The sequence below is a fragment of the Gossypium hirsutum genome, chromosome D12 (assembly GCF_007990345.1).
Source record: "Gossypium hirsutum isolate 1008001.06 chromosome D12, Gossypium_hirsutum_v2.1, whole genome shotgun sequence".
In the NCBI taxonomy this organism is placed as follows: domain Eukaryota; kingdom Viridiplantae; phylum Streptophyta; class Magnoliopsida; order Malvales; family Malvaceae; genus Gossypium; species Gossypium hirsutum.
In genome coordinates, this window is record NC_053448.1 from 38,370,157 (window position 1) to 38,429,172 (window position 59,016).

The 59,016-nt window shown below is 35.2% G+C and overlaps 5 protein-coding genes across 5 annotated transcripts; 4 read left to right on the forward strand and 1 right to left on the reverse strand.

Moving 5' to 3' along the window:
• The first annotated feature begins 12,023 nt into the window (after nt 1-12,023).
• Nucleotides 12,024-13,550, forward strand: LOC107945569 (nucleoside diphosphate kinase B). Its single transcript, XM_016879626.2, has 4 exons — nt 12,024-12,240; nt 12,573-12,621; nt 12,866-13,097; nt 13,206-13,550. Exons 1-4 carry the CDS (start codon nt 12,190-12,192, stop codon nt 13,318-13,320), a joined length of 447 nt encoding a protein of 148 aa, XP_016735115.1. The 5' UTR covers nt 12,024-12,189; the 3' UTR covers nt 13,321-13,550.
• A 564-nt stretch (nt 13,551-14,114) lies between these two features.
• On the forward strand, nt 14,115-16,694 carry LOC107945570 (uncharacterized). Its single transcript, XM_041106638.1, has 5 exons — nt 14,115-14,627; nt 15,068-15,502; nt 15,618-15,710; nt 15,919-16,058; nt 16,146-16,694. Exons 1-5 carry the CDS (start codon nt 14,118-14,120, stop codon nt 16,591-16,593), a joined length of 1,626 nt encoding a protein of 541 aa, XP_040962572.1. The 5' UTR covers nt 14,115-14,117; the 3' UTR covers nt 16,594-16,694.
• Nucleotides 16,695-22,769: 6,075 nt separating this feature from the next.
• On the forward strand, nt 22,770-25,622 carry LOC107945571 (probable WRKY transcription factor 12). Its single transcript, XM_016879627.2, has 4 exons — nt 22,770-23,350; nt 23,423-23,502; nt 24,178-24,339; nt 25,354-25,622. The coding sequence occupies exons 1-4, from the start codon at nt 23,117-23,119 to the stop codon at nt 25,514-25,516; spliced, it is 639 nt and encodes a 212-aa protein (XP_016735116.2). The 5' UTR covers nt 22,770-23,116; the 3' UTR covers nt 25,517-25,622.
• Nucleotides 25,623-40,922: 15,300 nt separating this feature from the next.
• On the forward strand, nt 40,923-42,306 carry LOC107945573 (cyclin-U4-1). Its single transcript, XM_016879628.2, has 2 exons — nt 40,923-41,440; nt 41,761-42,306. The coding sequence occupies exons 1-2, from the start codon at nt 41,106-41,108 to the stop codon at nt 42,038-42,040; spliced, it is 615 nt and encodes a 204-aa protein (XP_016735117.1). The 5' UTR covers nt 40,923-41,105; the 3' UTR covers nt 42,041-42,306.
• Nucleotides 42,307-44,935: 2,629 nt separating this feature from the next.
• LOC107945578 (uncharacterized) lies at nt 44,936-45,661 on the reverse strand. Its single transcript, XM_016879634.2, has one exon. It carries the CDS (start codon nt 45,586-45,588, stop codon nt 45,109-45,111), a length of 480 nt encoding a protein of 159 aa, XP_016735123.2. The 5' UTR covers nt 45,589-45,661; the 3' UTR covers nt 44,936-45,108.
• Nucleotides 45,662-59,016: the final 13,355 nt, after the last annotated feature.

Here is a 59,016-nt window from a genome sequence, read left to right on the forward strand (position 1 = left end):
CTGAGCTCAGCGAGAAAAAGATACATGGAGTTGATTTGATCCGTGAGACTGAAGAAAAACTGAAAGTGATCCAAGACAACTTAAAAATAGCTTTTGATCGTCAGAAATCCTATGCGGATCTTAAACGTAAAGAGATAGAATTTTAAGTTGGTGACAAAGTATTTTTGAAAGTTTCACCTTGGAAAAAAGTTCTTCGGTTCAACCAGAAAAAAAACTGAGTCTATAATTTATTGGGCCGTATGAAATTACTGAGAGAATTGGACCTGTTGCATACCGATTAGCTCTACCTCCAGAGCTTGACAAAATTCACAATATTTTTCATTTATCTATGTTATGACGGTATCGGTCAGATCCTTTACATGGTATCTCTCCAACAGATGTCGAGATTCAGCTCGACATGACATACAGTGAGGAACCGATCAGAATTCTAGCACGTGAAGTGAAAGAACTGAGAAATAAAAAGGTAGTTTTAGTAAAAGTTCTCCGGAAACAAAACAGAATAGAATAAGCTACTTGGGAACCTAAGAAAACTATGAGAAAGCAATATCCGAACCTTTTTACTGGTAATATTTTCGAGGACAAAAATTCCTTAAGGGGGGAGAGCTGTAACAACTCGTTTTCAGTGGAATTCAAAATTGGAGGTCTTTATATGGCAAATAGACCAATTAGTGGAGTTAGTAGATAAGGATGATTATTCATCATTAGAAAATATAATAAAGAAAAGGGTTAAATTGGAACATCGAAACCCTAGTCATGGAAGTTGAGTTCTAGCAAACTTATTTGGCTTAATTAGGTATGTATTCTTATCTAGATTTTAATGATTTTTATGTTTCTAATATTGTAATAGTCTAATCTAGCTATCTCGGGGATTAATTTGTAAAACTATTAAAGTGTTAGGGTTTTGCCATTAATGAGTATAGTTGAATTATGAAGTTTTATGGTAGAAAATGAAAGGTTATTGATAGATAAACAACTTTTGCAAAGTGATTTTTGATGAAATTATGATTTAGTGACTAAATTGAAAAGATGGAAAATTCATGAAAAAATTCTAAATTTTACGAAATACATACGCTGCTATTATTATACATGAAAATCGGCTAGGCTTGAAATAAGGATTAAATTGTATGAATTTTATTTTCTGAGCCTAGGGACAAAATCGTAATTAATTAAAAGTATAGGGAAAAAATAGTAATTTTCTAAAGATGTGTATTGGACTAAATTGAATGTGAATTGTATTAAATTGAACTAAATTCATTCGTATAGATCCGGATATACCTAGTATGGAATTGGATAAAGGAAAAGAAAAAGTATTGGATTAGTAGCTTACAATCCACGAACACTTGTTGAGGTAAGTTCGTGTAACTAAGTTGTATATTTGTATGTTTTGAATTGAAAATTGTTGTGTGTGTGATTTGTATAAATTTCTATGTATATTATTGATCACACATATCCGACAAGTACTAAGTCCCTATAACACCCCAGAATTTTTATTTTTGTTCTTGTGAAGGTGTGACACAACTATGTATGTACTTCAGTGGTTAAGTGTTCTGGGTGTGTGAGAGGTCCCAAGTTTAAGCTAGGACTTGAACAAATTTTGGTATTTTTATGAACAAGTCCTATCTTTGATCAGTAGGCTCTTAAGTAAAAGTTGGCAAATAATTAACAGAATGGGCTTGCTGGTTTGGTGGATAAGTGGAGTGTTGGTGTGAATGAGGTCCTGTGTTCAATTCTTTGTGATGGCGTGGAGACAGTAGTTTTGCTCCAATTTCGGCTAAGAGTTGTGTTGGGGCAAAATTCTGAGTAGTTCTGTTTTCGTGGGTTAATAGGGAGTGATTTTAGAAGATAATGGGGGAAAGATTATCAGAAAATAATTTGATTAGCTTTTTGTTGCAGAAAAAAAGTAGAGTTTCGGTTTTCTCTCCAATTACCCAAACTTTTTCTAATATTTTCTTCTTCTTTTTTCCCTCCTCTGCCGATTCTTTCCCCTAGTTGCTGCCGAAATTTCCATTATTTTCCCCTTCCGTTTCTTTCTTTATTTTCCAATTGATTTGGTTGTTCATCATTGGTTATGTGTGTTCGGTAAGTAATGGTTTTGTCTATTGTTAATCGTTCTTGGTTAATCTCTGAAAGGGGGATTCCTTTTTGGTGTTTAGGAGTTAATCAAGGGACTGGTAGTTTTAAATCGACGCTGTGATTGTGCGAAGTCGTGGTTACTCAAGCGAGGTAAGGGTTTTGTTAGGTTTTTAGCCTAGTTCCTTCCAAAATTGGTTGATTAAAAATGAATTAAGTGATTAATCTAGAGATTTGTTGGTCGATTTTTAGGTTCTGGAGGCTTAGGAGTGCTTACGCATGATACTAGGTGTGTACCCGAAATGTAGAAAATGGGATTTGGCGAAGAGCCAAAATTGCTTGTTGTCGAGAAATAAGAGAAATAAGAGAAAATGATACGAAAAATTGTAGAGAAAGGAACTATGGGTGTTATAAACTTAGAAATCAACATTCTGCACTAAAATAGTTTTGGATAGTAGCAGTAGTCTAAATTTGAAAAATCATCAGAAATAGTGGAAATTGAGTTAGAGGTTGAATAAAATATGAAATTAAAGTTTGTTGAGTCTAGTTTTTCATGGAAGAAATAGTGTAAGCAATGAAATTGTAAGTTATGGGATATAATGAATTTTGTGAGACAATGTCAGAATGGGTTCGGTTTCCCCTGTTTTGACTTTGGAAAAATCATCGAAAATTGTAAAAAAAAATTAAGGGCTTAAATTTATATGTTTAAATCCTTAACAAGTCTATTTTCAAAAGAAACAAACGGAAACATCATCTGAATTCCGTACTAAGAGATATATAATTTTTAGTAAGGAAAGGTTGAAGCTGCCAAATAGCAGAATCGGGATAGATTTGAAGATTTTACTGTACTTATTTGATAAACTATAAAATTTGAAAATTTTATAGTAGAAAGGTATTTGAGTCTAGTTTCGAAAACATTAAACGGATCCTAATTTGGAATTCTGTAGCTCAAGATATAAATAATTTAGGGACAATGACTCAAGTAGACAACTTTGAATGAACATATAAGTAAATAGTAAAAACATATATGAATATTTAGCTAGCATAGGTTACATTAAAAATAGATCACATGGCCAAGGCCAATTTGGGTTGAGTGGGCCACACGGGCACACACGGGCGTGTGGGCCTAGTTTTACTAGAATTTTTCTAAGGTTGCACTGGTCGCCCAAGTCGACTGTGAACCTACTGTAAGGTCGATAAGCGCTACTTAAACTCCTAAATATGTGAAATTGACTGAATGATATCTATACTAAGCATGTTAATATCTGAACCGAATATATGTACTAAAATTCCATAATAGCATATCATCTATTGTATGTTGCATTGCATTAGGTTGGGGGGATGTTATTCGGAGGAAGTGTACTGAAAGACTTTAAGCCTAATTTACTAGCAGCTCAGCTGAAAACTACTATTTTGTGCCGTATTCGGTACTACTTGGAGTGTAGGGATGAGTGAGTTGATTATATCCCCACATGGAGTGTAGGGTTAGACGGAGATGGTGTGTAAAGGCTGGATGGGTAGGATTTTGCTACTGTATAACTGTTACTGCTACTGATACTGTGATGGGCTAAGGCCCTACTGCATTTTTGACACTTTACTGAGATGGGCTAAGGCCCAAATTGTCACTGATACTGAAAAGGGATTAGGCTCAATACTGTTCAACTGTGCACTATGAATACTGATTGTTTGTTTGTTTTTGCGGGATTACACATTGAGTTTACGTAAATTCACCCTTTTTTTTTAATGTGAACAAGTAATCCCCAGACGTAGACGGATCGGTGCGACGGAGGACTCAGCAGTGACCACAAAAAATTTTAGACTTCATGGTTTTCAATTTATGTTTTATGATTTAATTATTATTGATTATTTGGGTTGTAATTCAAGGACCCTCTGGGACTTTGGTTTTAAATTTTGGGTATTTATTTATTTATTTTACTTTATGGATTTATACCTGCTGGTCATAGGAAATTCGGTTTTCAAAAAGTTAAAGTAGTTTCTAAATGCATGATCACTTATACTATTTTATTAAAGCTTCCGCAACGAGGGATGTTTCAAAACAAATGTTTTAAATGAATAAAGACAACTTCCTAAGTTCTAACAAAGGTTTACTAAAGATAGTAACATGGAATGTTTTCAACGTAACAACGAGGTTTCAAAAACACTATCATGTGACATTGCCAGATACGGCCATAACGTCTAGGCTGGGTTTGGGGTGTTACAGTCCCATTTGAACCTAATAAATTCGATGGATACAAATGACATTGTCATTAAGGGTTACTGATTGGTTGTGGTTCTGCATGTGTTGCGGACACACCACGACTCATAAGAGCGTCCCGTTGTTTAGCTCTTATGAGCATCCCATTATATGGCTCTCACGAGCTTCTAGATTAATGGCTCTCTTAAGCTTCTCGTTTATGGCTCGTATGAGCTTCCTGATAATTTGGCTCTCTGGAGCTTTTCGATAATTGGCTCTCACGAACTTCTCGATTAATGGCTCTCCGAAACTTCCCGATATTGGATTGTATGAGCTTCCTAATTACGACTCTTATGAGCTTCCCGTTATATAGCACGAAAGAGCTTCCCGTTTACATGCTCGTATGAGCATTCCTGAATATGAATTGACGGATTACAGATTTGTACACTTTTTGTGTACTACCCGTGTATCCATTGTTATTTTAAATGGTTCAACGGGTAAAATTCTAATATGAAATAATATGACTACGAAATGAAATATTACCGTATATGCCTAAAATACATGAAAATGGTGTCACATGATATGTTGGAATATGAGATAAAAAATACATGTGTATGAAACTTGCCTGATGACTATGTACATTTGTGATTATGAGTTATTATATGAATTACATGACTAACATGGTTGATGAGGATATGTGTTTAGGCATTTGGCCAAATTGGTATGAGCATGTTTAATTTAGTTACCTTAAATGTGAATAAATGGTAAGTTATTCCATGTTATACGAACTTACTAAGCATTAAATGCTTACTCTATTTTATTTCCCCTGTTTTATAGTAACTTGAAAGCTCGTTAAGGTTGGAAGCTGGTCGGAGCCACATCACACTATCCATCGGCTTATTTCGGTATATATGGTAAATTAATTTTGGTTATAATGGCATGTATAGGTTAACTTGGACATTGGTGGCATGTACTTATCTTGTTGAAATTAGCCATTTGAGTGACTTGTATTGGATATTTTTGATGTGTTTATAAATGGCCTTACTATGCTTGGTCTGTGTTTGAAATGGTTGAATGATGGAAATCATATAGGCATATTGATGTTTGGTTTGAGATAGTATATTTGGTACAAATATGCATAGATGTGTATTTGGTCAATTTGGTGAGTATGAATTCTTGGATAGATGAGGTAATATATCATGTATAAGACTTGGTTTTGGCTTGATTTAAATGCCTTGCTAAGTCTTGTTATTGTGTAAAAATGTTGGATTAGGTTGATAACAAATTGGGTGAGAAATGTGGCTTGAAAATAGCTTATTTTCATTCACATGGGCAGAGACACAAGCGTGTGTCTCAGCCGTATGTGACACACGGCCAGGTGACACGGTCGTGTGTCCCTTGTATTTTTAAATTAGAGCAAAACAGAATGCTCACACGGCCTAGCACACGGGTGTATGGCTTGGCAGTGTGACCCAAGTCAGAGAGCTCATAAGTTTGGACACAGGCTGGGACACGACCGTGTGTCCCTGTTTTGAATGTCCACACGGCCTGAAAGACTGGCGTGTCTCTTGACCGTGTGAGACATATGGCCTGGCCACATGGACATGTGTCTCCTGCACCTTTGAGAAAATTGAATGTTTTCCAAAAAATTTTCTGAGAACCCGATTTAGTCCTGATTTGTTTCTAAAGTGTATTATGGGCCTCGAGGGCTCACATAAGGGATAATATGATTGATTTTGATTAGTTTCTAATATGAGTGCTAAATGATATGAAATGTCTATTATATGATCTGTAAACTTTGGTAATGCTCTGTAACCCTGTTCCGGCACAGATATGGGTTAGGGGTGTTACATTTATCTAGACACATATCCTACTCAAAAAGAGACTCCGAGTTAACAGCAGCGTCGCTTATGTCATTGATATTCGGAGACCTATTATAGGAATAAAAGGAGACCTAAGGAACAAATGAATTTAAGAATGATTAGTTGTGTGGTATGAGTATGAATGAAGGAGATAGTAAAGTGTTAACCAAATGAGACATAAAAATGCATTGTTTTCATTGAAATAAAGATAATAGACATGTGTCTTTTTCACAAAAGGATCCCTATTGTTCCCAAGCTTAGAGCAATAGGTATGTTATGAATATTACTCTAAAATGGTCCTAAAAACTATAAGGGTCTCCTCTACAGTCCAGTTGTTCAGAACACTTCTGGGGATATGGGGATAAATTCTTGATAGATTTTTTTTTAGTTCCCTCTTCAGAAGCACAAACATCTTTCCCTTCCAAACCCTCAATTTCTTCAAAGAATTCCAACTTTTTTGTTATCCATCAGGCTTTGTACTAGAGTTCTGAACTAAACGCACTTTTGGATTTTATGAAACTTATTGCATGCAATGACATGTAATGTTAATAAATGGAAAAGATGCATGCAAAAAGGCATTGATTCTAGTTCAATTCCATTAGAACAACTTTAATAGAAAATGAGTTTCTTTACATAAAGCGGATACATATATGGCATCGCCTTAACACTCAAAACCTTAACCTTCCCAAGAAGCAAAGCTAATTCTCGGCCCCAATCCGAATCTGATTCATATTTCAAGCTCAGAATGTCAGCTTGAATGGCTAGGGTTTGCAAATGGTCAGTCACTTCTCATACTTGGGCCAAAGGTTCACTTAGATCATGGTCCTTATCTCTGACCATATTCGTACAGTCACATTATTTTTCCACTTTATCAAAAAACCCATTTTCCATGACAAGTTCTCTATTTAGCAATTGAACACGAATCAACACTTTTCCTCTAAAATGAAAATACAATACAACCACAACCAAAACAAAACAAGTTAGTACACTTTGTATAAAGCTGGAATACAAATTAGAGCAAAGAATAACAATTAAATATGTTTCTTCTTTGTAATCTATTCGGGTAACCGCTAAAGGTCTGATATGGTTCTCCTTAAGGTAGGCTCTTAGGGTTTACTACATGCGGTTTGGTTCTAAAGTAAAGGTACCTGAACTGGAAGATTCTTCGATCCTCACCCATTATAGGCTCATACAAACAGAGTTCAGTTCAGGGGAACACATTTCCCTATGTCTGTACGGAGATGAAAACCTCACGAAAACATAGGTACGGATGTATCCCGAAAGCGATCCACTATCCTATACGGAGGTGAAGACCTCACCAAGGAATAGTTTCCCACTCCCACTTAAAAAAGGGTAAAATGGAATGATTATGCAATGCAATATACGTGAAAACATACAAAGAGAAACTCTCGAACCAATAAAATAGATATATTAGATCGCTATGTGACCTAAGATAACAAAGACAAAACATGAAGGATGAAATGCAATGAAGGGATCGCCAATTTAAACCAAATAATCAATTTTCGACAAAAAGACCAAAAAGTAATCAACTCTCTTATTTTGTCATTAGTGGAGTCGCCAAGTTGTCGAAACCTTAATGGAAATCGAATTTTATTTTAAATCGAGAATGGAGTCGCCACTGATCCTTTTTATTTGGTATGATCGGGTCACCTCGAAATTTAATCATTTTAATAAAAAGGTTATATTTACCAAAATGATCATCTTTTGCCTACAAAGTCCAAGACCCTTCCCATGAAAACATGTGGATCCTAGAGGATTTGGATCAGGTCGTCGGGTCAAGATCAAAACGATGTCGCTTTGGGACTTTTGAAGCCAAGTCCAAAACGGTGTCGTTTTGGGAGCCTATATAAAGTAAAATTTATTTTAAAAAATCATTTCAAACTTGTTTAAAAAAAAATTCTTTCATTCTATTTTTTCTCTCAAGCCACCCCTATGTCCGGCATGGGATGGTGGGTCTCTACCGTGGCCACCGGTCATTGGCGACGGAGACCACCACTTTCAGTGGCTGGAGTTCCCCAAAATAGCCACTTTTGATCCCCTTTTCGAGTGAAATGTAGATTTGGGGTTTAAATCCCCAAAAAATTAACTGATGTTCGACTGAAGAAAAAGAAACCTTTCGGTTTCTCTCTTTTTCGATGAGGCTTTCGACGGAACCCTAAAGGTTCCAAGGCTTTTGGAGTTAGGGGAAAGGGACTTGCGACGGCGTTTAATAGGTAAAAAAAATATTTGCTTGTTTCTTTTTTATTTTTGCTTCGAAATAAAGACAAATAAAAAAGGCTACCTTTTTCTTTTGAACTTTGTTCTTTTTTTTTGTATTCTAGATTTCTTCTTCTTTTTTTTTTCTATTCGATTGCTTGTTGAAAAAAATATGTGTGTTTGTTATGGCTTTTACAACCAAATTGATTAGAATATTTTATCATTTTTTTGCTTTTTTGTTTTTGCTTCTGTTTTTTTTTCCTTTTGCAGGTGGTAGTGGTGGTCAACGATGATGGAGAGCTGTGCCTTTGCCATTTTGGTGAAATGATGGCAGGGGCAGACCTTGGGCGACGTGCTTGCTGACGTGGAAAGGAGCGGCGGCGGCTGGTGAAGTCTTAGGGGATTAGGGTTTTCTTTTTGTTTAGGTTTTGGGCTATTGAGTTTTTAGGGTTTTTTTTTGTATTTGGGCTATTATATTTGAAAATGAACTTTGATATTAATGGACTTTTGATGTTAACAGACTCTCAAATTTGATCTGTTTTCCGTTACCAAGGAAATGGTAAAACATGTATCTATAATCACATTGATGTTCCTTGCAAAACACATCTATCCTTCTTTTATGTATATTTCAGATTATGTAAATTGAGAGTATTGTTCCACTTGAATTTGGATTTCTTTTTTCTTCTACATGTCGTTAATTATTTATCCTTTGTGTTGTCAAGATCGGATATGAGTTTGACTTTTAAGAGAAGCCAATGCTATGGAGAGAATTTGCTATTTCTTATATGAGAATAACATAAAGAACTATGAGTTTTTGAATAACAAAAAATGAGGAATGGCTTTTGAGACAAAGGGATTATGGATCTCAGCTCCTTCTGTATTTATGTCGAGTTTTCTTCATGTTTTTGAATAACATAAAGAACTATGAATTTTTGAATAACATAAAATCAAGGACTATGGTTTTTGAATAACAAAGGACTATGAGTTTTAATTTTTTTTTATTTCACATATGAAAAGAACTAATGTTACTAAAATTTAGTAATTTTTATGTAAATTTGAAGGTTTTTATTTCACCAAAAGATTGCTATGAATAATTAATTTATTAAAGAGTATACCTTATAATTAATTATTGTTATCATGTTATTTTAAAGGATAAAATAAAATATAAAAAATCTACCTTCTATTAAAATTGACTATTAAAATAAATTAGAGGATTATCATACCATAGGTGAGAGGCTAGATAGAAGCAAATATATTAGGCATTGAAATATTCCTAATACTAATATTATATTAAAATTATTATTAAATATTATTAAGAATTATATTAAGAAAGTTATTAAATTATATTTAATAATAATTATGTTAAAATATGATTAAAGAGGTGTCTCTGGTAAATGTTTTAAGTTAAATGTGGTTGTATGAGTGTTTACGGTGAGTTGGTAATTTGTGAAATTCATGCCTGTTATGAAAGCTTTTATTGTTCAAAATAGGTAAAAGTACTATGAAGGCTTTTGTACTAAAAGTCAATTGCATTTTACCTCTTTTATTAAAAAAATGACAAATTAGTCACTGTTCGTTAAATCAAAAAGTAAACTAATTTTTCTAATAAAAACCATCCATTTCTACTATTAAAAACTGGCCCCTATATGTTAGAGTGAAGTACAAGTGGCATGTTACGTATAATTGTTTGGTTAATCTATCAGTCACACCAATTTTTAAGAGTAGAAATGAATGAAATTTTATTCGAAAGGATTAGTATAGAGACTACTTGCTTATTTTTTAGTAAAGGGAGTAAAATACAATCTGACTCTTAATATAGGAACTTTCAAAATGTTTTTTTTTTTAATTACCCCACATATTCCTCGGACTATATAAATATTGGTACAGGAATGAAATCCCTCCAAGTTTGATTATATCAGCACCCAATTACCTACCTGCCCGTTAACATCATCCATAAAAGTTTTCAACATCCTAATTTGATGCCCCTTTTTAGAACTGGTAATTGGCTTGTCATTGTATCTTTTTATTCATTAGATTCTATAGTTAGGTAAAGTGCGAAACTCAACCGAAAGTGTTTTCATGATTTAGATTTTCATGAAAATATTTTAAAGTAGTTTAATTGATAGGAGTATTGTTGTCAATGTAAAATATAGTTTTGAGTGCATTGAAACGTATTATTCTCTTATTTATAAGTTCGAGTGGGATTACAGGTAATTTAAAGTATTGTGTTAGAAAAACAGATATGATCCGAACATATAAATTTTGTTAAGTAAATTATAAATGAAGAGATAAAAATATGCCGTGCTACTTAACCTTATATCTCCTACAAAATAGAATAGGGTCTGTTAGCTTATAAAAAAAGAAATATATTTATGTAGTGGCAAATCTTGTTAATTCAATTACATTATTTTTATTCAAAGTTGGCATATTTGCAATATAAATCATTTCAAGCGATACCTTCAAAGAGGAGTGTCATGTAATATATATATATATATATGCTTGATGAAAAAATCAAAGAATATAAATATAATCAGTCTTCTACATTATAGCAACCACTATAATCGTTTAGTTTTTTTTTTTTTTAAGAATCTACTTTTTTTATGTTTTATTTTAATAATTATAACAGATTTTCACTTGTAATAATAATATTTATAGTTATGAAATATATTATTTATTAAATTAATTTTCTGTAATAACATATGATCTAATTTTTTAAAATAAAATTATAACGATTTTATGTAAGCATGCCTATATTTATCATTTATTAAATGATAAAATTAAATGAAATTTATTTTAATTAAAATATTATTTCAATAAAATGATAAAATTTCATGTGAAAAAATTTATTAAATGAATAGAATTAAATATATCAATCCAATAAATTATTAAGTTCCCTAATCAAATATTTTACTATCAATTTGGAACATTATAAACTTATAAGTTGATTAGTTGAATTTAGTAACTCGTGATAAATTAATTAAATTAATTTTATAACTCATTGATTCATTAAACTTATTAGATTTAGGAACTTTATAATTAACGTAAAATAAAAAATGTATAAAAATAATAATGCATGCACGTTTTATACGTCTTGTAACGTTTTTTTCTTTGATTCTCACTTTTTTTCAACATAATTTCACTTTCTTTGTTTGATGAAAGTTCACGATATAAATTCTATGATAAGCTTACAACGATTATTTCCCTATAATAGTATGTTGTTATAGGTGTATAACAATCTCTTTATAATATGTAAAATTTGGACAAACAATAAAACTGTTACGGTTATATATGACTATAAAATATTTATAAATTTTTTTTATTTTTTTTAAATTAAAATAAAAACATTTGCTTTTTTTTCCTAGAAAAATCATGCTTATCACAGCCAATTTTTAATTTTCACCCACAAACCATTTAATACAAGTAAGAGCAATATATATATATAAATTATGATCCGATGTATAATATTGAATCTCTGTAAATTTATGTATAAAATTTTGGTTTAATTCAATTTTTATAACACAGTAATAATATTATTGAATTATCACCATTTTATTTTGATATATTGTATATACAAAAATCATATTAATTTAATATTATATGTATTTACTTTTTAGAATATATAAAATTAAATTAAATTAAAAATTTCATGTATTTATAATTCAATTATCATAATTATAATTACACTCAAGATTATTTAAGGGTTGACGAACCGTACGTACATCCTCTTGAAACTAGGGTTTGGGTTGGGGCAGTGGTGTATTGTATATAGTATATAAGGACATTTGTTCTCTTATTTGGACAAGCGCCGAGACAGAGCAGAGCAGACAGACTAGAAAAGAAGAGAAGATGGAGCAAACATTCATCATGATCAAGCCTGATGGGGTCCAAAGAGGCCTGGTATTGCTTCTACTTCACTCTTTCTCTTCCCCCCCACCCCCCTTTGATTCTTTGATTCTAACTTCACTGCTACCAAAAAGAAAATTAAAAAAAACAACCTTTGGGTCGTGTTTCACTTTTAAGGACAATTAACTGATTTTCGGTTTTCAGTTGCTTTAGTTAAGATTTAGTAGATCTAGTAAACAAAAGCAACATGCTGTTTTTAGTTTTCAACTTAGCTTCACTTACAAAGTATTATCTTAGTCTTATTTTGATTCTTTTGCATGTTCGATTTTGGGTTAAAAATGATATCTTTTTTGGGTGTTTATTGAGGTTCATGTATTTCTTTTCAGGTTGGTGAAATCATCGGCAGATTTGAGAAGAAAGGCTTCAATTTGAAAGGTAAGATCTATCATTTTGCCCCCTTTACTTAAAAAAATAGCAAATTAGTTCCTGTATCTTAGATAAAAGAGAAATCTGTCTCGTACCTCCATGATATTTTTACCTAAATTCCTCTGCTTTTTCCCGTGTTTTATATTATCAAGTGTTGGTTTCTTTGGATTTTTGAAATTGATTTTAGGTACCTTTTAGGTATACAGTTTTGAGTGGTATGCAGCTTATCTGACATTGGATGTGCCTAATTTAGGGTTGAAGCTCATCAGTGTGGATCGATCTTTTGCCGAGAAGCACTATGCTGACCTGTCTGCAAAACCCTTCTTTAATGGGCTCGTAGAGTACATTATCTCCGGTCCGGTCGTTGCTATGATTTGGGAAGGTAAGAATGTTGTTACCACAGGTCGCAAGATTATCGGAGCCACAAACCCAGCTGAATCTGCTCCGGGAACAATCCGTGGTGACTTTGCAATTGACATTGGGAGGTATATTTGGTGTCTCCCTTTCTTTACTTTCAATTGTTAGGATACTTGCATGTTATTGACACTTGAGCTAACACTTTTCCATGTGTTGAAATGGATTGGTTTCTGCAGGAATGTGATCCATGGGAGTGATTCCGTCGAGAGTGCAAGGAAGGAAATCGCCCTTTGGTTCCCTGAATGCCCTGTTAACTGGCAGAGCAGCCTTCACCCTTGGATCTACGAGTAGAGATCATTTGGTCGAAGCTATTGGCCGTCATGGCTCTGTCCTGGTTGTTTGTTGTTGTTGTTGTTGCCAGTCTTTTGATATTTATATTACTATTATAGTTTAAAGTGGTGAAAGCTTTGTAGCATTTTGGGTGTATAGGTTAAGTTGGAGTTGTGTTGAAAGCTCCCATTACAATGCCACAGTTGAGGTGAACAGTGTTTGAATAATCAAAGCTATTTGAGTGTTTGACATATATATGTTTTCTTTGCTTTTACAATGCCATTCAATTGCTATCATTATATATACACATATATGTATATGTTAAAGGGTTTTAACTTCTGGCTCACTTTTGTATAAACTATAAAGCTATATAGATTGAAAAGGCTACACAAAAAACAAGAGTTAATAAAACTTTGAGATAGAAAGGAAGCTTCCTGGTGGCCTAACAATTTTATTGGGCATGGTATGGCACTTGGAACACAAGGATCATGAATGGTAAAACAAGACTTGAAGAATGCAAAATGATAAATTTAGCTTTTAAAGAGTTAAATGAAAGTGAAATTTTTAAAGATAAATTTTTAAACATGGTAATTTAAGTGTACTTTATGTTAATTTTTAATATTTTTATGGTTTTTTAAATGTTTTATTGATATGATACGTAAAATAAATAGTTGATTGCTGCACTAATACTGTTAAAAATTAATATTTTAGTTAGTATTTTTTTAAAAATAAAGACTAAATTGATAAAAGATATAAATATTGAGGGTTAAATTTATTATTATGAAAATTTTGTTTTTGAAAGAATGTCCTAGACATGGATGAATATAAGAATTGGGCTAATGCAACAGGCCCTTAAACTACCACTCTACCTGCTGCTATTCCTAGCCTGTGTAATCAATGCGAACAAATTTTTCCATCTCCACAATATGCAATCACCATGTCTCCACCTCTGCAAGAATTCTTATTTAGGTTTCCACTTTCACCGACCATATTCTCAAAACCTATTCTTCTCCTCCTCCTCCCTGTCTCTTGCTTCGAAGTTTCCTGAAAGACTTGTAGTAACCCAAAGCCAGAATCGACCCAACGACAACGAGAGCCATAACAAGACAAACCCGAAAGGGAAGGTGACAGTAAAGGGAAAGAAAGAGAATGTTTGGAGCATTGACAACAACATCGCCAAAGCTGAGAAAGAGAATGACAAAGGAAATACAAAACAGAGGAGGAGGAAGAAAGGTAAGAAAGTGGTTAAAGGCAGAAAGAACAAGATTGGTCGAGTTTTGGTCTCTGGTTCTATGTTAATGGAAGTTGAAACTGTTCTACAAACTCAGGTATTTTTATTAATTGCTCTTTATATTTATGTCTATTTGGGATTATTTGTTATGAATTTTTTTTTGGATATTAATTTGAACCACAAACTAACTGGAAAAGGGTACAATTACAGTATTTGGTGTTATGCTGCTGGATTTTGTTTCAAAATTTCAGCTTGTTTTGAGGTTCATTTATGGAAGTTCTTCACTTTTCTTTTAGTTGCTTTGTAAATTTTCAAGTTCACAATTTGCTTGATATAATAAAAAAAAAGTTTTTTTTTTTTTGTAGTTTTCTTGGGTTCCATAGGAATATATATACACACACATACTAGTTTCATGTTTGCTGAAGAACTTGAGATTTGATAGCTCTTAGAATGGGGGAAATGGTTTCTAAATGTTCAGTGAAAATGGATTTATTTGATTTAGTTGTTTGTTTCTTTGATTCTTATGTCTTGTTTTAGGAACCTGTAATAAAACCAGCATGGAACACATTTGCTAGTAGTGTGAGTGGGATATGGAAGGGGGTTGGAGCAGTATTTTCACCTATTACTGCTGAAATGGAGCCGATTGAAGTCGGGAGCAGGAATGAGTACCTATATGACTGCTACATGCTTACTCGTGTTGAGGCGGTTCTACCCCCTTCTGGAAAGACATCTGTAATCCATAGGAAGATAAATTGGGTGACTTTGAATCCACACGGTGAAGTTCCAGAACATGTCGGTGTCGGAGTTGGAAACAAGGAAGAGCCCGGGGTCGAGAAACCAACTTTACCTCCGAAAGGCAATGATGGTACAATGAATCATGTTTTGCCTAGATTTGGGTCTTTTGACTTGACAACTAGTGATGTTATGGAAGAAGATGTCATGGGGATTGAACCCGGTCTCGTTTTCTTTGAGGTATGGAACGAAATGAGCGACCTTCATGTTAAGAAAATGATGTATTTGACTTGTTTTCATTGTTTTTGTTGATTACTGGCATCTTTTACTTGTTGGTCTAACCAATAACTCGCAGGATGGATCGTATTCCAGGGGGCCGCTCGATATTCCTGTTGGTGAAGTTGATGACTCTAATTATTACCTTTCTCCAACTTTTAAATTTGAACAAGTAAGTTTTGCATGGCGTGTTGTTTTCTTTAAGCATTTACGGCAAATTGACACCATAGTATTTTTGCTGTCATGAAATTTTAATGGCAACAATCGGCATACGTTATTCAAGCCTGTTCTGTAAACTGATTAACTGAAAGACATCTAATATTTATTTGTCTGTAAACTGAATTGTGTCTACGTTCATTCAAGCTTGTTCTGTTGTGCAGTGTTTGGTCAAAGGTTGTCACAAAAGACTCCGTATCGTTCATACGATAGAGTTTGGTAATGGGGGTTCCGATGTACAGATAATGAGAGTTGCTACCTATGAAGAAGAGTGGGTGAGTCCCGCAAAAATTCAACTTGAAAGGTATTCTGTTTCAATCCGTATTTACATGTTCGATAATTCTTTTGCATGATATTCGCGATGAAACTTATTTCATGATATTATATGTAGTGTGAGTGATCCGGAGTTTGATTTGAAGCCATTTTCTCAACGGAAAAGAACCCGACCATCAGAGCTTGTAGGGCCATGGAAGGTGTTTGAAGTTAGTGCCACTCCTATATATGGTGATGAGACAGTAGCTGCAGAAAGCAATGGTGCCCCGTACGTGTACCTTTGCACCGAAACCATAAAGAAGAGGAGCTTGCCGGAGAGTTCAGTGTACTTTAGAGAAGAAGAGGTGCTAGACATGCAGGATGTTACGGTTCTTTGGCTACCTGGCGGTGTTACAAGTTATGTGGATGTAAGTAACGATGGCACTCTTACTATCGGAGTCGGATGGTACTCAGATGAGGGAATCAACCTTGTTATGGAGCGAGATTACGGCATCGATGGGAAGTTGAAGGAAGTTAGATGGAAATCAGAGGTCAAGAGACTGTGGTCTCATCCAGTTTCTTTGTAAATTTATTACTTTTTGTAATGCTAACTTCACAACAGCAAATGCTTATATGTATTGCAAGCTACATGTTTGAATAAAATGAGATAATGCTAGAAGCTTTGTCATCTTGATGGATCGCATTCCTTAAGATGTTTAATGTTGCACCAGGCCTGTCAGTTAAAATTATCCAAACTAAAAAATATATTCTAGTTGAACATGTAACCTAAAATGGCCTAAACTCAATGATTGATAGGCAAACTCAAAATGACTCGAAAAATGTTAAAAATCTAAGTCCATGTTTTGAACAAAAATATATATAATGGGCTAGAAACTTGCATGACCCAATAAGCCCCATATATTTTACTTTTTACCTAATGGGCCATTGCTAGATAATAGATTGAAATGTTAAAATGGGCCATGCAATGTTAATAAAAACCTTAAACAAATATTTTTTTTTGAATAATCTCATTATAAGTTTTGATCATATTAATTTTTTGACACAATGCTTAAATTACCTATAGCTCCTCCCCAACCCATAAATAAAAGAATAATTTGTTTCAGCGTACTCGAACCCACATACTCTTGTATTAACATTAATATCTGTAATAATCAAACTAAAACTTAATCGATAAATCTTAAACAAACACTTAAAAGAGAAAATAAAGTAGGTGAAGATTGTTAAGTTCTACCTGTATAAGTAACAAAGGGCGTTCAAAATTCAAAACCCATTTTATAAAAACAAACCAAATTGAAGAAAGAAGGAAAAGGAGACATAAAAGGGATCCACCAAATATCAACCCATCATGATTGGAAGACTTTAGAATATTTGATTGAAATGCTATGATTATTGCATGGAATTCAGCATACATATTGCCTTTAGCTACTTCCTCTCTTATTGCTTCAATTTCTAATCCTTTCATTACACTTTTGAATCTTCAATGTTGAAATCATTTACATGTCGGTTCCTTTGCCTTTTTTTTTCAATCTTTTCTCCTTTGTTGAAAAATTTGCTTTAACTTAAAATATAGAGATACTCAAGGTTTTAATTGTTATTATATATAACAAGGATGATCAATGATATTCATCTCCAAAAATAATAAAATTGTACTTAAACAACTTTTAAAATTATGAAATGGGTTAAATTGTTATTTGGAGATCTGAATTAGGCAACAACTTTAATATTGGGCTTAAATTTTTTTGTCCAAGTTAGCCCACGAACTTGACCGTTGTTCTTACATTAGAGTTTAAACTTTAGGATTTTCAATGAAATATCAAAAACTAACTAAGTTGATGCCCCAATGTGAGAACAATTATCAAGTTTAAGGACTAACTTGAAACAAAAAAAATTTCAAATCCTAATGTGGAAACAATTGTTAAATTCAGGAACTAACTTGGATAAAGAAAAAGTTTAGACCCTAGTGTGGAAACAATTGTGAAGTTAAAAGATTAACTTGGACAAATAATGTTCAGATCCTAATATGAGAATAATTGTTAAGTTCAAAACCCCAAAAAATGATTTAACCCTTAACACAATGGTAATTTGGACTCAGAAAAATATTTAATTTAGATTTTGTCCTGTCTTTTAGTGAAAGTTTGTAAGCAAGGACAAAATGTTTACTTTGAAAGTCGACAATGGCATAGAGATATCCTTTTTATCTCTAATTCATTGTGTCTTGCTCAAGTCCTTTTCAATTAGTCTTATCTAATTTTGATGTTACTATCAAAGAGTGTAATGTTGGACATGTGTTATCTTAGAAATGAAAACTTGGAACAATTTCCAACTGTTTGATTAATTCAGAGAGAGACTATCTGCAAGTTGTTGTTTGCAAAACAAGAAATATAGTTTCAGGCTTTGGTTGAAGTTTATGGCTTCGCATGGTCTGTTTTCTGGTTGGGGTTTCACAGTGTGTTGTAAGCTTTTTGTGCCTTTGCCTTTCTTCCACTTACTCTTCTTTCCTTGTCTTTTGTTGTTTTAACACTGTAAGAAACTGCTCTTCTGCTTGTCTAAGCATGACTGTTTTCGGTCAAATTAAGTCTTAACTTGATTGATATTAGTATTCTTGTCAGTGTAAGAAGACGTGGATTCGAGTGTGCTGAAGTGTATTATTCTCCTATTTAAGGTTTGGAGAGAAGCTATGAATATTTAAAAATTCCATTCTAGGAAGGGGCTTGCCCCCTCCCAAAAAATAATAAATTATTATTTTAGTCCCTTGAATTTTTTAAATTATAAGTTGGTTATATAGTAAAAATATAATTTCGCCCCCGACAATGAAAAATTTTCAGTCCAACCCATTTAAAGTCTAACCCATTTAAAATTCTATAAATTAATTTTGATCCCATAAAGATAAGCTTTTGGCTTTATCCTCGCCATCTATTTTTACTGTTAAAAATTAGTCTTTATATGTTAAAATGAGATACATGTGAAGTTATCCTATCAGTCAACTAGGAAAAATGAATAAAAATTTTAACAGAAAAAATTAATTTACTTTTTGATATTCTAAGCATAGTTTAAAATGCAATAATCAGTGGGAAAACGTCATCAACAGTCATAGTTTTGCTTAAGCAAAAATGTTTAACAGATTATTCCCTTTTGAATTTGTCATAAACTATTGATCTTAAGCCACTTTGCACTTTTAATAGCTTTATCTATTTAAATTGGATGGAAAAAGAAGTTGAAATCACCATTGTACGACATTATCCTCCAACAAGGGTTTACAGTCACGAAATGGTGGTACAATTGGTTCACAGTAGCTAACTGGCTGAAGCATGATATGACTAAGCAACAGGGTATATGCCTCCTTTGTACTTACTCCATTTTCACCTTTTAACACCATTTTCTAAACTAAACCCTTTAAAGTGTACTAGGGTTAAGTCTGATCTAAGTTTTTATTTGGATTTTCTATCAAAGTTCTCTTCACACGAGAACAGTATGAATAATATGTGAAATTGATAAATTTTAATGAAAAATATTTACAATTTTAATGATTAGATTGAGATTTTTTTTAAAAAATTTTAAGTATAAGAATTAAATATCAATTTTTGTCAAAGTAAAGGGATTGACTCCATATTTTAATCTAAATACTAGCGTATTTAAAATACATTGATTAAATTGTAAATACATGTGTACTAAAGAAAAAGCACTCGTTAATTTTATTGTCATTGTCAATTTTTTAACACGTAAAATCACATTTGTCTATGTGATAAGTATAGATACATTTACAATTTGATTTATATATTTTAAGTATGATCCGGACCGCGATTTAATGAGTAAATTAATTGGAAGGGTGATGGAAGGATAAAATGAAGATAATTCAGAGGCAGACCCTCTTTTTAACAATGTTCCAATAGCCATATCTTCCTAGGAGAAAGAACAGGGAACATAAAAGATATGGTTTGAACCGACCAACTGCAATAGCCGCATATAATATTCTCCGTGATTCCTTATACTTGTATTTCACTTCACAGTATCCTAATTTTTCTCTTCTTTTTGCTTTTTTAGCCAAAACCCTGAAATGAAGTCTGAAAAGAATATTAAATCTCTGCTTAGCTTTTGGGGGGAATATGCCTATTTTCATAATATTGCGAGAAAAAAGGGAATAAATTTGGGTGAAAATTAAGTAGACATTCCATGCTGAAGTAAGAAAATGATCAGACGCTTTTACAATAATGAAGAAAGATGGATTGGGGTTAGTGGTAAATGGCAGTTGCAACTTTTAGGACAAGATCAAAATGAAGCTACTGTTTATGGAGTAGTTGATTGTTGGTGTTATGGAGGGAGTTGAGAGGGTGTTTTCAAGGGTAGAAAGTGAAAGGAAATTAAGGGACTGTGGGTGAAGTAACAAGTGGTGAAAGTGAGTGGAAAAGGGTGATGATAGTTTTATGTTTGGGCAGGGTGAAGGAGGGGTGTGGTGTGGTGTCCGAGTGGACATGTTTTTTTTGTTTTTGTATTTTGGTAATATTGGAAGCTGATTTGAAAGGCTCCATCGTTTTCCATCTTTCAACTGCAATTTGGGACATTTCTTTTGACATGGATGGAAGTTTTGATGTACCCCACCACTCATTGCCTCCATGACTTTTTTATTATTATTTCTTTTTTGAAATTCTAAGTATTTTTTTTATATTTATTTTACTATCCATGAATAATATTTTTTTTGAGATCTATGATTGTTGGTGATATGGGTTATTAATTAGGAGGAAAAAATGGTAGAGAGAAGTGTATGCATTAGGAGAAGGAGTACGAGAGTTTTCTAGGATTGCTATGTAGGGGTTGCTAGGGAGAAAAGCGGATCCTTGGTCTCTCATGCACTCAAGTTAATATGAGGGGTCACTAGTTTGTCGTGTAGTGTCACATAGTCGACAGTATAATATCTTGTATGGTTGTGTGAATTGGTCAAGTGACAATGTGTTGCAGGTTAGTTATCTCTAAGGATTGTACTATATGGTCTTGTTATGACATTCTCCTCTTTAGAATGGTCCAGTAATAGGTGCGTAGTGAATTGCCTATAGGTTAACTCAGATAGGGTCCACGGAGAGACTGTTCCACAAGAAGGGTTACTTCACTGTTTTTTGCAGAGGATCATTCATGGACTGTCCAATAACATGCAATGTGTCTTACTACGCACTCAATCAACTCTTATTGACAGTTTCATGACTCACTTCTCTTTTCCTCTCATTAACCCTATAATATTACTTCTTTTCAAAAAATGAATGATTAAATATATTTGTGTTGGTTATATCTGTATTTGACACACATGAAAAAAATAATAGTAGTGTAGATTTTTCTACTTAACTTTCTTAAAAAAAAAAAGCTTGTTGTATTGCTTTTTTCCCCTATTACTATGAACCTAAACAATATCTATTGTATATCTAACAGCAAATGACCTTTGCTTGAAAAAATGAATAAATCATACTTCGAGTGATTAGGAAAACATAATCAATGCACATTAACCATATATCACTAATTTAATTTGTTTTAATATTTTTAACTTCAGCTTGGTGGACACTAAATTAATTAATTAAGTCAATCGAATTTCATCTCAATTGATACAATTATTATTATAATAATTGGGAAGATGTGTGTTTAAGTATACTTAAATGTATATTTTTCCCGATTTAAGTTTGGAGGCTAATAATCAAATTTGTATAGCCAATTGAGTCTTAACTCGATTGGCATGGGCATTATTATCAATACAGGAGGACATGAATTTGAGTGCGCTAAAGCGTAATATCCTCCTATTTATAGGTTGGAGAGGGACGGCATTATGTTAAAAGGAATTGATATTATCAAAATCTATAATGAAATTATTCAAAAAAGATTATATATAAAAAACTAGTTAATTAGTCATTATTGATGACATGATTTACGTGTTACAAAGAAAGTATAAATAATCTTAAACGAGAAACATTCATGAAAAGATTAATTTTCATAAACTATAAACTTTCCTCAAAGATAATTTTGTTGAATTTACATATATATTTAAAATATGAAAACCAGTTTATATATTTCTTAGAAATATTCCATGATAAAGATTAAAAGATAAATATTGTGAATGAGGATTTGAGGATCAATTGAATGATTTTATTTTTAAAAATATTTATTATAAGATTTACAACATTTTAATTTTGAGACAAAAATGTACAAAAAAAGAAGAAGCCTAAATTATAGTCAATATTAGAAATGATATATGTTCCCTTCAACCTGCATCTCTCCTACACTTTGCATCAAGTTAAAGAATTTCATAATTATTCTGCAGCTGCTTGATAAATAAAACTAATAAAAGTATACAGTTAAATTATATTTTGCTCCTTTTACTAAAAACATAGATAAATTAGTCACTGCGTATTAGATAAAAGAGCAAACTGATTTTTCTATTAAAAATTCAAACCATTTCTACAATTAAAAAGTGGTTCATGTAAGCTAGCATGAAGTACACATGACACGCCATATGTTATTGTATGATTATTTTGTCAGCCATGCCATGCTAGTTTTTAAGAATACAAATTGATGAAATTTTTATAAAAATGATCAATTTACTCTTTGATTTAATTTACAGTGACAAATTTACCTATTTTTTAGTAAAGGGAGCAAAATATAATCCAACTCTTAATACTTAAGTTTACATGATACTTTTACCAATAACAAAATTAAATCATTTAAAAAAAACTATATATATATATTTACCGGTAAATAAGACTTAAGAGTCTCCTAGTCTACTATTTGATTTTTTTTTTCCTTTAGAACAATTTGATCATACTGTGCATGCGAGAGAGAGAAAGAGCAATTGCAGTGGAAGTATTGTGCACGCTCAACAAGATGAGAAGGGAATAATTTGCAGGACAAAGTATTCCATCTTACACCGTTTACTAGTTGACCTCAATATATATACTGCGCCCCCCTCTGGTGGAATGTGTGGAGCACATATCCATGAACACTATTAGGACCTACCAAGCTGCAACTATTCATATATATATGTGTGTAAAGTGAAAAAGGAGAAGAAGGATTTGAAGGACAGCTTTCGATATTTCGTTTGGGGGTTTCAAAAGAGAAATGGAAGGAGAACGGGGAGGAGTCCATAATTATGAGCTACAAGTTTCTTTCTCAACTCCACAACCTATCAACGAAATGGGGTTTGTACAGTTTGAAGAAAACCAGGTTTTGAGTTTATTGGCTCTTGCACACTCTTCTCATCATCATCAAATATCTCAGCCTCTTAATACTACCACCACCACCACCACCACCAATTCCACTGCCATGGGCTTCACCACGCAAAACAACAACCAGGTAAGTTAGGTTTTAACGATGCGAATGATGAAGCAACTGGGGGTTTTGCTTATCTTTGTATGTTTTTTTCAGGTAGTAAATACTGAAGATCCCAAAGCTGTAAACGATGAGAACAACTGTCCTAGTAAAGCTAATGATGGAAACAACTCATGGTCTGTATTCTTTTATCTCTTTAAGTACTTACTGATAGAAATTCCCACCAAAACATAGATAGATATGCACGCTTGTCTATAAGTTCTTTTCAAGACCTAAGAATCCAAGGAAATCTGATCTGCCCTTATACACATGTATGCATATTAATTGGTCTGAGAAAAGTAGATATTTTTCCAGAATCTATGGGAGATAAATAAGCCCTTACATGGAAGAGGGTGACTCCAGCTTGCTAATGGAGTACTTTTCGTACAGCAGAGACATATATATATATTAGTGGGCATGGAGAAGTTAGTGTTTGGTCTGAGAAAAGTCTTGATATGCATTGATACCCGAGTCCGCATGCATGTCAGTCCATATAGATCTTACTTTTGTAGTTACATCAGGGATTTAAATAGCGGTCCGTTACCGAAATAGCGGCCGTTATATAGCGGTAACGGCACCGTCCGAAACCGCTACTGCCGAAACCCGCTATACCCACAATACACAATAAGTAATGTAAAATTCACGATCGCGATACCTGCAATAACCGCAATAGCATCCGTTATGTCCGCAACCGCGATAAACGCAATGCGACCGAAAACGCGAACGCGACCGCGACCGCAATTTAAATCCCTGAGTTACATTACTGGGATTTTTTCACAGAAAAATGTTAAGTAGGTTTGGAACCTTGGCAGGTGGAGGAGCTCAGCCTCGGAAAAGAGCAAATTGAAGGTAAGGAGAAAGCTTAGAGAACCAAGGTTTTGCTTCCAAACCAGAAGCGATGTTGATGTGCTAGACGATGGATATAAGTGGAGAAAATATGGGCAGAAGGTTGTGAAAAATAGCCTTCATCCTAGGTACTTTCTTTTTTTCTTCTTAATTTCCTTGTCACTGTGCATGGCAGCATGGGGTAACCTTCGTTTACTGCACTTCCCTATTTATTAATCTAGTTTAAGTAACCTTGGTTATACACCAAAATGCATGAATGGAGGGTTTCTTTAATAACCATTGCAGGTTTAGACAGTTTATGCATCGTTCTCCTATAAACATCTTACAACTTATAAATTTACACAAGTTTTTAGTGTGGCAATAGAATAGTGAGCAATATGATTTTATGTTATCATAGAGGTATGTACTTCAATTAAATGAATCATAGATATTCTAGGGCTAGAATTAAACAGTACTGTTTAGATGCATCTTCAAGTAGATTTGCAGATGCTAAAAAATGGGTGAATGTAAATCTATTATAGCTATCTCCTATATTATTGAAAAGAATCAAATAAGAATAGGGTTAATATTTACTGTATTAAAAAAATTATAATAAAGGGGCTAATTTAGATTTTATTATAATTTAGCGACTTATTTGATTCTTTTTAATAATATAGGGATTAAATTGATCTGTTTTATAATAGAGAAATTAGTTTGATCTAATCCCTATAATACAAAGACTTCTTTCATACTTTAACCCCATAATGTGTCATCAAAATGAGAATATGACCCCATAATTGATTCATGCAATCACTATTAAAATGTGATAACTACAGACTCTTTTGTGGAGAATGGATTGTGTGAAACTTTGATTCCATGTCATCCTTATCTCTTTCAATGGGAGAATAACAAATCAGATTTTTCCTTCTGATTTTTAGCACTTTTAGTTGGATTTAAATTTTTTCAGGAGAAAAAAACTGAAAATCAAAAGGGAAAATCTGATTTGTCATTCTTCCATTAAAAAGAGATAAGAATTACGTGGAATCACAGTTTCATATAATCCCTTCTCTTCTTTTGCGTGTGTATATATATAATCTTTCATTAGAAACTATTCCATATTATGAATCTCTTACATTAGGTTTCTTGTTTGAGTTGGTGGGCAGAAGTTATTATCGTTGTACGCACAATAATTGTAGAGTGAAGAAGAGAGTGGAGCGACTGTCGGAGGATTGTCGAATGGTGATAACAACTTACGAAGGTAGACATAACCACACTCCCAGTGATGATTCTAATTCATCTGAGCATGAATGTTTTACATCTTTCTAAATTTGGAATGTTTTCAAAAAAACCCAAATAGTAAATATAATGACCATATGTATATGTTGTAATATTATCTTCCGACAGCTTTATCCAAATAGTGATCATTTAAGGACATCCGTAGCTTACATGGACATTGTGTCTTTTATTATTAATCCACTTGAAGACAAGAGTAGATCCTTTGGTCTATAATATTTTATAGTATATCTCTCCTTCACGTGTATATATGTATATATTCTCGATATATGGTATAATGCACTTCGTAGTTGTAAATATTGCTTTCGTACGTATCCACCCATCTATATGGCTAAAGTAAACAAATGAAGAGAACTGAATGTATGTTAATGGAAATTAAGGTAGAAAATGTTTTTGTGAGGTAAACACTTTTATTCAAATAATGGTAAGTTAGTCCAAGAAAATTAGAATGATCTTTTTTTTATTAAACTTTTCATCTTTTTTTAATGTTAAAAACTGATATAACTGACGAAATAACCATGCATGTTACACGTGCTGCGTCACTTGTATTTCATTTTGTTGTATATGGACCAGTTTTTTAAAAGTAAAAATAGATGAAAGTCAGAAGAATTGATTTGCTCTTAGATTTGACATACATAGTCTAACTTACCATTTTTTGAGTTAAAATACAATTTAATTCTTAATACAAAAGTTTTCACGATACTTTTAGTGAATTTATGCTTGTAAAGCTATCAAATATTTTGGAGGGGGGTTGGGGTAGATGGGTTGTTTTAATTTTCTTGCACTATGGATTTTTTAAATGGGCTATTGGGCCCAAATTCAAAGGTGAAACGTTTGGATCCTAGGATTTTGTAAATGGATATGCTTGGCAAGGTACACCAAACAGTTGATGGGAAATCATTGGAGCACATCACAAGTAAAATTAAAATTTTATAATTGTCGATTAAGTTTTATTTCGATTGTTATTGGTAATATTGTTAGTGTAAGAGGACATAAATTCGAATACGCTGAAGCGCATTATCCACCAATTTAAGGGTTGGGAAGGGGGCTATAGGTAGTTCTAGATATTATATCAAAATTAACAAATATGATAATAACTTATGATGAAATTAATGTTAAAAAAATTAAAAAATGTTATTTTTAAGGATGGTTTACTTGTTATTAGCTGTCAATAATTAGTTGTGCTTTCTCTTTGACTGTAACACCCCAAATCCAACCTAGACGTTATGGCCGAATCTGGCGATGTCACATGGAAAGGGATTTGAAGACAAGATTGTCGAGTTTAAAAACCGTTACAATAAGTTAGCTTTTATTTAATTCGAAAAAAAACTAGTTGATTTGTTTTAAAACTTGTCTCTTAGCGGAAGCTTTTGTAACCAATTAATTTAGGGAAAATCGTTTCTATTTACGAAAAACCTTAGTTTTTAGAAAAAAAACCGTGTTTTGTGGAGTTGCAGTTTTTTTAAAAAATCCATAAAAAATAGTATAAAGTCTCATATTTAAATCCAACCAGTCCATAGCCCAAAAGATATATCAAAAACCCCAAATAAGTAAGAAATTCTAGGCATTAACGGAAAACAGTCTAAAATTTACATCTGGCCACTGTCGAGTCCTCCTCTGCACCGACCCGTCAAGCCTGGGGATTACCTGTACAAATTAAACAGAGAAAGGGTGAGTTTTCGCAAACTCAGTGTGTAATCCCCACAGAAAACATGCATACAGATAATCAACAGAACTCAATTAGATATAGTCTGGGGCCCGTGCCCATCACAAAATCAGTTTGGGCCTTAGCCCATTCAAATACAGTCTCAGAAATACATTAGGGATTGGCCCATATCAAATACAGAATGTAGATACAGTAAATTAGAATCCTACCCACCAGCCTCTACACACCATCTCCGTCCAACCCTACACACCATGTTAGGATTAAATCAACTCACCCATCCCTACGCACCATGCTGTACCGAAATGAGGCACATAATCAGAAGGTTACAGCTGAGCTGCCAGATAACAGGCTTAATACCCTTTTAGACACTTCTTCCAAATATCATCAACCCACCTCGATGCAATGCAACATACAAAATATGTCATGCCATTATGCAATTAATAGTACATACATTCAGATATCATAAGTCATGCTCGGTATAGAAATCAGACAAACAGATCACATATATAGGGGTCTGAGTAAAGCTTACCGACCCTACAGTAGGTCCACAGTCGACTTGGGCAACTCGTGCAACCTTACAGAACTTTTCAGAAAAGTGGGCTCATATGCCCATGTGGCCCACTTGGCCCAAATTGGCCTTAGCCACGTGATCCATTTTTAATGTAACCCGTGCTAGTTAATTATTCATATATGTTTTCACTATTTACTTATATGTTCCTTCAACGATGTCTACTTGAGTCATTGTTACTAAATTATTTATATCCTGAGCTACAGAATTACGAATTAAGATCCGCTTGATGTCTTTGAAACTAGACTCAAATAACTTTCTACCATAAAATTTTCAAAATTTTTGGTTTAGCCAATAAGTACAGTAAAATCTTCAAACTTACCCCTATTCTGCTGTCTGACAGCTTCGTCCCGTCTTTGCTAAAAATTAATTATCTCTTAGTACAAAATTGGTTGATATTTCTATTTGCTTTTATTGAAAATAGACTCGTTAATAATTTAAACTTGTAAATTTTAACCCTTAATTATTTTTCTCCAATTTTTGATGATTTTCCAAAGTTAGAACAGGGGAACCCGAATTCAATCTGACGTTATTTAACAAAGTTTATTATACCTCAAGATTTACAATTCCATTACTTACACTGTTTCTTCTATGAGAAACTAGACTCAATAAGATTTAATTCCATATTTTGTTCATTCTCTAGTTTGATTTGCACAATTTATGGCGATTTTTCAAAGTTAGCCTACTGCTACTGTCCAAACAGCAAGCAATTTCGACTTTTTGCTTAATCTTTTTTTTTGCGATTCGGGTACACACCTGGTTTTTTTTTATGCTAAAATAGTCCCCGAGCACTCCAAAACCTATAATTGAACAAATAACACTAATTTAATCTCACATAATGTGATCCCAAATCGAACTCGTATCGAGGTTTTAACCCATAAGCGACTAAACCTTACCTTCAATTGATGAACAGTAATTCTCACACAAACTAAGACTCCAATGAGTGATTACAAGCCCTTGAATCCTCCTCTAATTGGCATAAGCAAAACACTTCAGAAGAAAGTTAACAAACGGAGACAAATCACTTATCTAAAACTTACCAAACGATCGCAGACAAACGTGGAGCGACACGAGGTAGAGTGCGAAAAGAAAATTCAAGAAGATGAAGGGTGAAAAAGAGCAAAAATTCGGCAGAAATGAAGAGAAAAATGGCAAGAGGGTGGAGGGATTTTGGGGAAAGTAAGAAAAGGAAAAAAAATATGAACAGAATATTTGATAATCGCCCCAATCCCTTATTTCTTTTCATCAAACTCCCCACTAAATCCACTACTCAGATTTTTAGTCCATCTCAAACTCTCCTGGACTTACGAGCAAAACATGCCCATACCAAGATTCAATTACAGGACCTTCTTCACACCAACACTCCACTTATCCACCAGACCAGTAGGCTTATTCTGTTAATTATTTGCCAACGTTTACTTAAAAGCCTACTGACCAAAGATAGGGCTTATTCATAAAAATACCAAAATTTGCCCAAGTCCTAGCTTGAATTTGGGACCTCTCAAACACACCCAGAACACATAACCACTAAAGTAGACAAATATTTTGTGTCACACATTCACAATACCCAAAATTAAAATGTTGGGGCGTTACAATTCTACCCCCTAAAAAAATTTTGTCCTCAAAATTTTCCTGATCAGAACAGATGAGGACACTGCTGACACATCGCATCCTCAGGCTCCTATGTGGCCTCCTTAGTGCTACGATTACGCCATAGAACCTTTACCAGTGGAATTGATTTTCTTCTCAGAACCTTAACGTCGTGATCCAGAATCTGAAACGGCTCTTCCTCAAAGGTCAAATCTGGCTTATCCTTGATCTCTTCAACAGGGACAATATGAGTAGGATCAAAGCGATAGCGCCTTAACATGTCCTCCAGTATCTAAATCACCCTCTCAGACTGACCATCGGTCTGAGGATGGAATGCAGTACTGAAGTCCAACCTTGAACCCAAAACCTCATGTAACTTCCTCCAAAATCGAGACGCAGAACGAGAATTCCTATCAGAGGTGATCAAAATCGGTACTCTATGCAGTCTCACTATTCAGAAATATAAATCTTTGTCAGCTTCTGCAGAGAATAATTAGTACGAACCGGTATGAAGTGGACGGACTTAGTCAATCGATCTACAATGACCTATATTGAATCATTCTTAGTGGGTGTTAGAGGCAACCCACTAACGAAGTCCATCGTTACTCGCTCCCATTTCCATAACGGTATCTTAACTGACTGTAGTAAACCCGAAAGTAACTGATGCTCAGCCTTAACCTACTAACACGTCAAATAGCGAGCAACGAAGTTAGTAACCTCACCCTTCAACCTTGGCCACCAGTACAATTCTCGAAGATCTCGATACATCTTGTTTCCGTCGGAATGCATAGTATAAGGACTACCATATGCCTCTCTTAGAATCGACTACCTTAAATCCTCATCATTCGGTTATAAATTCAACCGCGGAAACAAAGTACCCCATCACTGTTTATCCCAAAATCAGTAGTGCCACCAATCTCAACCTGACGAAAACGTAACTTGAGAGACTTATCCCCTAACTATTTACCTCGAATCTGTTTAATCTATGTCGGTTTGACCTGAAGTTCTACCAACAGACTTCCATCATCGAATAGGCTAAGTCAAGCGAACAGTGCTTTCACATCGGTTATAGCCCTACGGCTTAACGCATCAGCCACCACATTGGCCTTGTTGGGATGGTACTCAATGGTACAATCATAATCCTTAAGCAACTTAACCCATCTACGCTGCCTAAGATTTAACTCCTTCTGAGTGAGGAAATACTTGAGACTCTTATGATCAATGTAGATAATACACTTCTCACCGTAAATATAATGCCTCCAGATCTTCAATGCAAATACTATTGCAGCCAACTCCAAATCGTACGTTGGATAGTTCGCCTCGTATGTCTTAAGTTGATGAGACGCATATGTAACCACCTTACCATCCTGTATCAACACACATCCCAAACCAACATGTGATGCATCACTATAAACGTTGAACTCCTTTCCAGGTTCAGGCTGTACCAAAACAAGAGCCTCAGTTAGTACAGTCTTAAGCTTCTCAAAGCTCTCTTGCTGTGCATTAGTCCAGTTAAACGGTACACCTTTACGTAACAGGTTAGTTAAGGGTGCTACGATCAGTGAAAATACTTCCACAAACCGTCAGTAATAACTTGCCAGCCCCAAAAAGCTGTGGATCTCAAACACATTCTTAGGCTGCTTCCAGTTCAATACAGCATTAATTTTTTGAGGATCGACTCGAATCCCCTCAGCAGACACCACATCGACTCGAATCTATATTATATTCATGTATATAATTTATTTTTTAAAACTTTTGTACATAGGATTTATAAATTAAAATTTCTCATTTGCTATTTTTTAGTGTATCTTTAAAATTTTGGATTAATAATTCATTTGATGTTTGACCGTTGATATTGGCATTTACATAATATATGATTGAAATTTTGGTTGTTATGCTTGTTTGTATTTGTTTGTTAATTGTTTGTTATTTATTGGTGTACACTTTATTTTCGAATTATCCTTTTTGCTTTGTACATAAACATTCAATCACATTATATTTGTTTCAAAGATTATGCTTCATTAAAGCATTAAAACCATTTTATTCCGTAAACTTTCAAATACTTGGTGTTCACGATTTTCGAGAGAATGGCGCCCTAAATTACTGGGCTTCAATTTTTTTCGCTAAATTTAGATAGCCGTGTATCCCTTTTGTTATAAAATCGTACAGATTCTAAATAAAAAGGTTCTCTTTCGGGATTTCAAAATGTTGGATCCTAACTTACTGGATATGGCATTTTGCTACCTCGAGTTAAAAACCTTTAAAAAATAATAAGGGCTATATCCAATGCTAGGAATTTTGAGAAATTGTGCCCTAACGTATTGGGTTTCGACTTTTCATCTGACTTAAAGCTATTGGATATCTTTTTCAAACTTCACCGCACGAGTTTCGAAAGTTAAAAGACAAGCTTATTCTCGAAGACTAAAAATGTCGTGTCCTAACGTATTGGGTGCGACATTTTATTACTCTGAGACAAGAAGGTCTTTAGCATTAGCCTCGATTTATACAAGCATCTTTTATAAAATTAATATTAATAAAAAAGGGAAGGATCGTATTTTAAAATCTTTTCAAATTCTCGACACTAAGACATTAAACAATCAATTCGGTACCAATTTTGAGCGTTACGAGGGCGCTAACCCTTCCTCGTACGTAACCGACTCCCGAACCTATTTTCTCAAATTTCGCAGACCAAAATCATTTTCAAAGTGAGCCGACCACACCTTAATAAAGGATCGGTGGCGATTGCCCATTTTCATTTCCAAAGTCGATCACTTTTTCAAAATTAAAAAGTGGTTTCAACAGAGCTTCTTTTCCCTCAAAATTTGAAAAACAATCCTAAGGTGCCCGTCATGCTCATCATCAGTCTTTGAATAAACCAATATGTTATCGATGAACACCACCACAAACCGATCCAGATAAGGCTAGAACACTCGATTCATTAAATCCATGAAAGCTACCGGTGTATTAGTTAGTCCAAATGGTATCACTAGGAACTCGTAGTGATCATAACGAGTCCTAAATGTCGTCATATGCACATCAGCCTCCTTAACCCTCAACTGATGATACCCAGAACGCAAGTCAATTTTGGAAAACACAGACGCCCTCGGAACTAGTCAAACAAATCATCAATCTTCGGAAGTGGATACTTGTTCTTAATAGTCAACTTATTTAGTTGTAGGTTGTCAATACACATCTTCATAGATCCATCCTTTTTCTTAACAAACAATACTGGTGCTCCCCACGGAGACATACTAGGGTGGATGAACCCACGATCTAATAACTCCTAAATCTGAACCTTAAGCTCCGTAAGCTCCTTCAGTGCCATTCGGTAAGAGGCGGTAGCCACCGGAGCTGTACCAGGAAGGAGCTCTATCCCAAACACCACTTCACGATTCAGAGGTAAACCCGATGGCTCCTCAGAAAAGATGTCCGGAACATCCTTTACCGTTCTGATATCCTTAACTGTAGAGTCCCTAGAATCCGAAACACTTTTATAGGCCAAGAATGTCTCACATCCCTTACGAACCAACATCTCCGCCACCAATGTACAGATAACATTAGATAAGTAGTTCCGACGTTCTCCAATTATGACTACCTCCATATCCTCTTCAGTGATTTTTACCTTCTCGACCAGGGTAGAAAGTTCTCACTCCCTCTGCGGGGTTATTAGAACTCTCAAATTATCTCTGAGGTTATCCTCAAAGTGGACACATCACTCATACTCAAATGCCACCATACCTCGCGCATAGTGGCTCAGTCTCAGAAATTTGACCTCATACTCGACCACTGATCGATCCCCTTGCGTGAGATTCAGAAACTCACGTTTTCTAGCGTCAATGTAGTTTACCCCCATATATTTACCTTGAAAAGCAGACTTATAGAAATCCTAAGTCAATCATTCGGGCTGAGTGCCCTCATTAACAGTCAGCCACCATTGGTATGCTTCATCGCGAAGCAAGGAAACAACCCCTTTCAATTTCTGTTCAGGGGTAAAGTCCAGATCATCCATGATTCTTTCCATGGCCTCCATTCAGTACTCGGCCACACTAGGGACAACTCTAGTGACACCTTGAATAGTTCAGCCCTATTGGACCGAAGTCATTCCATAATCGACCCTTAGCCCCAAATCTAGAGTTAGGCTTAGCGACCCTCTCTAATATCCTCAACATAGCCTGGGACAAAGCGTCGTCCCCGATCATGCGATTATGAGACTCAGTCTCTGTAGCAGGTGAAATCAGTTTCTCACTTGTATCTAGATTCAGCATGTTGCCTAACGACGAGGATTCAACCCGTGCCCCTTTACGGCCTCTACTTCGGCCTCTAGTACCCCGTCCGCAGATACCTCGTGCACTTATCGTAGAATTCGTAGTTTATTCGTGTTAACAATTTTATGAATCAGTTATAGTTTGATATCTATTAGTAGATATTTTATGCAAAATAGTATCAGAAGTTTAGAGTTTGTTATCACGAATCGCAGTCTTACTATAGTTTTTAGTTTCGCTACTATTTTCACTACACACTAACTAAAGTGTTTTCGGTACAGTTTACTACCTATAGTAGTTTTAGAATATACTATACATAACAGTTTCAGTTTAAAACAAATCACAGTTCAGAATACTTACAGGATCGGCGTCGGAAACTCGGTGTACCACATACTCAGTAAAAAATATTTCAAACCATTTAAAAAATGATTTCTTTAAAACCAAGTTTTAAAACCCAAATCCACAGTCGAGTTTTGTAACCTGGCTCTGATACCACTAAATGTAACACCCCAAACCTGGCCTAGACTTTATGGCCAAATTTGGCGATGTCACATGGAAAGGGATTTGAAGACAAAATTGTCGAGTTTAAAAACCGTTATAGTAAGTTAGCTTTTATTTAATTCAAAAAAAAACTAGTTGATTTCATTTAAAACTTGTCTCTTACCTGAAGCTTTTGTAACCAATTAATTTAGGGAAAATCATTTCTATTTATGAAAAATATTAGTTTTTAGAAAAAAATCACGTTTTATGGAGTTGCAGTTTTAAAAAGAATCTGTAAAAAACAGTATAAAGTCTCAAATTTAAAGCTAACCAGTCCATAGTCCAGAAGATACATCAAAACCCCCAAATAAGTAATAAATTCTAGGAATTAACGAAAAACAGTCTAAAATTTACGTCTGGCCACCGTCGAGTCTTCCGCTGCACCGACCTGTCAAGTCTGGGGATTACCTGTACAGATTAAACAGAGAAAGGGTGAGTTTTCGTAAACTCAGTGTGTAACCCTCACAGAAAACATGCATACATATAATTAACAAAAATCAGTTAGATACAGTCTAGGGCTCGTGCCTATCACAGAATCAGTTTGGGCCTTAGCCTATTCAGATACAGTCTCAAAAATAAATTAGGGTCTTGGCCCACATCAGATACAGAATGCAGATACAGTAAATCAGAATCCTACCCACCAGCCTTTACACACCATCTTCGGCCAACCCTACACACCATGTGAGGATTAAATCAACCCACCCATCCCTACGCACCATGCTGTATCGAAATGCGGCACATAATCAGAAGGTTGCAGCTAAGCTGCCAGATAACAAGCTTAATAGCCTTTTAGACACTTATTCCAAATATCATCAACCCACCCTGATGCAATGCAACATACAAAATATGTCATGTCATTATGCAATTAATAGTAAATACATTCAGATATCATAAGTCATGCTCGGTATAAAAATTAGACAGATAGATCACACATATAGGGGTCTAAGTAAAGCTTACTGACCCTACAGTAGGTCCACAGTCGACTTGGGTGACCCGTGCAACCTTACAGAACTTTTCAGAAAAATAGACTCACACGCCCATGTGGCCCACTTGGCCCAAATTGGCCTTGGCCACGTGATCCATTTTTAATGTAATCCGTGCTAATTAATTATTCATATATGTTTTCACTATTTACTTATATGTTCCTTCAAAGCTATCTACTTGAGTCGCTGTTACTAAATTATTTATATCTTGAGCTATAGAATTCAAAATTAAAATCCTCTTGATGTTTTTGAAACTAGACTCAAATAACTTTCTACCATAAAATTTTCAGAATTTTTGGTTCAGCCAATAAGTACAGTAAAATCTTCAAACTTACCCCTATTTTGCTGTCTAACAGCTTTGTCCCTTCTTTGCTAAAAATTAATTATCTCTTAGTAGAAAATTTGGATGATGTTTCAATTTGTTTCTATTGAAAATAGACTCATTAATAATTTAAACATGTAAATTTTAGCCCCTAATTATTTTTCTCCAATTTTTTTATGATTTTCCAAAGTCAGAATAAGAGAATCCAAATTCAATCTGACCTTGTCTCACAAAGTTTATTATACCTTACAATTTACAATTCCATTACTTACATCGTTTCTTCTATGAGAAACTAGACTCAATAAGATTTAATTCCATAGTTTTTCATCCTCTAATTTGATTTCCAAAATTTATGGTGATTTTTCAAAGTTAGCCTACTGCTGCTGTGCAAACAGCAAGCAATTTCAGCTTTTCGCGAAATCCTTTTTTTTTGCGTTTCGGGTACACACCTAGTTTTGTTTGATGCTAAAACAGTCCCCGAGCACTTTAAAGCCTATAATTGATCAAATAATACTAATTTAATCTCACATAACGTTGTCTCAAATCCAACTCGTATCGAGGTTTTAACCTTACCTTCAATTGATGAACAGTAATTCCCACACAAACTAAGACTCCGATTGGTGATTACGAGCCCTTGAATCCTCCCCTAATTGGCATAAACAAAACACTTCAGAAGAAAGTTAACAAACGGAGACAAATCACTTATCTTAAACTTACCGAATGATCGCAGACAAATGTGGAGCGACACGAGGCAGGATGAGAAAAGAAAATTCAAGAAGATGAAGGGTGAAAGAGAGCAGAAATTCAGCAACAATGAAGAGAAAACCGACAAGAGGGTGGAGGGATTTAGGGAAAAGTAAAAAAAAGAAAAAAATGAATGGAATATTTGATAACCACCTCAATCTCTTATTTCTCTCCATCAAACTCCCTTACTTAGATTTTTAGTCCATCTCAAATTCTTTTAAATACATGAGCAAACATAATACCCACGGCAAGATTTAAACACAAGACCTCCTTCACACCAACACTCCACTTATTCACCAAACCAGCAAGCCCATTCTATTAATTATTTGCCAATTTTTACTTAAAAGCCTACTGACCAAAGATAGGGCTTATTCATAAAAATACCAAAATTTGCCCAAACCCTGGCTTGAACTTAGGACCTCTCAAACACACCCAAAACACATAACCACTAAAGTAGACAAATATTTTGTTTCACACATTCACAATACCCAAAATTAAAATTTTGGGGCGTTACATTGACAATGACTATTCTTTCATTGCTTTGCCCCATCCTTCCTTTTCAAGCCGACAAGTTAGTACCCTTAATTAATCACATCATTAATGAAATAAATATCATTTTTCTAAAAGGTAAATTTATTAATTCATTCAATGAATGGAATCATACAATTTAAAGAGAAAAAAATAGCAAATACTCGTCGTAGATGGTGAAGGACAAGCTCCATTAACACAACAAAGGCTTTGCCCTCAGCTTCAATAAAACATTATAACATGTTGACAATTGACTTTATCACAACTCAAGCACGACATATCTGGAGTGATTACAAGCACTTAATACGATAATGAAATTAGCTCCAGATGGTCCAAAGCGGCGAGCAAAAATCGACAAAAGAATTGAGCATTGACCAAACTAGAGAGGACGACAATAAAATCATCACTAAAAAACGTGCTACAAGAATAGACAAAAACTTTTAAAATTGAAAACTTATTAAACAATAAAAAACAAAAAAAAACGTATAAAACTTAAGACAACACGGGTCCAAATCGACATGTAAAATAATTTATTATTCTGAAATACTCTCAAACTAGAAACAAATTAAAAAGTTGATGAAGAGTCACCCACTTTCCAAGAAAAACTACTGCTGGTCGGTGGAGTTTTAGTGAACAACAGATATCGTCATATGTCCATCACAACTTATGAAGACAACAAAGGTACCCACAAAATAGATCTGCAAACTGAAAAAAGAGAAGACGTGTGTAGTGAATGAGAAGAAGAAGGAAAGAAAGGGTTGATGAGTGAAGAAAAAGGTAGGCGATAATCAACCTAGAGATTAACACCGTCGCTAAGCAAAACAAAAGAGAAAAAGTAGAGGGCTTAGAGAAATTTTTTTTAGGGTTTTTAAATATATTTTTTAATCTTAAATAAAATTATTGATCTTTTTCTTTGCTTAATTAATGAGATCTAACCAAATTTGCCATAGAAGAAACAAAGAAACACAAATACAAGCCGTCGGTGATAATAATATTCCCTTTTTAAGAGATTCCTTAAACCCCCAGGCCAGACCCTATAGGCCTATAGCATGTGCAACACCATTTCCAATTTTTATGGATAATATACACTTCGGCTTCTCATCTATGCCCATATTTATTAAAATCTCGTAGTGTGAACGAAAGAAAGAAAGAAAAGGTCACATTCTTAGGCTACAGCACACCCCATTGTCGTGCCATGCATTAAGGACGATCCGATGACATGCGGTCTCACCTTACTTTCTCTTTCTATTTTTATTATAATAAATATTAAATTATGCTATTAGTCCGATCAATTTTACTCCCTTTCACTTTTTCAATTTTTAAAATTTATAATTTTGATCTAAACACTAGCAGTGAAATCCGTTTGTTTAAACTCAAATACTACTTCTGTACTAGACTTGTTTATGACTCGGGCTATCCGTCCAAAATTTGGGAGAATTTATATAAAAGTATTAGGCTCGAAAAATAGGTTTCGGTAAAAAAATTAGACCCGTTTAAAATATGGGCCAGGCTTGAGTTTGAACATTCAAAGCCCGAGTCTGGCTTGACCAGTTTTTAAGTTTATAATATTTTAAATTATGTAATTTAAAACACATTAAAAAAATAAACATATACCAAATATATAATACAAACATTAAAATAATGTTAAGATGACTATATAAAAATTTTCAATAAATAAAAATGTATAAAATTATTAAATATTAAAATAATATAATATATATATTTTAAAAAAAACTAAAAATAATATGAGTGGGTCTAAAATGGAATTGGGTTAGTCTTTTGCAAATATGAGTGAGTTTGGATAAAATTTTAAGTCCATATTTCAAGTCGGGCTGGGCTTGAGTAAGTTTAAAGTATATTAATATCATGCTTAGGCCCAACCCGACCCATGAGCACCACTATTCTGTACTACGCATACAATTTGTATATTTGGTACATATTATCCAATTGGGTAATTCTATCTCTATAATTTTGAAAATTTTGAAAATTTTAGTCTTGACGCAAATAATGATTGATAATCTATTAACTAGACTTTTAGTGAGTGTCATATGAAAATAACAATTTGACATAGCATTACACATATGATAATGTGTTTGGCACGTTAGATTTTGAAAATAACTTAACTTAATGAATTAACAGTAATCATTTTGTGAGGATTGAAATTTTAAAATTTTAAAAAAACAATGAATAAAATTGATCAAATTAAAATATAAAGACTAAATCCATAACTTTTGCAACTACATACATTAATAATACAATTTGACCAAGAATATGAAGATTAGATTTATGTTGTTTTGTGGTACCAATTATATGTGTGGGTCGCAAATATGTATACGGAGAATAAAGGGGGAAAAAAAGTCTCACATGGAAAGCACATGGGTTTTTTTTTTAAAGACAAGACCACAAGACACCTTCTTTTTCGTACTGTTAGTCCAATTGTATAAATCTTAACCAGACATGATTTTCTTCTAACCATAACATGCTTCCAGCTTGGCACTGTCTTATTGACTGTTAAAATGAATATAATAATATTAGTGGGGCATGCTTGTATCTAGGATGAAGTTAGAAATGTACGTATTTGTACTGCTATTTCAGAAGATTTTGGGGGCAAATTGGATATCATATCATTTTCTTTTTGCTATGGTGTTTGTCATCACCTATCGGAATCGATTTGATCATCTTTACTTTAGTAGCAATAGCTTGTATAGTTTGTTTACATGAACTTACACGTTGTGGGTAAGCATCATCATACAAGCGAACTCATGCTTAGAGAATATGTGTTAATCTTAAAATAGGGCATGTGTTTATATACATAGGGATCTACTTAGGACGTCACATCCAAGAACCATATCATATAAATAGGGAAATTAACCTCCTTAAAGAGAAGACTCACGAAAATACTCAACACTTCTGTATTCAGCAAAAAAACCAAGTGTGCTCAATGAAAATTTATGGGAATATGATTTTGTCTAATATTACATGACAATGAGTCTTGTTCATGTTAAATGTTATTGTATGTGGTTGAATTTTATAGACAAAAATAAATGCAAGATCCCTAATTTAAGTCTAGTTGGTAAACATAACTTAAATGCAGCCCAAAACATTGAAATCTCTAACTTAAAAAAAAAAAAACAGAGTAGCATATTTAGCCTTATGGACCAAACAGAATAAAAATGCATGTTAGCTATCAATTTATGTAGTTTTCTACAAGATATGCAAAGGATCTTCAAAAAGAAAAAAAGTACAATCAAAAACAATTTATTTCCCACATGTATTCACATGATGGGGTATAGCTACAAATTAATTACTGAAAAAAGGGTAAATTACACCTAAGGTCACTCAATTATTAGTAAGTTTACGTTTTAGTTATTCAACTTCCAAAAGCTACAAAATGGTCATTGAACTATTCAAAAGTTCTCCAAATGACGATTCGACAATCGATATAGTGGATCAGTACCCATCAACGAGTAGAAGAACATATCTTAGATCCAAGTTGATCTGATGGTTAGTGTCAGAAATCAGAGATCAAAGAAGAAAGCTGTTTGGATTTTGGTTCACGGATTCGTGATGCTCAAAATTATTTCATAAAAAAAAACTGAATTGTAAAAGAAAAGAGGAAGGAGAGTTTTCGATCGGTGTAGGTGGTGTGAATAGAGAAGACCATATAACAATGATTTTAATAGTTCAATAACCATTTTATAGCTTTTTGAAATTAAGTTATCAAAACGTAAATTTGTTAATAATTTGATTAAATTTCTTTTGAGGGAAAATGATTTTAATTTTGGGTAAACTATTAAAATAATCACTTTTGTTTACCTCAGGTTACATTTTAATTTTAACAAATAAAAAACATAGAAAAACTACGTTAAAAGAAATAAAAAAGGGAGGAAAACAGTGGGAGAAGCAGAAGAGAATGAAAATAAATAAAAATAAAAAGGAAAGTTAAAAGAACATAAAATAAAAAATTTTAAATTGCTCAAAATAAAAAAAATATAGGGACCAATTGTAGAATTTAAGCTAAAATTTTCATTTGAAATGATAATTTAATATGTCACATCAGCTTACCGTTACACCGTTAACGGCAATTAATAGCTCAGTACCTAAAATGATATAACACGATAACGTAAGTGACTAAAACGTAACATTTCAAACAAAAGTGACTTAAGACAAATATAAGTGACTATTTTAATAGTTTACCTTTTAATTTTTATTCCCTCTTGTACAAGTTGAGTTTTTGAACTTTTGATTATTATAATCATTATAACCCCAAAACTCAAAAGACCTTAGAAACCCCCCACCAAATGGAGGATGGGGACATCCATGTCTTAATTATAAAATTCCTAAGGCTACCATTTTCATTTAACGACCACCCTTACCTGTTTTCTAACATTCAATCCTTTTTGTCCAAATTTTTCAGCTATGGCAGAGTTAGAGAACCCAAGTCTGATGCCAAATCTCATAACATACTTGTCTTGTCTTCTCCAAAAAGTAGCCGAGTCCAACGATGTAAACTGTCGGTTCCAGCCTCAGAAAGTTTCAGTCTTTCATGGTCTAACTCGACCAACTATCTCAATTCAAAGTTATTTGGACAGGATTTATAAGTATGCAAATTGTAGCCCTTCCTGTTTTATCGTTGCATACATTTACCTTGATCGGTTTGCTCAAAAACAACCCACTTTGCCCATCAATTCATTCAATGTTCATCGCCTGCTTATTACAAGTGTCATGGTTGCTGCCAAGTTCATGGATGATATGTAAGTTCTTCGATTTTGGGTTTTCCTTAGTTTTTTGGTTTGCTTTTGTTGGAACTGTAAATCCATTAAAATTCCCAGAAATTCAAACTAAGTGCAGGCAGGTGAATCCTGGTTTTCTTTGTGATATGTTAAGGTATAAACTTAGTACGAGAAAATTAATCCTTATATGTTAGATCAAAAATTAAATTGATTCTTCTCTTAAAAAATTTATCCACTTTAACATGAAGTAGACATAGCATGTCACGTATCATTGTTTAGTTATTCTGTCAATCTATCAATTTGCTGTGTTTACTGATTTGGAATAATTTTTGATATTTCAGATATTATAACAATGCTTACTATGCAAAAGTGGGAGGAATCAGCAGAACAGAAATGAATTACCTTGAAGTGGATTTTCTATTTGGGTTGGGTTTTCATTTAAATGTAGCCCCCAATACTTTTCACACTTACTTCACTTACCTACAAAGAGAGATCATGCTGCAACCACCACCAAGTATTGCAGAATCATCATTCAGTCTTGATAGGTCATTAAAAGTCAACTTATGTTTCAATGAAGAAGAATCCTCTCATCAAAACCAACAACAACAATTAGCTGTTTAAGGACAGCCTTTGTAGAGGTAGATGTAGAGATAGTGACTTTGTTATAAGCAATTTATGCATCATCTGTGCACTAAAAACCCACATGTTGGCCTCTCTTTCTTTCTCTTCTTTTATCATTTTGTTTGTATTGTGGTTTCCTTTTTTGGGTTTTTGGATCTCAAATTGTTTATGTAATGTACAGATGGGAGTTTCTTCTTTACAGTCTGTCTGGGTTATATATCAAAAAGTCTCATTATCAATCAATTTCTCCAATTTCTTTTGCTTCATCATTGTGCCCTTTTTTTTTATTCTTTTTAGTGCTGAGGAAATTCCTATATAGCTGTAAATTACATCTTATAATAATCTCTTTATACTACTTGATCAACTCTAACACCTTGGACTTGGATTCTCATATGGAAGTTTCCTTTTTCATTCATGTTAACTGCTACTTTTGGGATAAAACTAATATGGAAGTAATTGTTCCTATACGTTATATTAATCTCTGTATATTAGATGAAAAAATAAATTAGTGATTTTGTTAAAAATTTTATCCATTTATATTATTAAAAATTTGTCCCTATATGTCAGAATGAGGTACATATGGTACGTTACGTGTATCATTAATTTACTCATTTTTTTAATATAAAAATTAAAATACAATTTGAATTTTAATATTGAGATGTCTATAATGCTTTTAATATCTTCAACCAAGCTAAGATTCTTATAAAAAATCTTTATTGGAAGGTGGCATTGTGTATATGACTGGACAGCATTAGGGTAGGGACAGTGCTGTATTGGTGTGGCTACAAATACTTGGTAGAGGATGACAATGTGGTGTATTTGGCACTCGTCATTTATTCATTTTGGAAGGGACATGAGACAAGGAACATGTGCATCCAGATGCAACAACTATGATGGTCCTGCAAATATTAGCTTACAAGATAGGTTCAAATATATATATTATATATACGAAAGAAGAGTGGCAGCTGCTAATAATGTTTTGTATTGGCCGTACACTACAGGTTGAGCTATAAGGCTGCCAAATATTTGTCTGTAATTGTTAGATATGACAAAAGTTTCATGTGACTGTCAAAAGATGAGTTTAAAATATTTTAATAATATCTTCATTTGAATGAAACCATGATCAAATGCTTGTTTGACATAAATTTAAATTGTGTTATTATCATCTTCTATCTCTTAATATTGTATAAATAATAATTTAATGATATGATGATGTATGTTATATAACTTTGAAACTGGATGCTATATGTTAAAGTTCCAAAAAAAATTATAGATGGATCAACATGTAAAAGTTCCAAGATTTTTCTCAATTGGTTAGGGATAAGGTTGGCTGAAATGTGGGACATGGAACCAAAACATACCCATTTTCATATTAGTTAGCCTAACTGAGCCCTTAGTCGTTCACCCTAATAATATTGGGGCCTTAGCTCAGCAACCGCATAACTTAGCCCAACTGGTCTCGAGCAAGACCAGAGCATTTGCCCCTATCTAATATTAAAAATGGGTCTCCTGCACTTTTGTGTCATAAGCTTACCACGCATGAAATCAGGTTTCTAGCATTACTCTCAATGAATGGAATAAAGCTCCAGGGAGTGATGGTTATAATGCCAAGTTTTTTCAAGCTAGTGCAATATATATTTTTTAATACTAGAAATCTGCTGGGATCTTTCAATTCTACTGTGCTTCTCAAGGTACCGATTTTAGACTTATTTCTTACTATTCAACTCTTTATAGTGCATTATAAAGATAATTACCAATGGAATGAAAGTCTGTCTGCCTTTTATCATAAATGAGAACTAAAGTGCATTTATGGAGAGTAGAATTTAGTTGATAATGTACTTCTTGCATTAGCGGTTATGAGAGGAAACATTTATCTTCGAGATAAGCTATTAAGGTGGATACTAGGAAGGCTTTTAACTCTGTTAATTGGGACTTTATTTTTCAAGTTTTAAAGGTGTTGGGGTTTTTTGATGTGTTCTGTCAGTGGATTTAGTAACTGTTAATGGTGGTTTGATAGAAGATTCTTCTAGGGAAAAGGGTATTAGGCAAGGTGACTCTTTATTTCTTTACCTTTTCATTAATATAATGAATGTACTTCCCTGGGAGCACAAAGTTTTTCAGTATTATCCAAGATGTCGAAAGCGTTAACTAACACATCTGTGTTTTGCAGATGATTTGTTGGTTTTTACAAAGGGAACAACAGAGTCTATTGCTGCCATTAGTAATGTTCTTTGACTTCTTTTATAATATTTTTTGGTCCATAAGGGCTAGTGGAGAAAGTCACAACTTTAATAGTCTTTTGTTTGCTACCAGACTTCAACTTTTGCAATTGGTTATCCTTAGTATTCAAAATTCTCGGTGTAGCGTTATGTTTCTTCCTACCAAGGTTATTAAGAAAGTTACACATTTTCTTTGGAAAGGTTCAGCAAAGGAAGCAAAAGTGAGTTTGGACTGGATATGTCATTCCAAGGCTGAAGGAGGGCTTGGAGATAAAAACCTATTTCTTTGGAATAAAGTTTGTATGACGCAAAATTCGTGGTAGGGTGGATGAAAGCAAGGTTCCTTTGGATTGATTGGGGTTCATCTTTACATTCTTAAAGGTCGTAGTGTGTTGCTAGTCCAAACTCAATCATGTCATAGTTGAGCATGCAAAGTTCCTTGACATAAGATTATTTGGGGTAATTTTACTATTCCTTGACATACTATTGGTCCATATATCAAACCTAATTTTGATATAACTATTTGTCAAAAGGAGACATTAGCAATTAATTGAAGCCACCTAGGGTAATTGGGTACTACTTTTGGTTTAGGTATGGTCTGATGAAAGGAATTAAAGTTAAAAGCAATCCATGGGGGGATTAGTTGAAAAGTTTAATAATACTAAAAGGAGGTTAGTTCTCAGTTAACACCCTTTTACCAATACTTTAAAAAAAGCCCAAAGGAAAAGACAGATAGCTAAGCTGGAATAATGTTACAGCCATTGACTAAACAAAACTTAGGCAACCCAATGTTAAAGATTATGTTCTGTAACAACATATGTCTCTTACATACGATCCGATGTACAATAATTACTCCTTTTTGAAGACGATGTTGAAGAGCTGAATCAAACACCGCAGTATAAAAGGCACGGAAGCTGCCGCTATGACGTACCGGAACCTGACCGATTCGTCGGGAGTAACGGCGAAAATCGCCGAACCGTAAGTGACGATCATGGAAACGGTGGCAATAATAATTTCAAAATGGAAAGGGAACCTATGAGTGAGAGAGATGATAACAAGTATGGAAGCAGAGAGAGCGAAGGTATTGGAAATCAAGAAAACATAGTAAGCTGCTGACTGAGATGCATAAATGGCTCTGCCGGCATGGTGTCCGTTGTCGTTATCTTGCCATACGCCGCCAGGAGGGTTGACACCAGCTTGGAAAGTAACGGAAGCTATGAGGGCAGCAACTACTAACATAATGTTACGGACATCGCCAGGCTTGTCTCTGCCTTCTTCGTACTGGAAATGCTTGTACCAGCTCTTGCCTGTGCTTAATCGGTTTAACATTTTTTAGTAAATTGATGGGAACGACAAGGGAGGAGATAGTTGTGTATATATAAGGGCCACGATGGGATTGAATGGGTCAGTCAACACGGAGGGAAAGGTTTTATATATGGTCAGTCAACACGTTATCTTGCCATACACCATCTTTTTTATGAAAACGGGTTGACTTGGATTTTGAAAATAGAATGAAAACGGGAGTCGCTACCAATCTTTTTTTTGATGAGGTATGATCGGGTCACCTTGAAAAGTGGTTGTTTTTAATAAACGATTTAATTTTTATTAAAACAAAGATTTTGGTCTATGAAATTCAAAAAAACGGGTTCGGGAGTCGGTTACGCACGAGGAAGGATTAGCACCCTCGATACGCCCAAAATTGGTACCTAGTTGATTAATTACTGTCTTAGTATCGAAAATTGAAAATTTGAAGAGTTTTAAAAATACGATCCTTAAAAGAAACTCTGATAACGTGAATTGAAATATAAGATTCTCTTGTTCCGAAGGAATATCACATCCAGCACGTTAGGACACGATACTCTAAACCATCGAAACCAAGATCACCTTATAGTTTAATGAAACCATACTTTGAAGCTTTAAGAGGATATTTGGCTATTTAGTCGAACGAGAAATCGAAATCCAGCACGTTAGGGCACGTTTTCTCGATTTTCCAAACGCGAAATATTGCCTTATTTAAAAGTTTAAAAAGGATATTTGGCTATTTGGTCGAACGAGAAATCGAAACCCAGCACGTTAGGGCACGTTTTCTCGATTTTCCAAACGCGAAATATTGCCTTATTTAGAAAAATTTTCCTTTTGATGTTTGGTGTTAATGCTTGACAAAACAATAACGAATACGACAAGGTAAGCAAAGTAAAGTGAGTAACAACAATACAATAGGCAAAATGAAATGACGAGGCGATTACATAAACAAAGCAAACAAATAAATAAATAGAACTAACATTTTAGAAAAAGCACAAGTGTACATGAATAAATAAACAAACACCAAATAACAATGATAACAATAAATACAATTATGTAAAAATGTATATGCATGTATAATTTTAAGCCATAAAAATAAGAAATGCATATAAATTATAGAATATGAAAACATAGATAAATATATACATATATAAAAAATCGGTAAGTATTATAAAAATAAAAATGTAAATATGTGTTTATATATATTTACAAATTGTGATAATATAAAATATATGTATGTGAATTATAAAATATGTGAAATATACAAAAAGTATTTTTAAGAATATAAAGAATATATATAAGTATGTATATGATGTAAAATATGTATAAATATATGTAAGTATATAAGAATTATGAATTATGAAAAATATATTTAAGTATGTATAAGTACGTATATATACATATATATGAATTAAGATGTATGTATTTATGCCTATATCTATGTATACATAAAAATATGAAATATAAAATATAAAAAGTATATTTATAATAAATGAAAAGTATGTACGTAAATATATATTATAAAAATGTATCAACAATTTGAAATTATGAATATTAAAATATTTTAATATAATAATATATAAGATGATGACATATAAATTTAAACCAAATAAATAAATAAAATAAAAAACTTGAGATAAATATTAGTTAATCTAAAATAGTTTAAAATAAAATATATAAAAGAAAGTCTTAAATAATAAAAAAGACAGTTTAAAAATATATAAAAATAGTGTTAAAAGGATCAAGGGTGCAATTGAAATCATAATAAAACAAAGGGGATAAATATAAAAAAACAAAGAGGAAAAAGGGACCAATTCGCCACGCGCTGAAAGTATCAGGGAGCGAAGAAGAAAATATCCCAAACCCCTTTAGACGCGGCATTTCAAGGCGAGTGATCGCACATAGTCAGAGGACCTGCTTGAAGCAGAGACAAAACTCGCGGGCCAAATCGAAAGAAAAAAATGGTCAGATTGCATCTCAGCGCCGAATGGAGGGACCAAACGCGCAAATTACCCATTAGGGTAAGAATGCGCAGGTCTTCCCCTCAAATGGCGCATTTTTATTTGGTGCATTTAAGAAAAATTCTCATTCTTGCCTTTGTTTTCTTTTTCCTTTTTTAGTTTCAAAATCATTCCCTTTTTTTCAAACACCGACCCTTGGGTTTCTTAGCCTCCAGTGCACCGCCGCCGCAGCCATGAAGACCTGTTGCCGACGACGGAGGAAAAGAGGTCAAAGACCTCGACCTTAGAATACCCCGAGGGCTGAACCCTTTAACCTTAAACAAGAAAAGAGGAAGATTCTCAGCACCCTCTAGATCCGGCGGTCGCAAAGGAGGAGAACCCTCCGTGAGCCAGATCCCGGCGCTTCCTCGGTAAGTCCCCTCTCCCCTTTTTATTTTCACGTTTTCTTTGTAAAAATTTCGTAAAAAAATGCGTAGATAAATAAATGAAATAAATAAATGATAGATGATAAGAAACGGAAATCAGAAAAACTAAAGAAAACAATCAGATTTCTATCAACCTTTTAGAATCTCAGTTCTCTATTTCTTGATTCACTGATGTGTGTTCGTAAAAAAAACAACGGTGAGATTCGGGCTTTTATAGCCGAATCAAAATGATTTTTTCTTCTTTATTATCTGTTAACTATTATTATTGCTCGCGTGCTTCCTTTTTGCCATTATATTTAATTTTCGCAGGTGTCAGACGCGTGGACGACCGGTGGTAGGCGAGCCTTGGCCGGTGGCGGCGTGTGAGGAGCTGGAGCGGCGTACCTGGCAGAGGTGTGCATGCGGCTAGGGCTAGGTTTTTTTTTGCTGAAACAAATTTTAATTTACTGGGCTTTGGGATGTAATTTTTGGGTTATTTTCATTTGTTTTGGGTCTTTAGGCCTAGGTCAAAATTGACCTGTTACAGCTGCCCCTCTTTGCTCATTGTCGTGTAACGAGAATGAAGCAAAGACTTTTGACGGGTCAATTTTGTCTGGTCTCGTCGAATCTTGACTTCTTGGTGCCTTTCTTCTTCAAGTAGCCTCATTCAAGTCTACTGTGTCTTGTTGCTTTAGTCCACTTTATTGCACTTCAGAGAGATACGTCTTTAATCTACTCTACTGCAACTCCATGAGGATGAGATTTGTGGTTTTAGTCTACTCCACTGCTGCTTAGGGAGATAGGATCTGTTTTTCAATCCACTTCCTACCAATATAGGAAGGCAGGATATGCTATCTTCGATCTACTTCACGCCAATACATGAAGACAAGATCTGCTTTCTTCGATCTACTTCACCACCAGTATGGGAAGACAAGATCTGCATCTTGGATCCACTTCCTATCAATATAGGAAGATAGGACCTGCTATCTTCGATCTACTTCACGCCAATACATGAAGACAAGATCTGCTTTCTGCGATCTACTTCGCCACCAATATGGGAAGACAAGATCTGCATCTTCGATCCACTTCCTACCAATATAGGAAGATAGGATCTGCTACCTTCGATCTACTTCACGCCAATACATGAAGACAAGATCTGCTTTCTTCAATCTACTTCGCCACCAATATGGGAAGACAAGATCTGCATCTTCGATCCACTTCATGCCAATACATGAGACAAGATCTGCTTTCTTCGATCTACTTCGCCACCAATATGGGAAGACAAGATCTGCATCTTCGATTCACTTCATGCCAATACATGAGACAAGATTTGCTTTCTTCGATCTACTTCGCCACCAATATGGGAAGACAAGATCTGCATCTTCGATCCACTTCACGCCAATACATGAAGACAAGATTTGCTTTCTTCGATCTACTTCGCCACCAATATGGGAAGACAAGATCTGCATCTTCGATCCACTTCCTACCAATATAGGAAGATAGGACCTGCTATCCTCGATCTACTTCATGCCAATACATGAAGACAAGATCTGTTTTAATGACTTCAATCCATCCCATTGCAACTTCAAGGGTATAGGATCTGTTCCTTTGATCTGTTCTCTGGGGAATATGACCTATAAAATCAATTTTATGGACCTATTTACGGCTAGTGTTTAGGATGACATGATCAGAGTGGATCAAATGCTCCTAACTAGATGTGTATGAATGATATTTGCAGAATGTCATGAGAATGATCCCTTTTTAAATGCTTAGGTTGTCATTACTCGAAATTTATTAAAGGTTCTATCACCGCCCCTTCTCGTTCAGCTGGTATCTTTGACAGAAAAAACCAAGGAAATAGTTGCAATTTAGACTATTCTTCCTCCAATGCTTCTAACCCTTAAGTTTGGTCAGTTCTAAACAATAGTCCTGTTTCAGGTCCTCGTACTATTTAGAAGCTTTCAGAGTAATATGTAGAACTCCTTCTGCTTGAATATTACCAGTCCAGTAATCATTATTTTAATGAAAAATGCTTTAAAAAGATTATCAAGATGGACAAGATAAAATTTTGCTGAGAGCAAAGCTCGAAATGAATAAATCAATCAAGATAGCAAATTTTGCTGAGATATGATGAAAAAGATTATCACAATGAATAAGATGGAACTTTATTGAGAGCAGAGCTCTAAATGAACAAATAGCAAATTTTGCTAAGATGTAAATAAGATAAAAACAGGTGCCCCAGATATCGCAGCATGAGCTTCTCCGCACAAACTCTGTGTTTAGAAGTCCTAAAAGACTTTGTTGATGCCCCAAGATGTAGCATCTCTCCTTCTTGTTAATTCAGAGAAGACAAAACTACTCTATGCCTCATCTTTGATCGAAAATTTGAATTGCCCATTCCTGGGTTTTCAATTCAAAACCCCTTTGGTCTCAAGGTGCCCTTTGCGGGTTTTCGCCTTGGCCTCTCCCTTTTTTTTTTTAGGCAAAGTACCTCTTCACTGAATTCGAATTCACAGGATTGGGCAAGCTTTTGCCATCCATCCCAGTTAAAATTAATGCCCCTCTTGAAAAGGCCTTTTTTACTACATAAGGTCCCTCCCAGTTTGGCATCCACTTTCCTCTGAAGTCTTTTTGTATGGGAAGGATCTTCTTCAGTACCAAGTCCCCTTCATGGAAGTTTCTAGGACGAACTTTCTTATTGTAAGCTCGCATCATTCGTTTCTGGTACATTTGACCATGACGGATAGCTCTTAACCTCCTTTCTTCAATCAAGTTCAGCTGATCATATCGGGATTAGACCCATTCTGCTTCGTCTAACTTTAGTTCTAAAAAAACTCGGAGAGAGGGAATTTCAACCTCAATTGGTAGCACTGCCTCCATTCCATAAACCAAAGAGAATGGTGTTGCCCCGGTAGAAGTCCTGACGGACGTTCGATAAGCATAGAGGGCGAATGGAAACTTCTCGTGCCAATCTCTATAGGTTTCAGTCATTTTCCCCATAATCTTTTTGATATTTTTATTGGCTGCCTCCACCGCACCATTCATCTTCAGACGATATGGCGATGAGTTGTGGTGCTTGATCTTGAATTGACTACAAACATCTGCTATCGTGCTATTATTCAAATTTAATGCGTTGTCAGATATAATCCTTTCAGGCATTCCATACCGACATATGATTTCCTTCTTTAAAAACTTGCTGACAGCTACCTTTGTGACGTTGGCGTAAGAAGTAGCCTCTACCTACTTAGTAAAGTAGTCAATCACTACAAAAATGAAACGATGTCCGTTTGAAGCCTTTGGCGATATCGGCCCAATGACGTCCATGCCCCACATGGAGAAAGGCCATGGGGAAGTCATGACGTGAAGAGGTAATGGAGGCACATGAATTTTGTCTCCGTAAATCTGGCATTTATGGCACTTCTTAGCATATTTGATGCAGTCTCCTTCCATGGTAGACCAATAATATCCAAATCTCATGATCTGTCTGGCCATTGTGAAATCGTTAGCGTGTGTTCCACAAATACCATCATGGACTTCTTCCAAGATCTGCTTGGCCTCCACAGCGTCCACACATCTTAACAGCACCTGATCTTTTCCTCTTTTGTACAGGATCTCTCCATCTAAGACGTAATCACTGGCCAGCCTCCTCAACATTCTCTTGTCATTCTCAGTTGCTTGGTTTGGGCATTCACGATTTTTCACGTATCGCAATATGTCCTGATACCAAAGGTTGTCGTCCTTTTCTTCTTCCTCGTCAATGTTACAACAGTGGGCTGGAGCATCATAAATGCTCATTTGGATAGGCTTCACATCCTCTGGTCTATTTACTTTCATCATGGAAGCCAATGTAGCTAAAGCGTCGGTCATCTGATTCTCGTCTCGTGGGAGATAACAAAAAGTGATGTCGTCAAACTCCTCAATCAATTCTAGGACTAGCCTTCGGTAACTAATCAACTTAGGGTCTCTTGTTTCCCATTCGCCTTTGAACTGATAAATTACCAATGCCGAATCCCCATATACCTCAAGTACCTTGATTTTGCGTTCCATAGCCGCACGGATTCCCATGATACATGCTTCATATTCCGCCATGTTATTTGTGCAATCAAAATCTAGTTTACTGGTGAAAAGATAATGATCACCGTTTGGAGATACCAAGACTGCCCCAATCCCGTTACCCATGGCATTTGAGGCTCCGTCAAAATTTAATTTCCAAGTATTGCCTTCTTGTGTGCTTGCTTCAGTAGTTGCCACATACATCAGATCCTCATTTGGGAAATCAAAGTTCAAAGGCTCATAATCGTCCAGGGCTCTACTTGCTAGAAAATCTGCTATCGCACTCCCTTTTACAGCCTTTTGATTCACATAGGTTATGTCAAATTCAGATAGTAGAATTTGCCATCGGGCCATCCTTCCGTTTAGAGCAGTTGACTCCATCATGTATTTCAGAGGGTCTAACTTTGAGATTAACCAAGTCGTATGGTACAACATGTATTGTCTCAATTTCCGAGTAGTCCAAACCAATGCGCAACATAATTTTTCAATTGGCGAATATCTCGTTTCGCATTCAGTGAACTTCTTACTGAGATAATAGATCGCTCTTTCTTTTCGTCCTGACTCATCATGTTGGCCGAGCACGCACCCCATGGAATTCTCAAATACTGCCAAGTATAGTATCAGTGGCTTGTCAGGGCAAGGTGGCATCAGTACTGGGGCGTTGGACAAGTAATGTTTAACTTTTTCGAAAGTTTTCTGGCACTCCTTATCCATACACTTGGATTGTGTTTCCTAAGAAGACGGAATATGGGGTCACATTTCTTAGTTAATTGTGAAATGAATCGAGCGATGTAATTTAGTCTTCCTAGGAAACCCCGAACTTCTTTTTGAGTACTTGGCGGAGGTAATTCTTGTATGGCCTTAACTTTGTCTGGGTCAATTTCAATTCCCTTTTCGCTGACTAAGAATCCTAGCAATTTTCCTGATCTAGCCCCGAAAGTACACTTAGCTGGGTTAAGTTTTAGCTGGAACTTCCTTAACCTTAGAAACAGTTTTCTCAGAACTTGCACGTGTTCCCCTTCTGTTCTGGATTTTGCGATCATGTCATCAACATAAACTTCTATCTCTTTATGCATCATATCATGGAATAATGCTACCATGGCTCTCTGATACGTTGCTCCTGCATTTTTCAATACAAAGGCATCACTTTATAACAAAACGTCCCCCACATCGTTACAAATGTGGTCTTCTCCCTGTCTTCAGAAAGCATCTTAATTTGGTTGTACCCGGAGAAACCATCCATGAAAGAGAACAGTGAGTATCCGGCCGTGTTGTCTACTAAGGTATCGATATGAGGCAGTGGGAAATTATCTTTTGGGCTGGCTTTGTTCAAGTCTCTGTAGTCCACACACATTCGCACCTTCCCATCTTTCTTAGGAACAGGGACTATATTGGCTACCCATTCTGAGTACTTGACCACCTGTAAGAAACCAGCATCAAATTGCTTCTTAACTTCTTCCTTTATTTTTAGCAAGACATCAGGCCTCATCCTTCGGAGCTTTTGTTGGACTGGTTTGCATTCTTCCTTTATAGGCAATCGGTGTACCACGATATCAGTACTTAACCCTGGCATATCTTGGTAGGACCATGCGAAGACATCTTTAAACTCTTGAAGCAACTCAACAAGGTCTTGCCTTGTTTCCTTGGCAATGCAAGCGCCAATTTTTACATCTCTGCCCTCTTCTAAGATCACAACTTCTACTGATTCCTTATAGGGTAGAATTTGTTTTTCTTCTTCTTCCACCATTCTTAACAAATCCGGAGATAAAACGCTGTCTTGGTCACCTTCAAAATCTTGAGGATCATCTATACTCATGTCTTGTTCAAATAGAGACTCTGAATTAGTAACAGCGTCGCTCATCTCATTGATATCTGAAGACCTGTTATTGGAACAAATGGAGGCCCAAATAAAAGAATCTAAGAATACTTGTATGCATAGTATGATTATAAAGGGAATGAAATGAATGAAAGAATATTTGCTCAAGATGAAACTGAATGATAAGTTTTCACTGAAATTAGATTTTGGACATGTGCCTTTTACAAAAGATTCTTATCACCCCCAGGCTTAAGGCAACAAGTGTTCTGAATATTACTCTGAATTAGTTCTAAATGTTACAGGGATCTCTTCTGCAGTCCAGTTATTCAGAACACTTCTAGGTTCGTAAGGACGAATGCCCGATAAATTCCTTTCCACCCTTTCTTCCGCGGATATGGCATTGATGTCCAACCTCTCAATCCTTCCTTCTACAACCTCATCCTTCTCTTCAGGGTGGACAATTCCCCCTGAAACAAAAGTCTTAGATATATGGGGAAAGGTTATCGGTCCCCACTTGGCTTCTATCCCGCCCAAATGTGCTCTTCTCTTTCTTGCTTTTTCTCCATCTCCTTCCTCCTTTCCCTCGCATTAAGCTTATATCCCAAACCATAACGGTCCTGTTTGTTAACCAAGATCGGTACTTCGACCCTTCCCTGGAGGTATTTTCCAAATCCTCTTCCAGGCAATGCTCCCTTTCCCATCGTTAGCTGTAAGCTCATTGACGTAGCTTTGGATATCTTAGGCTCTGGGATTTTGCTCATCTCGATTACAAATGTGGGATTTACGAATTCCAATGATCGAAATGAACATTCTATCGCTTCACTATCAGCCTCTATGTATGGCATATCATCGGTGACTGATGCAATGATGTCTTCTTCTGCACCTATAGTCACCAATCGACCCTCTACCACTAATTTTAACTTTTGGTGAAGTGACGATGGTACAGCCCCTGCAGAATGGATCCAATGCCTCCCCAATAGGCAATTGTAAGATGGTTTAATATCCATTACCAAAAAGTCCACCTCGTATGTATTTGGACCAATCAATAGGGGTATCTCGATTCTTCCCATCACTTTTCTCTCAGTGCCATCAAATGCTCTCACTATATTTTGGCATGATTTCATGTGAGAACTGTCCACAGGTAGCCTGTTTAATGTGGACAGGGGTAAAACATTCAGGGCCGATCCATTGTCAACGAGTACCGCCGGTAGTATACACCCCTTGCAACGGGCAGTGATGTGCAAGGCCTTGATAGATCCCATACCACCTGGCGGGATCTCATCATCGTTGAAGAAGATGAAGTTATCAGCATTTATATTGTTAACCAGACGATCCAATTTGTTTACTGAGATATCTTTAGCGACATAAGTATCATTTAGTACTTTTATCAACGCATTACGATGTATCTCTGAACTTAGAAGTAACTCGAGCACTGAGATGCGAGCCGGTTGCTTATGCAATTGTTCCACCACACTATACTCGCTATGCTTCAAGAATTTTAGGAATTCTCTAGCCTCATTTTCAGTCACCGATGTGTTAATATGCGGTTCAATTTCGGTCGTCTTCGTTTTATCTTGTTCAACCGCCAAGGTTTTTCCTTTTATAGGCTCCCTTTTTGTATTTCCCGAGTCGTAACGTTTTCCACTACGCGTATAGAAGCCTGCGTCATTACCCTCTTCTGAAGCATTTATCGGGTTCTCCTCTCCCGTGATCATCACATTGCAGTCATAATTTCAAGGAACCTTTTTGCTATCCTTGTAAGGAAAGGCTACAGGTTTTTGGTTATGACCCTTGGCGCCAGTTGTATTCCAGATCCTGTGCTTGTTGGCCTTGAAATAATCACCACCGGGTGATTTTGGGCCTTTCCCGTAGGCCCCTCCTCCGAGGCATAAACTTCTCCTTTTTCAAGTCCTTTGATCTCTTCATAAAATTCTAGCTCTTTGTTGTTCATCAGATTTTGTACCATGGCCTTGAATTCAGTACAGTTTTGAATGTCATGGTCTTCTTCAGCATGAAACTCGCAGTACGTCTTCGTTCCTTCGGGCCTTTCCTTTGAATCTTGTTTGATGAGACCTCCTTCTATCATTTGTCTCCAAACCCAACTCAATGGGGTTTTTATCTCTGCAATGTCGGCTTTGATTCTCTTTCTCCCACCTTCGATTATTGCGTTTACCCCTTTATCAGAATGATTGGGTAACGGATTCGTTGCTACGTTTGGTCCTAATGGGTTGTCAAACTTCACGATCCCCATCTTAATGAACCTTTCCATCGCCTTTTTAAACCCAGTGCAGTTCTCAATTGAGTGCCCTGGTATCCCTGCATAGGATTCACATTGGGCATTCGTGTCATACCATTTGGGATATGGAGGTTGCATGGACTCTAGATAAAATGGAGATACTATGTGTGCATCAAATAACTTTTGATACAGTTCCCCGTATGTTATTGGAATGGCCGTGAATTGAAGTCTCTCTGTATTAGTCCTTGTGTTGGGCCTTGTGTTGGTTCTGCCTTGAGGGGGCTTGGTGACTAGTGGTTATCATTTTGGAGGGCCAACAGTAATCGGTTTTGAATGCTCTTGTATATGTGCTTACGTTGTTTACTTCGCCCTCTTTTTCCTTAGGCTGGTTTTTGAAGTTTTCCCCGTGTCAATTTTACCGTCCTTACCGCGTTCTCAATCATTTCACCGGACATTACCATATCCGAGAAGCTCTTGGTAGCACTCCCCAACATGTGGTTGATGAACGGGGCTTTCAAAGTGTTGATAAACAACATGGTGACCTCTTTTTCCAAAAGGGTGGTGGACTTGTGTTGCCACTTCTCTCCATCGTTGGGCGTATTGCTTGAATTCTCGCTAGGCTTTTTTTCCATGTTTTGTAATTTAATTCGATCGGGTGTTATATCCGTTACATGACTGTATTGCTTCATAAAAGCTTGCGCCAAGTCTCTCCATGAACTAACTTTAGCACGACTCAGTTGGTTGTACCATTTGGCTGCAGATCCGATCAAACTGTCCTGGAAGCAGTAGATTAACAGCTGATCATTGTTGACGTATCCTGTCATTCTTCGACAGAATAGTTATATGAGCTTCAGGACAACTAGTCCCATTATTTTTCGATTCGCATTTGAACTTAGGTGGAGTACTAATCAGGACCAAACTCAGATCCTTGGCATCAACCCCGTGATGATAGTCGATGTTCTCTATGGCTCTAAATTTTTCCTCTAACCATCTACATCGGTCCTCCAGTTGTTTTGGCAGGTTCATTCTTGTTTTTTCTGTTTCTGCCACGTCATCGAGATCCGGGACCACAGGATTAGTGGGATTATCCCCGGGATTAGAACCTGAGCCCATTTGAAATGCACTGGTACCGAGGCACCAGCCAGATATTGAGGTCCAATGGTAACCGGTACCCTCTGTGGGTACACCTCTGGTTGTGCTTGGATGTTAGTTGGGGTGAAACCTGGAGGATAAACAGGGTCATCGTGATCCTCCCAGCATCAACTACGGGGTCTTTTCCTTTGTTATTCCCTCCAGCCAATAACTGCTTTAATTGGTTCATCACAGTGTTCTGGGATTCTAACATGTCCTGCTGGATTTTTTCCAGTCGTTCATGCATCTGATCTTGCATCTCTCGTTGCAACTGTTCCAATCTTTCCAACCTTTGATCCATTGCTTTGTTGGCGACGAGTACCGTAGTGATATTTGATTAGATTTTGTTGGTTTCCAGGGTAACTGTCATAATTTAATTTTATTAGGGTCATTTTATGAAACTTACTGCATATGATGTAATGCAATGTATGAGATGAATACAAAAAGAGGCATTGATTCGAATTCAATTTCATTAGAAACTCAACTAGAAAGCAAATTTCTTTACATAAAATAAATTACATATACGCTTCGCCTTATACCAAAGCCTTAACCTTCCTAAGAGCCAAGCTAAATCTCGACCTCGGCTTGATTCTGACTCATATTTTAAACCCATACATCGGCCTGAACTGCTAATATTTGCAGATGACAGCCACTTCCCGCACTGATCACAGCTTTGCCAGAACGTAATCTCTATCTCTAATCTGCTTTGAGAATGATGGATTGCTCTTCCATGATCATTACTCCTCAAGGTCCATTCGTAGCTCAGAATTGTGTAATGCGTCCTCAAGCTCCCCTTCTTTCCTTTCAGTTCTTCGATCTTATTTAAGCTTGCTCTTAATTCGATCATGGAGTTGCGACTACGTACGAGTGAAGTGACTTTTCTAGCTCTGCCACCCTTAACCTTTAATCCTGCCTTCTCATTTCGGCACTCTAACAAACTCCTTTCCAAAGTATTTCTCGGAGCTCGAGCATCCTGAATTTCTTTTCCCACTGATCGGCCTATTCTTTTCCTCATTGATCTCTTGTCGCCACTGCTCTGACGTTTTACCCAAACCGACAGTTCTCATTGACAATTGCAGCTTCTTGTAATCTGTTTTTAGACTATCCAATCCTCTTCAGCCTTGTTCTTTCCCTTCCTTATTTCTCGGCTTCTAGCTGTGGATATCGATGTCTAATCCCAATGCATTCTTCTTCTTCTAGCTGTTCTATCTTTTCCCAACTCAGAATTCTTTTTTCAAAGTCTGTTTGATGATCTCTAATTCTGATGGCTACTTGTAGATGCTCCTCTATAGACTGAACGCAATCTCCCTCGGCTTAGGGATGTTGTCATTGACTCTTTTACTCCACCACCCATAATATTTGGAGTTTCATCGCTCTACGGTAAATCTTTTCATTCGGTGAACCTGTTTCCAAGCGTTAGATATTTCTCGGTTTTTCTCTTTGTTTTTCCTTATAAGAACCACTTGGCCAGCCCTTGTGTTGCTGGTATGAACTGTCTCGATCTTATTGTCTTTAATCGATAAAGGGCAAACCGACGCTCCCCAATTCCAAGTAAGGACCCAGTCGAACCCCACATCGATCGGTATCGTCTGGTACATCAGAGCTTTCCATTATCATCCTCCTGAAGTTTTGGAAGAATCTCATCCACTTCTCTTCCGTGATTCTCTGTTTGTGTAGCTTGTTCCTTAATGGGGAATCTTTGAGAAGTCGATAGAAGACATTTCACCTTCCAAAAGTGGACTATACGGAACCACACCGATCGAGTAGCTAAGTGCGGCATCCGAATGAACCTTCTCCCTGCTCTACTCAATGCGCCTTTCAGAGATGCTGAGCGTTTCTGTAGAGATTGCCGTG

Excerpts from the sequence above, each read along its gene's own strand:
- LOC107945570 (XM_041106638.1), top strand. The coding sequence starts at position 14,118 with ATGAATATAAGAATTGGGCTAATGCAACAGGCCCTTAAACTACCACTC. Across the intron at positions 14,628-15,067 it reads AAACTGTTCTACAAACTCAG|GAACCTGTAATAAAACCAGC; the intron begins GTATTTTTATTA and ends GTCTTGTTTTAG. Across the intron at positions 15,503-15,617 it reads CCGGTCTCGTTTTCTTTGAG|GATGGATCGTATTCCAGGGG; the intron begins GTATGGAACGAA and ends AATAACTCGCAG.
- LOC107945569 (XM_016879626.2), top strand. The coding sequence starts at position 12,190 with ATGGAGCAAACATTCATCATGATCAAGCCTGATGGGGTCCAAAGAGGC. Across the intron at positions 12,241-12,572 it reads ATGGGGTCCAAAGAGGCCTG|GTTGGTGAAATCATCGGCAG; the intron begins GTATTGCTTCTA and ends ATTTCTTTTCAG. Across the intron at positions 12,622-12,865 it reads GAAAGGCTTCAATTTGAAAG|GGTTGAAGCTCATCAGTGTG; the intron begins GTAAGATCTATC and ends TGCCTAATTTAG.
- LOC107945573 (XM_016879628.2), top strand. The coding sequence starts at position 41,106 with ATGGCAGAGTTAGAGAACCCAAGTCTGATGCCAAATCTCATAACATAC. Across the intron at positions 41,441-41,760 it reads GCCAAGTTCATGGATGATAT|ATATTATAACAATGCTTACT; the intron begins GTAAGTTCTTCG and ends TTGATATTTCAG.
- LOC107945571 (XM_016879627.2), top strand. The coding sequence starts at position 23,117 with ATGGAAGGAGAACGGGGAGGAGTCCATAATTATGAGCTACAAGTTTCT. Across the intron at positions 23,351-23,422 it reads CCACGCAAAACAACAACCAG|GTAGTAAATACTGAAGATCC; the intron begins GTAAGTTAGGTT and ends TGTTTTTTTCAG. Across the intron at positions 23,503-24,177 it reads AATGATGGAAACAACTCATG|GTGGAGGAGCTCAGCCTCGG; the intron begins GTCTGTATTCTT and ends GAACCTTGGCAG.
- LOC107945578 (XM_016879634.2), bottom strand. The coding sequence starts at position 45,588 with ATGTTAAACCGATTAAGCACAGGCAAGAGCTGGTACAAGCATTTCCAG.